The 72,089-nt window shown below is 34.6% G+C and overlaps 1 long non-coding RNA gene across 1 annotated transcript; it reads right to left on the reverse strand.

Annotated features, from left to right (window-relative positions):
* Positions 1 to 39,003: 39,003 nt before the first annotated feature.
* Positions 39,004 to 41,565, reverse strand: LOC129892217 (uncharacterized). The gene is made up of 2 exons (XR_008767282.1): positions 40,987 to 41,565; positions 39,004 to 39,237 (listed from the first exon to the last, which is right to left on the reverse strand). It is a non-coding gene; the product is annotated as an uncharacterized LOC129892217 (long non-coding RNA).
* Positions 41,566 to 72,089: the final 30,524 nt, after the last annotated feature.

Raw genomic sequence — 72,089 nt, forward strand, 5'->3', positions numbered from 1 at the left:
AAACAATTCCACGTTATGCTGCGATTTCTGCAAAACTTAAACTTGATAAGACAATTAGTAAATATTAAATATAAAGCAATGTGCAATAAGCTTATGGGAATGACACCTCTAGGGTGCGAGTATATATAATGCGGCCTTGCGAACCGTAATGATTAAATAAAGCCTATGAAAATAGGGTTAGCCGATGACTCATGAGAATGATGTCTTTCAGCAATGATTAATGAAATGAGGCCTTAACCCAAATAATTTATGAAGATTGCAACTTCTCAAGTCAATGATTAATGAAAATGACGTCTTTGCAAATATTGCAACTTTTGCAAGCGTTTTATGCAATTGTGTTTAAAGCATTTGTGCAAAGCAGTAAAAAAACAGTTGAGAGCCACTTGGAGCGCAATAAAGTATTTGAATATATCGAAAAGCATTAGTGCAGTGCATTTGAGAGTATTTGTGCAGCGCGTTTGAATATATAAGAAAGCATTAGTGCGGTGCATTTGAATATATAAGAAGCATTTGTGCAGCACGTTTGAATATATCGAAAGCATTTGTGCAGTGCATTTGATAATGTTTGAAAGCATTTGTGCAGTGTATTTGATAATATTTGAAAGCATTTGTGCAGTGTATTTGATAATATTTGAAAGCATTTGTGCAGTGCATTTGATAATATTTGAAAGCATTTGTGCAGTGCTTTTGATAATAATTGAAAGCATTTGTGCAGTGCATTTGATAATATCTGAAAGCATTTGTGCAGTGCATTTGATAATATTTGAAAGTATTTGTGCAGTACATTTGATAATATTTGAAAGCATTTGTGCAGTGCTTTTGATAATAATTGAAAGCATTTGTGCAGTGCTTTTGATAATAATTGAAAGCATTTGTGCAGTATATTTGATAATAATTAAAAGCATTTGTGCAGTGCATTTGAAAAGATTTCAAGACATCTGTGCGATGTGTTCGAAGATATCTGAAAGCATTTGTATAGCGTATTGCACTTAAAATTATTTGAAAGTATTCGTGGAGTGCATTTGAGAATATTTATGCGGGGCATTTAATATCATAGGTAGTACAACTGAAAATATTTGTGAAATCAAGATATTTGGAATTTTCGAGAAGCTTGATTTAAAACATAAATTTATAAGTAATTCAAACCATTCAGCATATGATCCTTCCGAGGCTGTAAATATGTTGACCTCTTTATTGGCCGATAATTCTGGCAAGCCTGCATTCAAAGAAAAATTATGAGTTTTGGGGGGAGGTTGATTCGCATTGACTTTGAAGCCTTGGTTCTTCATACTCCTTCTTTCTTCAACTTAGTTTGGACTTGCAATCCCCGTCTATTCTAAATCTTGGCTAATAAATAACAGGAAAATATTTGGTGTAAAGGTCCATATTAAAAGTAATAAGATAAATTATATATATATAATAGTAAAGAATTTCTGCAAAATTTTAGATTGCGACATGTCGTGAAACGAAGCAAACGTCCTTTTCTTTCTTCAACCTGATTATTCTATTTCCCACATACTCTTCAATTTTCTTGACGTCTTCTTCTAATGTTGCCCGCAAAACTGTCCCAGTTTTGGTAAAGAGAGATAATGATATTTCATCATGATAACGAAAAGACCGAACCATACGTAATTCGTGAATACATTCCTTGAGAATTGAAACAAAGGGGCCGATTCCTTTACTGGTTGCCTAGGTATCCAACATGAAGTAGACTATACGTAATTATCATATACGAAATAATAATAAGAAGGAGGGAAATGAAAATTTTCTCATAATGTGACCGAAGCCGATACAGGCCGCCTACGTATCCCACCAAGGGAATCAGGCCAGGCGTAGTTCATAGTACATAACAATGGGATCTTCTTTATAATTTCTTCTAAGTGACCAGACCCGATATGGGTTTCCTACGTATCCCGCCAAGGGAATCAGGTCGGAACGTAGTTCTTCAATATTACATGAAATATTACATGAAAACAATATAAAGGCTCCTAGACATAGTATTTTTTTAATCACATCTGAATTGATGGCTTTCGGCCATATCTTTCCGTCCATTTCTACTAGAATCACCGCTCCTCCAGTCAACACTCTGTGAACCACATAAGGCTCATGCCAATTAGGCGCAAACTTCCCCTTAGCTTCTTCTTGGTGCGGGAATATCCATTTTAACACCAATTGTCCAGGCCTGAACTGTCTCAGTCTTACCTTTTTATTGAAAGCTTTGGCCATCCTATGTTGATAAAGTTGTCCGTGACAAACTGCATTCATTCTTTTTTCATCAATGAGCATCAATTGTTCATATCGGCTTTGTATCCATTTGGCATCACTCAACTCAGCTTCTTGGATTATCCTCAGGGATGGTATCTCAACTTCCATTGGTAATACTGCTTCTGTTCCATAAACCAAAAGATAAGGTGTTGCCCCAGTCGAAGTCCTAATCGTGGTGCGATAGCCAAGGAGGGCAAACGGTAAATTTTCATGCCAATGCTTATAATTATCAATCATCTTCCGCAATATTCTTTTGATATTCTTGTTGGCAGCCTCAACTGCTCCATTCATCTGTGGTCGGTAAGGAATAGAATTGCGGTGAATGATTTTGAACTTATCACATATCTCATGCATCAAACCGCTATTAAGGTTAGCTCCATTATCTGTTATAATCGAATGGGGGATGCCAAATCTACAAACTATGTTATTGCGAACAAAATCTGTCACCACTTTTTTTGTCACAGACTTATGTGAGGATGCTTCTACCCATTTTGTGAAGTAATCGATAGCTACCAAAATGAACCTGTGTCCATTTGATGCGGCTAGTTCGATAGGACCGATGACATCCATGCCCCAGGCTACGAACGGCCAAGGGGAACTCGTCACATTGAGTTCATTCGGTGGAACTCGGATCAAATCACCATGAATCTGACATTGATGACATTTCCTCACAAAGCGAATGCAGTCTGTTTCCATAGTCATCCAGAAATATCCGGCCCGCACAATCTTCTTTGCCAAAGTAAAACCATTCATGTGTGGCCCGCAAGTACCCCCATGTATTTCTTCAATCAACTTGCTCGCCTCTTGGGAGTCGACACACCTTAATAAACCTAAATCTGGAGTCCTCCTATAAAGGATTTCTCCACTTAAGAAAAAGTGATTTGCAAGCCTCCGCAATGTTCTCTTTTGAATATTGCTTATGCCTTCTAGATAATCTCCTTCTTTGAGATACCTCACAATATCATAGTACCATGGTTCTCCATCTATTTCTTCATCCACATGGAAACAATAAGCCGGTTGATCCTGCACATTGATTTTGATTGGATCTATATAATTCTTGTCTGGATGTTGAATCATAGAAGACATGGTTGCCAAGGCATCTGCGAATTCATTTTGAGCTCTAGGAATATGCCTGAACTCTATCTTGATAAATTTCTTGCATATTTCCTTCACACATTGCAAATAGGGGAGTATCTTCACATTCTTGGTTCTCCATTCGCCTTGTACCTGGTGAATCAATAAGTCTGAGTCACCTATAACCAACAATTCTTGTATATTCATATCAGCAGCCATTCTAAGTCCAAGAATACAAGCTTCATACTCCGCCATATTGTTAGTGCATAGAAACTTGAATTTCACTGAGACTGGATAATGTTGACCTGATTCTGAGACAAGCACTGCCCTAGCACCGACTCCTTTAGAATTTGCAGCACCATCAAAGAACATCCTCCACCCATGATATTCTTCTAAAATATCCTCTCCAATAAATAACACCTCTTCATCAGGGAAATAAGTTTTAAGAGGTTCGTACTCTTCATCCACAGGGTTTTCAGCAAGATGATCAGCAAGTGTCTGTCCCTTGATGGCCTTCTGAGTGACATAAATAATATCGAATTCACTTAGTAAAACTTGCCATTTTGCCAACTTCCCCGTTGGCATAGGCTTCTGAAATATGTATTTGAGTGGATCCATCCTTGAGATGAGAAAAGTGGTATACGCGCATAAGTAATGTCTTAACTTTTGTGCAACCCAAGTCAAGGCACAACAAGTGCGTTCCAATAAAGTATACCGGGCTTCATAAGGCGTGAATTTCTTGCTCAAGTAGTATATAGCCTATTCTTTTCTCCCAGTTTCATCATGTTGTCCTAACACACATCCAAATGCATTGTCCGATACTGACATATATAGTAGCAATGGTCTCCCCAGTTTTGGAGGCACCAAGACGGGCGAACTAGACAAGTACTCCTTGATTCTGTCAAAAGCTTGTTGACAATCTTCAGTCCATTTAATGGCAGCATCTTTCCTCAACAACTTGAAGATTGGTTCACAAATTATAGTCGACTGTGCAATGAATCGACTAATGTAATTTAGTCGACCAAGAAAACTCATTACATCCTTTCGACTCTTTGGAGGGGGCAAGTCTTGAATAGCCTTTATTTTTGAAGGATCCAATTCTATGCCCTTCCTACTCACAATGAAACCCAACAACTTTCCAGCAGGGACACCAAATGCACACTTTGCAAGATTTAATTTCAGATTATACCGCCTCAACCTATCAAAGAACTTCTTCAAATCTGTGAGGTGATTGGAGCTCTTTTGTGACTTGATAATGACATCATCTACATAGACTTCAATCTCCTTATGGATCATGTCATGAAAAATGGTAGTCATAGCTCTCATGTATGTTGCTCCTGCATTCTTGAGTCCGAAAGGCATTACTCGATAACAATACACTCCCCAAGGTGTGATGAATGTCGTTTTATCAGCGTCTTCTTCATCCATTAGAATCTGATGGTAGCCTGCAAAGCAATCAACAAATGACTGCAACTCATGCTTTGCACAATTATCAATAAGTATGTGAATGTTTGGAAGTGGAAAATCATCTTTCGGACTGGCCTTGTTGAGGTCTCGATAGTCTACACATACTCTGATTTTTCCATCTTTCTTTGGCACTGGCACTATATTAGCTAACCATGTAGGATACTTTGTGACTCGGATGACGTTGGCGTCGATTTGCTTAGAAACTTCTTCCTTAACTTTTAAACTCAGAACAGGCTTGATATTCCTTGGCTTTTGCTTGACTGGGGGACAAGATGGATCAGTTGGCAACTTATGTGAAACAATGTTTGTGCTTAGACCTGGCATATCATCATAAGACCATGCAAATACATCCATATATTGTCCCAAAAGATCAATAAGTTCCTTTCTTTGAGACGGAGTCAAATGGATGCTAATTTTTGTTTCTTTCATTAGTTCTGAATCTCCCAAATTTACCGTCTCAGTTTCATCCAAATTTGGCTTTATTTTATTCTCAAAATGTTCAAAATCTTCAGTCAACTCTTCAGGTTGCACCTCTTCTTCATATTCTGCAAAAGATTGCTCGGTATTTGAGACTTGTTTGCTCATTTCATTACATGTCACATTCTCGGTATTGGCAGATTCATTAATTTGCTCGCTGAAAGGGAGTAAAAATAAATAAATAAAATTTATAATTAAGTACAAAATTTTGAATTTTAAAGCAGAAAATATGGCTTAGATGTGGCATTTAAGATTTCAACAGTGGAGGCAAAACATTTAAAGATTCTTAAACATGATTCAGGCCTCAATTTTGAATCATGTTATTTCATTAATTCTAATACAAACGTCTACCAAGATTTTCGAGGAAACGAGGATGGGTTATAAGTCCAATTGTTCAAAGCATCTCCAGGCTCCACATTCCATATGGTCGGAATCTCGGTACAATCCTCCAGGATCATGTTGCATTCCACTTCTTCTATAAATAAGTTTTTGAGTCCTTCCACGAGGGTGTTTTCAGCGTCTTCCTCTGATTCCTTTATAATATATGCCTTGGAAAATGACTGATTCAAGTGCGGAATGGGATGGGGCAATGAAATGTCACTTTTCCTTTTGAGATCGGCCAATGAGACTTCTTCAGGAGTAGGCTTGTATCCCAAACCAAAGGTGTATTTCTGGCCCGACAATTGAATTGGTTCCACTATTCCACCTAAGTTCACTCCAAGACCTCGACCAGGCATGAAACTATTCTTCAACATTTCCCAAGCCACCATCACAAGCACACATGGTAACTTTACCCTTTCGGTTTGATGAACACACATAATCTCTTTAGTATGGAACACAGACCCATCCAGTTCTTCCATACTTTCGACAACAGGGATTGAATTCTCAGGATACATGGAATTACTACCTTCTCCATGAACAATAATCTCGTGGTGGTTCCAAACAAATTTCAAATTTTGGTGCAGGGTAGAAGGGACCGCACCAGCCATATGGATTCAAGGCCTCCCAAGCAATAAATTATAACTAGCAGGTATGTCCAATACTTGGAATTCTACCACGAACTCCTCGAGTCCAATTTGCAGTGGCAAATCAATTTCGCCAATGACTCCCCTTTGTGTTCCATCAAAACCTCTAACCCTCACATGGCTTTCACGAATTTTCTCGATATTAATTCCCAAAGCTCGAAGGGTATTGAAAGGACATATATTAACAGCTGAACCATTATCAATCAGAACTCTAGAAACAAACTTGTCCCTACACCTGACAGTGATGTTCAATGCTTTATTATGTCCCAAACCTTCAGATGGTAATTCCTCTTCGTGAAAACAGACTTTGTTTGCTTCCAAAACCTGCCCTACCATGGCTGAAAGATTCTCACTTGTGATATTGGCCGGAACATAAGCTTCACTTAGAACTTTCACCAAAGTGCTCCTGTGAGTTTCAGAACTCATCAATAATGACATCAAGGAAATTTGGGCGGGAGTCTTCTTCAACTGTTCAACAACAGAATATTCTTTTGTTGGCATTTTCCTCCAAAAATCCTCTATTTCAGCTTCTGTCACAACTTTCTTTTGGTTAATTTCCTTATTCGGTACGATTTGTGCAACACCTTCAGGGGCATAACATCACCCCGATCTTGTCATTCCGGCAGCAGCAACTTCTACAACAACCTTTCCTTTTCCTTTGTCCTTTGTGTTAGTTGAGTAACTCCAGGAAACTGCTTTAGTATCAAAATGAGTTGATTGAGCAACCAAAACCGTAATTTTAGGTTTAGGAACCAAAACTTCCACTTCAAATGGTGCTCGCGCCTGGATTGTGATAATGGGAACAATAAAGGTAGATGCCATAACATTCTTCTCTTCTTTGATTGGCAAAATAGTCCCTTCCAAATTGCATTCTTCATCAATGGTGATCATGTTCACATTCTCATGATTTGGAAGAGGATTGTTATTTACATTGGGGGCAGCACCTCTGAGTTGAATAACTCCTTCTTTGATTAATGCCTCAATCTTGTCCTTGAGAGTAAGACAGTTCTCGGTGTCATGTCCAGCAGTTCCAGAGTGATAGACGCAATGCTTAGTGTCATCATACCATCCGGGAAGGGGGTTGGGAATTCGTGCTTGGATTGGTTGGAGTATCCCTGCGGTTCTCAACCTTTCATATAGTTGGTATAAAGGTTCGGCTAAAGGTGTATAGGTTTTGGGTGGTCTTCTTTCAAAGTTTGGGCGGGGCCTTGGTGGATTTGATGGGCGAATTTGTGTTTGATAATGGGATTGAGGTGGGTATGTAGGTCGGTATTGTGAGGGATTTGGATAAGTGGGCGCTCTGGATGGATAATATATTGGCTGAGTAGTGTAAACTGGATAAGGGGCGACAGAAGGCTGGTAATATGGTTGAGGGACTTGGGTATACTGACTATGGTATGAAGGTTGGGGTAAAGGGTTTTGGTATGTTAACATTTGGTTTGGCCTACGTTCCTGGATGGTCATGACAGCGGACACTCCGTCCTTCTTCTTCTTAAAGGCTCCTCCAATTGAATTTGACTGAATTGCTTTACTTGTTGCTTGCAAGGCTGCCAAATTAGTGATTCTCCCAGTTTTAATACCTTCTTCAATGAATTCTCCCATCCTTACCACTTTAAAGAACTTTTGTCCTACCACGCTTATCATCTTTTCATAATACGTTGCATCTTTTTGAGATTGTATAAAAAGGGAGGTCATCTCACTTTCTGTCATCGGAGGTTGAACTTTTGCAGCATCTGCTCTCCATCTCATGGCATATTCTCTAAAAGATTCCGTCAACTTTTTTTCTAATTTTATCAAATAGAATCTATCTGGTATGGCCTCAGTGTTGAACTTGAACCTATCCATGAAATCCTGTGCCATGACACTCCAACTATGTCATTTCTTCGGATCTTGACTTGTATACCAATCCAGTGCTTCTCCTGTCAAACTCCTTATGAATAATTTCATTCTAATGGCCTCATCTTTCCCCACTCCAACTAGCTTGTCACAATACGATCTTAAATGAGCTCGTGGATTTCCTTTCCCATCAAACACATCAAATTTTGGTACTTTATATCCTACAGGCAACTCGACATCAGGATAAACACATAAATCCTCATACTCAAACCCTTCGCACTCCTTGTGAAGTTGGATACTTTTGAACGCTTCCTTCAAATTACGAATCTCCCTAGCTACACTTTCATCTATTTTTGATCTGGCCTTTTTCTCCATCTCCTCATATGGATCGACTTCTGGCATGGTTGGTATTGGAGTAACGAAAGGTTGAGCTTCTGTTACGTATACTTGTGGCATATATTGCATGTTAAGAGTTGTAGTATGTGTCACAGGTATATGTTGGATCGTTTGGTATTTTTGGATGAGCGGGTTGGTTTGGGTGAGTGGGGCTTTTTGGGTAAGTGGGTTAGTTTCAGTGAGTGGAGCTTGGGTAAGTGTAGTTTGGAGGACTGGAGTTTGGGAAACATAAGGGGTAGTGAAAGGTAGTGGATTGGTTTGTTGTGAGTTGATGTTTGCGAAATTGACTTGTGGTTGGTTGACGGGTTGTTTAGGAGCAGTCATATTGGTTTTGAAAGGGGAAGGATTTGGAAGGAAGTCTTGAGGTGAGGGAGAGTCAACAGGTGGAATAGTTGCATCTGCCCCATGTTCGGGAAGTGGTGTATTTAGGCTAATGGACAAATTGGTAAGGTTTCGAAGTCGATCGATCTCTCTTTGCATATTGGCCATTTGTTGCATCAGGTTAGCAATATGTTCATTATAAGAAATAGGATCCCTTCCTTCTGAAGCCTCAGGTCCATCTCTTGGGATAGTGACAAGTCCTAAACCATCTTGATCGGATGCACTTGAACCAGTCATATCGGCGGGTGATCGGCCTTTTGATCTAGTGAAGTATGGATGATCCGCCAGTTCGCAGTCAACACGAATCAACCTTTGGGGAAATAAATTAGAAAGGAAAAAAAAACCTCTGTTAAACAAAAAGAAAAGAAATATATTAGTATAAATCGAATAATCAATTAGGCAAATAATGTTGGCAAATAAGGGAACATGTACCACATAGCAAATAAATTACATAGTAAGAAGAGAAATTAATAGTACAAATGCGACCTAATATGCACGGGACCTCTTTTATGCCAAAGGTGAGCCTAAATGCCAAATAACGAGATTTATGATAGGTTGATCCAAGCCATTAACTTGAGATAATTTGAGTTTGGAAGACAAAAAAACCAATTTTCATTAAACAACAATAAAAGGGTACAATAATCAACAAAATACATGGAAAGATGACAAAAAATGGAAACAAAGACTTAGCCTAATTCTTGCTCTTAATCAAAATGGTGAAGTGGACGAAGATGATGCTCCAACACTGTTAGATCCTGCTCTCGCATTATCCAGAATCTGTATTATATTTACCATTTGAGCCCATATTTCTGGTGTAACTATTTTGGTTCCAAGATGACAGTGTCGTATCCAAATCGTCGTCCTAATATCCTCAAAGCCCTGTTCATCTTCCGGGATTATGCTATTGCGATCTTCTCGAAGCCATGCCTGATATTCTGGAGTTCTTCTTGCTGGTCCATCTCCTATCTCTAGCGTGATGATATTATCCCATTCATGAAGAATCTTATCAACTTTAGGGACTTTAAAGTCTGATTCGAAGGAAATTTCAGAAGATTTCATATTTGCTTGTAGAGGAATCATTTGTGCTTGACCGAACTGTTGAAGCACGCATATTGGGGCATATGGTTGGAGACCTTCCAATCCAATGAGCTCTATGTAGTAAAATCCTCTACACCTTATGAATGCAATAGGACATGAGAGTAGTGGGTATTTCCATTGAATTTGGTCACTAGTGCGAGAAATCAAGAATTTGTACCAATCATTAGTACCAACTGGAGACACAAACTTTTTCATCCTATCATAAAAACTGTTAATATGACTTGTATTACTAAAACATATGTCTACCATGTCATCACGTTGGTAAAAATGTTCCATCGCCCACATTTGCAAAAGAAGATTGCAACCTTCAAAGAAACTTGTTTCTCCTCTTTTACACTTTCCAAGGGCTCGAAGTATTTCAGCCAAAATCATAGGAACCAAAGTGATTTCCTTTCCGTCGACTCCTTTGAAAAGTGCTTTAGCCACATAACATATACAAGTGCTAATCTTCCCATATTCTTGTGGAAATACCAAGGTTCCTAGTAAAGCCACAGCAAATGCAATAGGACGGTTAGCTTGCCAATGGGTAGAGGTGCAAGAGAATTCTTTTCTGAATAACTTGTAACTGTCCGAACATCCATACCGCCCATATAAGTAATCCAAGGAAACCCAATTGTGTTTGAAACACCCTAGTTTCCTAGTGTTTTTCAATCCTAAGTATCGAAGAAATTTCTTCCCTGATTGACCGTGTGGGATAATTTGACTTCTTCCTCGATACTTCAAACTAGTGAAATAGTAGATTTCCTCCAATGTGGGTGTTAACTCAAAGTCTTTGAATGCGAACACAACACGATCTGGATCCCAAAATGGAAGTAATGCGCTAACCACATGATTATCCGGGGAGACCTTGAATAGCATAGGGAGGAAGCCCAATTTTTTCGTAATTGCTGATTTCTCGATGGGGCTAAAATTTTCCCACCATTTCTTCAATTTGTACGGGACACCCTCGATCATCCTAATTTTGGGTATTTGGGGAGTTGAATCCATCCTACAATACAAATTAATAAAATGAGGACACATTTTCCAAACTTATTATGTCAAAATTGGCTTGGATCAGTCTATCATTATCACATTCCATAAAATATGCTTATTGGTCGTTGGGTCATGAAACCCGTCGACGTATGGGTGGTTTCTTAAATGTGGAATTGACACCTTGGGTCAATCCACCTAAGGCGTATGCATGCATGACTTAGTTCGAAGGGAAGCACAGCTCTATCTTATGTTTTTTCTAAGATTTGGCTTACTAGACAAAAGGTTCCCGAGTGGACAACTCGAGTGAGAAGGCTACGCGGCCACACGGAAAAAAAATCCGGACACCCCGCACATATGCCAACTCTCCTAAATTTTGGGATTTTTTGAAAAAACTTTGTGGGTGCGCAAAATACACCTCACGTGTACGTGTGATAGTGTCAATTTTCCAGAATTGGAGGAAGTATGAACGGAATGACAGTTTATATAAAGCAGTAACAAATATTCAAATATATAAAGCAACCAAATAATTGCAAACATACATTAATATCAAGCAATAGCAAATAAATAATCATAACATAAATCAAAAAAGAAAAACTAAAAAATATAAAGAAATTCAAATTATTAACCTAAGTCTGTTATGGTTTAGAACCTAATTATTCCCCAGTGGAGTCGCCAAGCTGTTATACCCCATTTTAACTCGAGGTCAAACGGTGTACAACATATTGATGATTCCTAAATTATTTAATTTTAAGGAGTCGCCACCTAATTATTTTTTAAGGTAAATTAGGATACCTAAATAATTAACTTATTCAAAGCTAAAAAATGATCTCCGATTAGTGGTCTACTTAGCTTATGAGATTCTAGATAAGGGTTCTAGTTATCCTAAAGGGAAGGGGTTAGGCATCCTTCAAAATTCGTTAAAAACGATTACCGGCCAAACTTAGGTTAAATGATTAAAATTTTAAAAAAAAGGTTGCTCAAAAGTTTTGAAAACAAAGCTTAGTAACTAAGTGAGTGTTTAAATGCGATATATATATATTTTAATAACTAATCCTTAAAGAAAAATATTGATTTTCTTTTATTATGATGAACCATTTTAATTAAAGTTTCACAAATCTAAATATCCATATAATGTTAGCTATTGCATTGGTGAGAACACAACGACAATAATAATAATAATAATAATATGATAAATAATAATAATAATAATAATAGAAATAATAATATTAATAAAGGCAGTAAATAATAATAATAATAATAATAATAATAATAATAATAATAATAATAATAATAATAATGATAATAATAATAATAATGATAGTAACACTAAATAATACTAATAACGATAATAATAATAATAATAATAAAAATACTAATGATGATAATGATAACGAATTTAATACTAATAATACTAATAAAGATAGCGATAATAATATTAATAATAATAATAGTAAAATAAAATACTACGAATAATAATAGTAACGATAATAATAATAATAACAGTAAATGAAAATACTATTACTACTATTAGTACTACTAATAATAATAATAATGATGAAGAAAATAATAATAATAATAATAATAGTAGATAGAAATACTACTAATACTAATGATAATAATAATAATGATAATAATAATAATACTAACAGTAAAATAAAATACAACTACAACTCATAACAACAACAACAATAATAGTAATAATAATAATAGTAAATAAACTATACTAGTATAATAATGATAATAATAATAACAAAAATAATAATAATAATAATAATAATGATGATAAATAGTGATAACAACAACAATAATAATAATAGCAATAATAATAATAATAATAATAATAATAATAATAATATGATAACGGTAAATATAATAGCAATAATACGAATAATAATAAATAGATAATAATAACAATAGCAATAATAATAATAAGAATAAGAATAATAACAATAAGCATAATAAATAATAACGTTAATAACAAATAACAATAACATATAATAATAATAAAATAATAAAAATAATAGTATAATAATAATAATAATAATAATCATAAATAAAATATCGATAAATATAATAATGATAATAATAATAATGATAATAACAATAAATAATGATAATAATAATAATGATAATGATGATGATATTAATAATGATAACTATACTAGTAATGATAATAGTAATAACAATAATAATAACAAAAATACTAACAATGATAGTAATAATAGTGAATAAAAAAAAAACATTGCTACTATTAATAATAATAATGACGAAAATAATAATAATAATAATAGTAGTAATGAAATGATGATAGTAATATTAACGAAGCAATAATAATAGTAAAAAATAGCTATTAATAATAATGACGAAAATGATAATAATAATAATGCAAATAACAATAATAATAATAATAATAATAATAACGAAAATGATAATAATAGTACTACTAATAATATTAATAACGAAAATAATAATACATATAATAACATAATAATAATGATGGTAACATTAATAATAATAGCAGTAAACAAAATGTACTAATAATAATGATAATAATAATTAAGAAAATATTAATAAACTAATAATAATAATAATAATAATAATAATAATGCTAACAGTAAATAAAATACTACTACTACTAATAATAATAATAATAAAAATGATAATAAAATATATACTAATAATAATAATAATAATAACGAAAATAATAATAACAATAATAATAATAATATTAATAATAATAATAGTAATACTAACAGAAAAATAAACATTCTACTGCTTCTCTTAATAATATTAATAATGAAAATAATAATATTAATATGAATAACGAAAATGATAATAATAATAATAATAATAATAATAATAATAATAATAATAATAATAATAATAATAATAATAGTAATACTAACAGAAAAATAAACATTCCACTGCTTCTCTTAATAATATTAATAATGAAAATAATAATATTAATATGAATAACGAAAATAATAATAATAATAATAATAATAGTAATACTAACGGAAAAATAAACATGCTACTACTTCTATTAATAATATTGACAGCGAAAATAATAATAATAATAGTAATAACAGAAAATAAAATATACTACTAATAATAATAGCAATAATAATTAAAATAACAATAATAACGACATCAAATAAACAGACACTGATAATAAGAATAATAATAACAATAATAATAAATGCTGAAAAATATAAACAGCCCGGATTGACACTGAATATGGCGATCTTATTCGTTTGCTATTTTTAAAAGATCTAGGATATCGACTCCATGTGAAGGTAGGATGATTATATCGAGTTTCAGATCAAGACTCCATTTTTGCTCCAGGGGTGTTCATGCAAAACAAGAAAATAATGACGAAATTAGCAAGATAATAATTTAGGATAACCTTTTATGATAATAACAATGAGAAATAAAAGAAGAACGGAGTAAATATTACCTGTTGCTGGGCAGTGAACGGAAATGTTTTGGTCACGAATATACCCTTGTTTTTCGAGTAAAATCGAGTTCAAATTGAGAGAAAATTCAAAAATTCTTCCCTATTCTGTATGTGTTCGTGTAAGTCCCCCTTGTTCTGTCTAATCCCTCTATTTATAGGGAGATAGAAATTAAATAAAAAAAATAAAAAAATAATAACGGATGATTAAAATAATGCGGAGTGGGCGAACTTATAAAATAATGCGGAACGGCGGAAAAATAATAATTAATACGAAATGGGCGGAATATTTAAATAATGCGGAATGGGTGGATTATTAAAATAATACGGAACGGCGGAAAAATAATAATTAATAGGAAATGGGCGGAATATTTAAATAATGCGGAATGGGCGGATTATTCAAATAATACGGAATGAATAGAAGAAGAAAAAAAAATAGCTGAAAGAAATATATATATATATATATATATATATATATATATATTGATGGGAAATTAATATATTTATATTTATTTATTTTTCGGATGAAGAATAATTTTTTTTTTATATATATATATATTGAAGAGGGGACAAAAGATTATGGGTTAATTAATATAATATTAATATAGGGTATGGGGAGGGGGCACGCGTGTATTTGTTTATTATTTCGGAAGAATATATATGGGGAAGGGGGTGCACGCTTGGATTTGTTTATTACATATATATATATATATTTTCGGAAGAATATATATGGGGACGCGTGGTATAAATTAATATTATTTATTTTTATTTCATCAATTATTTATTTTAAAAATAAAATCGGATGTGAATATATATATTTTGGAAAAGAGATATAATATTAATATGGGTATATGTGCAGGGGACAAGCATTGAATAAAAAATGGTATAGGGATATGGGAAGGGGAACAAAACATATAATAATATATATATATTTTATTTAAATTTTTTATTTTTAAAAAAAAATCGGATGAATTTTTATAATATATATATTTTTTATTTTTATTTTTAAATAGGAATTCGGGTGAATATATATATATATATATATATATATATATATATATATATATATATATATATATATTTAAAATGGACAAAGAATGATGGGCGGGGCACGCGTGGATTAAAATAATATTAATGTTTTAATTTTTATTAAAAAGATAAATAAAAAATAATAAAAAAATTGGATGAATATAATATATATATATATATATATATTATATTCATTTTTTAAAATTATTTGGATGAAAAGAAAACAATTATATATTTTATTATTACTTAATGTTTATTATTATTTATTTTTTAAATAGGAATTTGGGTGAATATATATATATATATATATATATATATATATATTTAAAATGGACAAAGAATGATGGGCCGGGAACGCGTGGATTAAAATAATATATATATATATATATATAATTTTTATTAAAAAAGACAAAAAATAAAAAAAATAAAAATCGGATGAATATATATATAATATATATATATATATATATATTAAAATAGTACAAAAGTGCGGCGAGAATAAATAAATAAATAAATATATATATATATATATATATATATGTATATTATTATATTCATTTTTTAAATTATTTGGATGAAAAGAAAATAATTATATATTTTAATATTATTTAATATTTATTATTATTTATTGTTTTTTAAACAGGGGACAACGGGTGATGGGTATTATTAATATAGTATTAATATAGGTATGGGTAGTAAATTAAAATATTTTTTTTATTATTATTATTATTATTTTTTTTTTGGAAGATTAACATTATTTAATTATTTATTTATTTATTATTATTTTAAAAGAGGGACAAAAAGGTGTGCAGAATATTATTATTTTATTTTTAATTATTTTTATTTTCGGATGAATAAATAATATATATATTTTTTAATTTCTTTATTTATTATTATTATTATTTATTTATTGATTTATTTATTTTTATTTTTTGACGAGGAGATGACAGATATATTATTTGCGTGTTGTAGTATTAATGAAAAAAATAAAAATAATAATAAAAAACTGTTAATTCAATATTAATTATTTGTTATTTAGGAGAAGTAATGAAAACGTAAAATTAATTAGTGAAATTGGTTATCAAATTAGACGAATTCATTTACGATCTTCTTAATTTTAACAAAAGTAAAATGATTAACCTCATTGTAACTAATTATTAATTTACGAAATAATTAATTATAGTAAATAATTATTTTCTTTTTATAAGTCAAACTTAAATATTACTAAGAGATAATGACTATATATATAAAAAAAAAATGCATGTGTTATGAAGATAACAAATTATTTAAAATACACTTGAAAATATGCATTGTTTTATAAAAGCCAATTATTTTAATTTAATTAAAATTGAAGAAGTCTAAAATTAAAATAAGATGAGTATGCATTAATTAATTAACAAACCTCTCATTTTTTACAAAGTAAATAATTAACTTCAGTTTAAATAAATTAACTTGAAATATGAGTCTATTAATTAAAATCCAACTAATTAACAGAGCTATTTATTTTAAAAATAAAAATCTTTTGAAACAATTTTTTGAATAAATAATAAAATAAATTATATTCAAGAATTATTTTATAATATATATATATATATATATATATATATATATATATATATATATATATATATATATATATATATATAGAGAGAGAGAGAGAGAGAGAGAGATAAATTAATTTAAAATGATGATACCATATATGTATATTTCATTTTTTTTAATTATTATTATTATTTAATTTTATATATATATTTTATTTTTATTGTATTATTATTATTTTTTTGTAAAAATTACGTTGTTGAGGGTAAAAATTGGGTGTCAACAGGGTCTTCATCTAGTTTAGAACCATCGATCTCAGGCAGATTGATCCTTTGGAAATCTCAAATCCTAGAGGTCGGATTTTGTATTTAGGCAGGAAGAACACCTTGATGCCCTTGGTTGGCTATGACTTGAGCTAACAACGTAATGATATTATGAAACTTGTTGGGTTACCCCTTCCTTATGATGTGGGGCATTGGGAATTGGAAGAGTTTGGTCTTGATCATCAACCCTTTCTCTTGGAGGTGCTCTTCCATGAGTCATTATCCAGAGAAACAAAATGGGTCGTTAGTTAGAAGAAAGCTTAGGACACTCTAACGCAAGACATGAATTTAAAAGAAGTGAAAACCTTCCTAAATATACCAAAGTCTCCTATTCATAGTTGTGACGGGATTCACAAGTATGAACAAGACCATATTTAATGTGGTATGTTGGACTCCAAGGACCATTAAAAACCTCAGACTTTGATACCAAGTTTATCACAACCTAAGCATAGGGTCTAGACGTGATATGACAAATGAGAAACTCGAGAGTACCTCAAACAAGCTTCTTAGCATTCTTTTAGCCTTTCATAGGTAATGACAACAAATAAATAGGCGGAAATCATAATAGTAAATCTTCAACTTACATATGTCTAACAATACCTCTAACCTTTAGATTTAACGGGGATAAGACAAGTCCCTAGCTGACCCTCAATCATAATAGAAAGAAATGACATAGTAAGTGTATAAAGCTCTCAATATATCATAAGCTATAAAGATTAAGGAGCATAGTTCTCAGAACATGGGAACTCACCAAAAGTATCCTTCAAACAAAAACTCAACTAGCCATATGGAAGAGAACAAGGAGGAGCACCGGTCCCTACATGGTGATATCATGTAGGCAAAAGAGTATGTGTTATTACTTTGAATGTACTAAGTATGTAGGCATGCATTACAAAGTAAAACATTTAAGACATTTATAAGGCAAAGTACATAAATGAGTGCATGCATAAGTAATCAAGTAGATATCATTTAAATCATACATATGTGGAGATGTACATGCATGAGTAATCATGTAAATAGAATTTAAAACGGTCATTTGTCAGAAGTTGACTATAAACAACATTAAGATCATGTGAGCTATTACATGGAATCCAATATAATCCCTTACGTTGGCCGGAGAGTCTATTTGCCATGGGTAGTACTCCGTCAACTTCATTCATTTCTTTAACTTTAACTTTAAGGGCTTTTGTGGATCCATTAGTCTAAGCCTACAAGAGCTCCTATGTTGGCACATAGTTAATGAGACAAGGGGTTGCTACTAGAATTTACTTACCGAATCTCACCTCAATGACCCATTCGGTACTAAGTCAATCCTACAGAATAGTTTAATACTTCAAAATAGTCATAACATAGAGCTTGAAAATTTAAAATATCATATTCGGTAGAATAGCTCATTAAAACCTTTGGTAATTCTAACATGAAAGAATTGTCCTTATTGCTTAAAGAATCCATCATTCATATTATTTCATCATTCTTATATTTCAAAAGACTCCCTTTTAATCATAGACATTGCTTTCATAAACATCCATTTGGAGTCAAAGCTTTCAAATTAAACTACATTAAAAATATAATAAAACTAGGTGGATTCAAATTACTTCAACTTTCAAACATGAATGTAAATGAAATTATGCATAAATACTTTGAAATCCATCAATTAAAAATTATACTTTAAACAACCCACCATAAAATTCAAGAGCCTTTAAAGAGCTACATAGAGAAATACTTGCAAATCATCAATTTATACATATGAAGTTATTTTGCATCAAAATAGACTAGTAATCATTAGTTTAACCATGATTCATCCTATGAAGTAGAAATAAGAATTATCTATACGAAAATTTTATTTGAAATTAAGAGATTTAGTTGAAAGAATTTTGGACTCCATGGGTTCAAAAACCCATGGATGAACACCCACATACAGTAGAGTAAACCTTAAAGAAAATAAATATAATTTATCATATAATCAACATACTTTAGGTATGAGAGTGGAAGAAATACTTTCATTGAAGCCTTAGATACCTGGAATCAGAAGCTTTACTCAGAATCAAAGAACTTAATGAACACTCTTGAATCCTAGGTTTTTCTCCTTATCGAAGAATTTTGGGTACTATCCAGAGTATATGAATCACTGGAATAGTATTTCTACACTAGTAAGAACTAAAATAATATTTTGAGAATGTATAAAAAAGTGTATAGAGAGAATAGTTGTTTGAGAAAACTTGATGAACAAACTACTGAAATAAGGTGGGTATTTATAGGTGTGAAGGAGGGACCTAACAATAATTAAACTAATTATAAACAAAATTTAAAAATTTAATGGAGGATTGTGAATGTCAAATGGAGTACTATTGATGTCATGGGTGATGTCAAATGGATCTAGATCTTCTATGGTTGGTAAGATGAATATTCTTATTAAGGAATACCCTTTTTTGGAGCTATGTTTGATCAAGATAACTTTCTAATTAGGATTTGATGTCTTCATATTAATTGTACTAGAAGTCTTAGTTCATTTCATTCAAGAATGAACTGATTTGGAGCATCCTACAGTGAAATATGATTTTTTTTTCTACAAATACTCAATTTCTTCATAGTATTAGGTCTTGCAAAGATTAATTTATTTGACCTACTTAGCCTCTGAATCTTAAGCTATAGTCTCACAAAAGTTGTAGGTAATAATGCTGGGTTATTCAAAAATTGTAATCACCTAATTTAGATCATCCTATAAAAAGGTATGCACAAAGTAAAGAAGAGTATCAGTTTTATTGAGAATTGGAACACCATATACAATATTTTTAGGGAGTATTCCAGCTTAGGTTTGCTCGAGAAAGAAAAAAACTATAAGTGTAGGGTAGTGACCTTGGGTGCATTTATGCATCCAATAACCAAAATAACCCATGTTCATATAGAGTTTGGGAGCAAATTACTATAGTTTAAATGACATTTTAGAATATTTGGGTGTAAATATAGCTAACCAACATGATTAGACACGTTCAGGGCTTAAAGAGGAAGAATAGACCCATAAAAGATGTTCGGATTGAAAGTTGAGCTTGAAGATGAATTTGGGAACAAAAGTGAAGAAAAGACATTGTATGGGAGTATGTCCGCGTCGCGCATTTGGCTTTAGGGATTTAATTTTGGGACTTGGAATTTATTTTTCTCAACAGGAGAGTACGCACCAAGTTCGCTTCGCGAACCTAGTTAAGGATAAAAGGAATTTCTCCTAATGAAGGAAATGCAAAAATACACTAGGCAGAAACGTCTCCGCATCGCGGACTTCAATACAGTGATGGAAACTTTGCAATTTTCGAGGCTATAAAGATCATACTTATATTTATTTATTAAACATTCAGTATTTATTTTTAATTTTTAACGAAGGAAGACGAAAGGAGAACTTTCCTATGATTTTATTTCTTCTTCTTTTTTATTTATAAGTAAGTTTTTCATGCGATTAATTATGTCTTGGATTATGTTCAATATTATGAGTGGCTAAAATCCTTTGTTCTAGGATTATAGCCATAAGATGAAGGTTTTAATATAATTTTCTTTGGTTAAAAATGGTGTCTTTTATATAATTACTCTTATATTCTCATTTATATTATATTAATGCCAGATTAATATTAGAATAAATTAGTTGTCTACCCAAAACTCAAGAGACAGGAGGGGGATAGAATACTAGAATATAAGGAGCGTGTTTGTTGTAGAATTTCCTAGGACAATTAGTATATAGGATGCTTGTGACACATACCTATAGATCATGCCTGGTTACTAAACAGAATGATAGGATTAATGCATCTTTTTTGGTTTATGCTTATTCCCGCTCAACAATGTAGTTAGGTTGTTAACATAGGTAGGCAATTAGAGGTCGAGAGACTGTGATTGTAAAATCAACCCTATAAATCAGTTATTGAGAGACCCATTAGATGCCAAAGTAAAGTATATTAGACCTAAAATCTACAAATGCTACAACCCTAGAATTCTTTATCAATTTGATTACAACTTACTAAAATTTGTAAGTCACTTCTTATAGTGTTTTTAATAATTTAGTAGTAGATATAATTGAAATCAACTCTTTTCAACACACACAAATAATTTAGTTCATTAAAAATCTTACACAAGCCTAATTAAAGTCCTTTGGGTTCAACAATCTGGTACTAAGAAGAGCCACTGTATTACTTGTGAGACCATATACACTTGCGTGTGCTTTGGTGGAAACAACTAGTTCACACTAAGAGTTTGGAAAGGTCCATAGCACATAAGGAACTAAAGATATGAGATTGAACATAAGTCATACTCTATCCGAAGCTATTCAACATGAAACATGGGTTCCTTAGGCAAGTAGTAAGAAAGGGCTACGATTCTTTGATTGATATGGTTGATAGATTTTAAGCCTAGCAATACTTCTTAAATACACTATTCTTTCTGCATACAACACTTCATCAGCTGCAACTCTTAGCTCCCACAAGGGTACATATGAGTACTTCTATCAAGGTCTAAGTACATACTCTTATTGTGTTCAAGCCAAACTTTAAGTCACAAGGTGCTACACATATGATAATTATACTAATCTAAACCAAAAGATTCATATTTTATACCTCTATAGGGAATTTCATCCCAAGAGTACCACTCCTTACCACCACATTCAACGAAGCTCTAATCCTAATCAAGAAACACCTAATCTATTGTACATTCATCCATATGTCGTTAACACCATATTCAATTCTAGTAATATAACCACTCCATGGACTCTAAGTAACCAACTCTTCTAAGAATTTATCGCCTTCTTATGTTCTTTAGCCGCTAAAGTAGAATGCATCACTACAAGGAGACAAACCAAATGCTCTCTTTTTTTCAAAATATTTGGTGGCCACAGACCAAATTCTCTCATCTGACTATTACTCATAAAAGAAACCTCATCTTGATCTTCCTTTACATATATAACCTTATCTTAGATGGAATAGCACACCACCACTATCACAACAAAAAATATCAACCTTCTCTTATCTATCAATACTCAACTACTACCATTAGTATCACCGTCAAAATAGAAAATGGATTGCTGGAGAAGCTTAGAGCAACCGATTCAGAGCATGATTCATTAAAGAAATTTGATATAAGAATATGCATGATATAGAATTACTTCACAAGCAACTAAGGATAAATCATGAATTCGTGAGAGAGAGCATACTATGAGACCTTAGTGCTTATATGAATAGATTCATAATATGAGGCTGATGTTCGAAACTTTATGGAATAAGATTGAGATCAATGGGCAAAAGTCTTCTTCTCTTATTCAAAGAATTGAACATAGATGTGAGTCTTTCTGAAGTGTATGAGCATAAGTCATGGACATAATGCTGATATGAAAGACGTCAATAGGGTGTTATAATGATTGAAATTTGAGAAATGCTCTAGAGTAGGAAGGGACTTATATATCATCAAAACCTTTTTTGAACACATCACTATCTAATTCTCATCACTTGACTTGGTTCCTCACCATACCATCTCCCCCTTAGGTCTGAAGCTGAAACTCTAAGGCTATGAAACTATTCCACATTCTCCAAAGTGGTCTACATTTTCTTTACTCTAATACTCAAAAAGGCTAATCTCATATCTACTGAACTCTCCAAGTGCAGATACTAAGATTCCTTTTAAGGCTTCTTTCTGAGATGTTTCCCTTAACTTTATCATACTTCTATAGAAGTCTTTCTATAATCGCTACCTTCACTGTCTTATAAAGTCTCTTTATCTAACTCTTACTAGTCTGACTTCTCCTTCTTAGACCACTAATACCACTCTTCTACTGAACTAGAGGATTTTTAAACTATATTTAAGAGGCTCATCATTGTCTATATATGATTCCTTCGACCAAACTCTTAAGGATAATAAAGAATTCTTATATCATCCTACTCCATATTGATAACTCAAATACAGTATCTAGGCACACATAAAAAATCATAAACTTAATTAGAGCCTTATCTAAATATTTAATATCTTGGGAATTTCAAAATGAAGATATTTTTATTTTGAGGGTCACAATACCACACTTATACCACTCATATTTATTGCATGCTAACATCTTAATTCCTCACATACTATATGTCAAACTTACTAGATCAAATCTCAAAACTAGAATCATCACTCTCATGTCACCATTCTTTTTATCACGAAACTCACATCAAATTCAAGCTTAGTGTCTAGTACTAAACATGGATAGAAATATAATTGCTCACATACTATAATAACTTATGACTACTAGATAAAACTAAGAAACACTTACCCCCATGACCTCATGATAAGTAGTCAATCTTTATCTCCTAGTCTACCTAGTTACAGTTTATCATTGTATTCCTTTTCACAATGTAAGTGCTAATTACCCATTTACTATACATTATTGCCTAGTGAGTTTCGTAACCCTATGAATATCATGGGGCTCTCCCTTCAAAATTATAACCCTAGCTTAGATCTATCACCTTATGACTACTTTGTTCTTCTGTTCAACACCTATACTTTGTCTTTACTAACGCAGCGACACATAATCATAAAATCCTTTCTAGGTTTAAATGTTCTCAAACTCATCCTAACTAACAACTTTTTCTCTCCATTCTATCATGAAAGCCAAATGATACTTACAACTCTTTAGTCAAAACCAAAGGAACTTGACTTATTCTTCCATTACTTATCTTATAGATACATGACACTAGTTATACACCTCAATCAACCATCATTCTCACTTTCTGGTTTCTCTTAGACCTTAATTTTTCTATATCTAAGATCATTCTACTACTTACGGTTTATGATGTGAGGCCGTATATATATATAATTATTATTCTCCTTATATTTAATCTTTTGATTATTGTTTTTGAGCATGAATTTTATGGATTATTCTTATATTGAATATTTTATTTGTAGGATTAAAATGGTGTGAAGAGGAATAAATTTGGAGTACAAATGAACTAAAAACAAGAAACCATATAAGAAAACCAACCATGCAGCTTAATTGAAAAATGTTAATATAATATGATTATCATATACATATTTAGAAATTTGAAAAACAAGCAACGGACTAGCATATTGCCACATGGCAGAAATCACATGAAGATTTGTTAAGGTGGTAGTGTTTTTTCCAGAAGGTAGCATTTACACAAACAATCAAATTTCTTTGGCTTTTGGTTTTCTAATTTATTTTGGACTCAATTAGTTTACTTGAAGTTTTCTACATCTATAAATAGTCCATAAAAAATAATTCTTAGGGAACCAACACACAACTTACAACTAACACATAACCTAGTATTTGGAATTTTATAGCTTGGGAACTTTCAAAGAGACGCCATGAAGGCTGGAGAAAATTGGTTTATTTTATCTTCTCTATTTTTATTAAATTTTCTTCATGAGCTCAATATTCTGAATTTGTTCAATTCAATTTGTAATTTCATAGAATTTTTAATTTCATAATTAAGATTTTTTCTATAATTTCTAAATTGTGATTTACAAATGATCAATAGCTAAATGGCATAACTAGGTTTGTGGGAACCATGATGAATTATCAAAGTAAGTAATGTAAAAAGTGTTCTTGAATGATTTTTATGCATATATTGGTTTTCCCTTCGCTTTGATTGCTTTATAACAGTTGCAAACGTTATAACTCAAATTATTCTTACTTACCGGACCAAAGAGGTAATGAATGGGAAAAGAGATTATACAATGGAGATTTGAAGCTACCAATCCTCATCTAATAGCTTGAACGGACCAAAAAATAGATAATTTGGGGTCAAATGTAAGGGTTAGTAAAGCATACACACGTAAAAAGATCTAGTTGCACGGTGAAATTCACTTATTAAGGGGACTAACCAGTTAGGTGAACTTAATTTACCGATCTTATATGCTAAGAACTAAAATAGATCACTAATAAAAAAAATTGTTGAGTTATGAAATCATGGGGAACACATTCCTACTTACTTCTAATAATCTAAATACAAATAAATATTTAGTTCCAAGATATTGTTATTCTTTTTATTCTTATCTCAATATAAATCCTCCCCCTCCCCCTTTTTAAATAATGACTATCAAGTTAAATTTTTCTATTGACAATATTTTTCCATATTCTCTGTGAGATCGACCTCGACTCATAATTGGATAAAGATATTGCAAATGACCATTTATATTTCTTTTCGAGAACTGTACTTTGACATTACCAGTTTACAATGCACCAAATCACACTATCTCTTGGGTGACAACATAACCCAAGCATTCAAAAATAAGGTACTTCCCTCGTAAAGGATATCGCCTGAAATAAGGTTTTTGAGAGGATAATCTGAAAGGATATCTTTGTTGGCTCAAACATATGATTCATATGGATAAAAGTACATTCTTTTGAATTAATAAACTTTAGTACATTAATCGGCTCTTCTCATGCATTGTTCAGTCTCTTTACTTTTTGAAGAATTTATTTGAGAGTAACTCATCAATAAGGATCTGAGCTTTACTATAACTACCACCTCAAAGATGAGGCATAGGCAGAGGAATCAAAGAAACGCAGGAATTTGCATAAGTTTCTTATGAGATAACTCTATTGCACGATCTATAATTTGAAAGAAAGGAAAGTTTTTTTAAATATCCATAGTCCCTCATTTACAGAAGTAGGGTCCTCACAACCATAAATAAGATCCTATTGACACGACTTTATAGACTCTCTAAGACACTAGAATTTTATGCTTTGATATCAAGTTTGTCACGACCTGCGTCTACTCCCTGGATGTTGTCGTCACTCAAAAACTATTTTTCATACAAAGAGAATCTTTGGCCTAGCTGACTACTAGGTGAAACAACAAAACAACAAACAACAACGATAGCAGCAAAAACAACAACACCAACAACATCATCAACAACAATATCAATAATAAAAACAACAACAATAACAATAATAATGCTTAAAACTTCTGATTACAAAAGATTGAATTGACTTACAAATTTTATCTACCTATGAATCCTCTACTAAACTGAGATAGGTGGCCAGGAAAGACCCACATCTACCTGACTAAAAATAAAATAAACTGAACTAACTAAATTGGAGCCCTCTGAAAGCAAGGAAGTCTCACCAACTAATAATAGAAAGATATCTTATTGAACATTTGTTACTGTTCATACATGAATATGCATTATCATAAAATGATGCAGTGTCAAATAGTGTTAATATGTGAAATGTATTGTATGTAATAAAGCTAAATGAAACAATAGCTGAACTGAATACTCATGCTGAAAAGAATGCTAAAAATAACTTGACTAAAAGTAAAACGTAAATGTAATGAAAGTATGTAACACTTTACAACTGAGATATGCAATGATATCAAATACTAAAGTAATATACCATTACTTTTGTGGAGTTTCTCTTACTGACAATCATCACTATAAGCCTCATGATTACACAACGTCTTGCTAATGTTACTAGAGTCATTCAGTACCTTGCCAGAGCAGTGAATGAACTTAATTTATGGGTCCATCTAAAAGTCCTCTTTAGGGGGACTAAGGAGTTGCCTAAATCAACAACACAATTCTATCTATGTTGCTGGGGAAGGTTATGGAGTTTCAGTTATGTGAACTCGTATCCAAATCGGTGCTCAATACTTCTTCCAAAATATGCACTAAGCTCAATAAATATAAAGGTGTCCCACTTAGGGAAAAACTAAAAATTTATACTTAGAGCCTTTGGTCAAAATACTTTCTTTAAACTAAAATGAACAAAACTTTAACTGAATAAAAAATTTTTCTCAAAAATGATAATGCTTTCATTAAAAGTAGTCATGCTCTTTTAAAAATAAAGTAATGCGCGTGGAACACTAAAGTTCCCTGAACTCTTATTTCACTAATAGCATAGAAACACTTTTACTTTAACCAAAAATAATGCATAATTTATAGAAATGTAAAATCTTCAAACCACTCAAATACGATACATGTGGAAAACAAGTATGAAAAAACAATTAAGAACTAGGCTTAAATCTTACTGACTGAATTTAGATGTAGGTCATGAAGAGAAACTTAGTGCAACACTATGAGTGGCCTTACGTACCTGCAAGAACTAGATTCTTGAAAAACTTTGAAGAATATGCTTGAAACCCTTGCTTTCTCATCTTAAATCTTGATCTAAGGCTTGGAAGTGATTATGATACTAAATCGATAGAATAATATTGTTAAAGACCTTAACTAGTTGCAAAATTGTGAGGGGTTTAGGTTTAGGAAAGGCTACAATAACCTTTGTTAAAAACTAGCAATGGGACCTTCCACGAACCCTAGAAATTTCTACGGACTGTAGAAGTCTCTCATAGGAAGTTGAATGAACTTTTTGGTTTCTGAACTTCATTCTACAGACCCAAACTACAGCCTGTAGATGCTTCTATGACCCGCGGTTGGGGTAAGTAAGAATTGGATCCAACAAAATGACTTTCAGAACATTTTTCATGAGTCAATAGTATGACCCATATATCAAGTCCATAGTTACTGATTTTGTTCTAGTAGTCTCTGGTAAAACAGTCATAAAACTTTACTCCAAACTCTAAATGAAGTAAACTTGATAGATTTATAAAGGAGACTCATAGATCTTAAGTTTGATAAGTCATAGGCCACTTTATTCATTATATATTAAGAGATATAATTGTTTAAAGTTGACCATTACATGAACTAATATGAAACACTTAGCTGTTAGGAAGGTTTTGAACTCGACTAAGTAATAGAGGTCTCTTATGACCGTTGTCATGCTCCGAGTATATATATCCTAGGCATGGCCGGAACTCATAAATCATTACTGGTTTCCAAGTGAACCCTTGTCCAGGTCAACTCATTATGTGGAAGAATTACTCATAATAAGCATACTCAGATGGGAACAAAAAATGTAAATACACTTACCAATCTCAGTTTAAAACTCAATACTCCAATATATATGATGGACATGACCCAGTGTTTTCAAAACATAGCTCAAATGAATAAAATGATAAACTCAATTTACTCTTACTAATGTATGAGCCCATAACTACAGAATCTGAATAGGTACCAAGACAGGCTCATGACTACCTTAAAATGCAATACTAATACTGACATAAAAGACTGAAAACAAACACTTCAGAACTCCTCTGAATGCAAAGAGGTCTTACCAAAACTAGGTAGAAAACTGATCTTCTGATGTGCCTGTTAAGGATATCTATCACCTATTCTTGCATAAAAAAAAGATGCAGTACAAAATCAATTGAGTACATGTGTCGTGACCTAATTTCTCAAATAATGATAGCACCTACCATAACCCCCCGATAGGTAAGCCAAACCTGTAACTCAGAACTGCAAGTAATAGGTATAAGGGAGAAATACTAAATATGACTAAGAGAACCAAACAACAATCGAAATAAGGAGAAACTAGATAAATATATATAAAATACAAAAAAATTGAATCCCTCTAGAACATGGAAGTCACTTGTATAGAGCTTTTACAAAAATTAAATGAATACAAGTCCCAAAAGTGGACCAAAAATATATACAACACAGGGTATTCTCAAAAGTACAGAGATGGGCCATCCAAGTTGAAGTTGACAGAAATGATCTTAGAACGGCATATGCTCACCCTTGTCTCTGAAACTGGCTACAGCAGGCTCAATCTATCCGCGATGGTAGCTGGTGCTCGGTCCTACATCATGAAAGTAGATGCAAAGTGTAGTATGAGTACTAGAAATAAGGTACCAGTACGCATCATAGGCTTACTGAGCAGGAAAGGTATACACAATATGAAACAGAGGAATAATCCTAAACAAGAGTCATAATAAGCATCTAAGGTAAGGAAGGTAAATATTTATATGAACATGAAGACACAAACTAGGCAGACTACAGTTAACTACACCCAATAGACCCCCATAAGCCCACCTAGGCCACTCGTGCGCAAGTTTAAATAAAACTCGGACGAACCCCCATAAGCCCATCGGATACACAGAATATCTATGTCTACAAAGACTAGGAACTAAGAATCTGCGATACCCAGAACTAAAGAACCAAATTATTCCCGAACCAACAATCTCCAAGAATCGATTATATATGAATGCTCTAAGGGTCGAGGCCGAGACTGGTACCCAGATACTCGCTCAAATTTCCAATATGGTCAAGGTCGGTACTAGGACTCGAATTCTTGCCATAATCCATTGGTACGATAGAGGCTGGGGATGGGATCCATATGCTTACTAATGAGATTCAGATCAGAAAACAAGACTGGGACCCAGATGTTCACAAATAGAATTTTAGAATGGAGGTCGAGACTGGGATGCGGATGCTTACAAATGGAATTTCAGAATGAAGGCCAGGACTGGGATCGGGATGCTTATAGATAATTTAATCGATGTTGTCAAATATTCTCTTTTTCAACTGATGGCTAATAATTACCGAAGAACTCTTCCAAAATGAATTAACTGGTATATCGCCAAGGTTTTAACCGAAATCAAAATAAGTAGATCACAAAATCTAGTATCACTGATGCATCTTGAAAGTCGCAATCATAGGGAATTATTGATAAGGCTGTTCAGGAGAGCAAAATTATCGCCTAGCTAAGGCCCAACTACCATACACTAGTCTGCTACACTATTTTACAAGAATCTAAGCCCACCGGAGTGATGTTGGGGCATCTAAAGCAAATTTCACAAAATATACTAAGGTCAACATGTTCCACAATATCAAGTATAAAAAATCGACGCTACTTGAAGTATTAACATATAACAAAAAAGATCACATGCTTTCAGTTGCCTGAAATACGTGATAAAAGCCTAAGACATGATCTCTAGAATCTAAGGTAGATTGATAAGCTACCCAACCCAGAATTCAATCTATCTCAACATACTTTCACATATTCTAGCTCAATCTAAAGAAAGGAAAGTCATAGACTGTTTGTAGGATGAACATGCACGCTCCAAATAATTTTACAAGAGTTTTTCCTTTCCGTACGGCCTCAAATAGCTATCATGCTGCCAAAAAAAGACTCACAACATCAATATGGTCATTATGACAACAAAATTATTGAATTCGAAGATGCGCCAATTTCATAGTCAAATTAGGAATTATAGGACCCACACTCAAAGTTTCAGAACTAACCCCAAAAACAAATCCTAATCAGCTCCCCAAACACATATCTCAAATTGGGACACAATTCGGGGCTTGAAAACTCCACAAATCAGTTTATTCATCAAAACCCAATTCTAGGCCAAAATCAATAACAGGAGCAACAACTATTTACGTAGAATCACCAAAATGAAGCCTCAACAGTGAAACCAAGTACACCATGACATTCCTCACGAAAATCCCCATAATTTAGCACTAAGAATTTCAAAAATTGGACTTACGATGCCTAAGAAACCAGTCCCCAAAGTTTATCAAAATTCCACTCCAAAATTCAACAAATACAGTAGATAAATCTCAATTTTTACCTCAACCAAATGCCCCAAGTCTTTTTCTAATAGCACCGCGATGTTCTCCTCAAAATTCAATGTGAGATAGGCTTTTGAATTGATCAAATAAGACCTAAATTGTACAAGAAATTACTTCTGAAAATTCTTTAAAATTTCACTCCGAAAACAACAAAAGACAGTAGCTAAAATGCAAAAATTTACCTCAAACGGAGTTCCCAAATCACCTTGCGAGCTTACCAATGCATTCCTCTCGAAAATACCTTCAATTTTGACCTTTGATTCACTGAAATTTATATCAAAATGATGGAAAAATTATTTTTCAAAGTTGGGACTTAAATCTGAAAAATTCGCGGTGAACAGTAATCGTGATGAATAGCACCGTCCAAAATTTATTTTTTTTGATGCTCCGGACTCGTTCGTAGTCCCATGAACATAATCCATATATGAATTTTGATTGAAATAATATTCTGGACTCAATGATGGAATCAGAATTTCTAATGGAGGTCATTTCAATAAAAAATGGGTACCGCACGCAAGAACCAATTTAAACAAAATATCACAAAAGGGCTCGGAATAAGACTGAAAGCCTCGGGAAACACACAAAAGGTCATTCTAGACCTAACTTAACATTTCAAATCTAACCACACTAAAGGAATTCAATCCGAGCGCATTTACCAAGAATGTTGACCAAAGTCAACCCTAAGCCAAGTTTAAAAGGCTAAAGTGTCAAATGCCCCCAAATAAAAACTAATTGCCTCAATATGAGTATAGACTATGCAACCATCCTAATTTGTACACTCCAGAGCTAATGGAACTATCAAAATTCTATTCTAAGGTCTTTTGACAGAAGTTATGATCGAAGTCAACTTTTTATGTTATAAAAGCTCCAAAATAGGAAAATAGGCCTAAAACCACAACGAAGGACCAGGCGACTGAGCTACCGATACAAACCGGTTATAAATGACCTGGGGTCACTATACAAATGCTCTAAAAAATGGAAGCAAAAACACTAAAATGACAAGGAGAGTCATTACAACATGGAATGTACGGTATGTAAAATACTTGAAAAGAAACTTACTCAAGATACTCAACTCAACTCAACTCTGAAAATAGATCAAATCAATAAAACAAGTTTGTAATTAACTTTCCCCATCATTATGGATAAGCCAATGGAGAAGGAAATTGGGCTAGAAAACTTCTGAGTAGTAACTTGGAAAATTTGAGCCTAGGCCAGACTTGGACAGAACCTGAGTCAGGTGTGGTCTGGGATAATCCATTGATGGATGGCTGATGATTGTGTTGATTTGATAGTTAGAATTGATATCCAAGACATTAATGAGCATGTACGGCTTTACGAACTCGAATTCAGGCGAGTAAAACGCACGTGGTTGATCTTAACTTGAAGGGTTAATTTCAAGATGTCATGTTTTGAGGGCATTTTGCAAAATGGGGGCTTGGGAAATAAATTCCGAGATTCTTTTTATGTGCAACAAACCATCATTGGATTATTCCTACCATGGCAAGGTATGTGTTGCCATGGCGGGAAAAATACGGTTTTAAATAAGTAAAGTTCCAAAACTTTTTTTGTTCCTCCCACTTCGTTCTTGAGGAACTAGAAGTGACCTAGGGCCATATTCTTTATGATTTTTCACCAAATGTTTTATGAAAGGTAAGTTAATCACTCCCCTATCTTGTATTTTTATTCTTAGGACCTAGAATCTATGGTAAATACTTCGAGGGAGGATTCTTGGCCTGAATTTAATGGTGAAAAAAACCCTAGTTGGGGGGAGGTGTTCATGAAAATGGCTAAAGGTTAGGATTTTGATATTACTCGAATATTGTAGGCCAATAGATCATTTATGTGTGCATTTCTTGTGTAATTTCAGACCAAGAACAAGCAGAAAGACTTCTAAAAAGGAAATCTCTAGTTGTTTAGTGTTTCCAAAGCTTTGTTTTGAGTTAGGTGATGGTTTTTACATTTATGTATATGTTACATATGCTTGTTACTATAATTGATAGTTTTGCCTACATGTGTAAGACTAGGAAAGATATAACAAACTTAATGAAACAAATTCTAAGATTAATTGTACGAAATAAACCTGTTACTTGACTGTGCATGCATGTGAAACATTCATTGTGGTTTTGTGAATGTCATTTTGGTTGTGGTTGATATAAATATGCACCTAGGGATCGGGTGTCACATTCAACACATGTATATATAGGGATCGGTTTTTATATTCTGACACATATACATATAAGGATCATGTGCCATGTTCCGACTTATATACATATATAAAGGGATCGTGTGTCACGCTCTGACATGACTATTGTTTGGGTATGGATCCCATGAGAGGCTACTGTTGGCAGTTTTTTAGAATGACATTGTAACTAAATCATGCTTATGAACTTGCTAATTGGTAAAATGTTTCATACATGCTTGTCTTTACTACTTCATAGTTTCTTGCATGTGTTTCATTGACTGGGTTGGCCATGTGATCCTACCTGTTGTCACCACTCGAACCAGGGTATCACGACCCAACCCCGTGGGCCGTGACTGGGTGCCCGAGCTAGACACTCGCGTATACACCTGTAAACCATAAGTAAACCTGCCTCCAGAGAGACCATGACTTGTCATTTAGGCCGCATAACACATAAGCCGACGAGGCTATCATAGCATGTGAGGTCGTCCCATTATATACATACACACGGGCCGACAAGGCTTCCACAGCAAAGGGAACATCCCAAAACATAAATCATATGGACATAATTGAACACACGTACATACACAACCCTTACACTTGTCTACAGACCTTTAAGAGTGTTAACGACTACATATGGCGGGATAGGACCCCCGTCGTACCACCAAATAAATAAATATATACATAGAAGGTTTGGTACCAAAAACTTGGGTCCGACTCAATAAAGCTTCTTCCAAACTTGCTGAGTGGAATCCTAAGCTGGCGGATACCCAAAACGTGCGTCGGTACTTGTGGGCATAAAATGCAGCCTCCTAAAGAAAGGGGATCAGTACGACATATGTACTGAGTATGTAAAGTATAAAACACCATAAAGAGGGCACAACTAACATAGGGATGGAGGGGACAAGCATAACATTCACAAATCTACAGTACCTTCATCTTATAAATTAAAGTCGTGTATACCCTCATCAACTCTGTGCCTGTCCCGCTAGGGGACTCGGTGGTACAAATACACCATCTATCATGATAGGCATATATATTCCATTAGCACTATAGAACGTACAACCCGATCCATGTATATAGCAAGTACATGCCGAGGAACGATGTCCCGATCCACATATCATGTAATAATGCTGAGAAATGATGGCTCGATCCGTATATCGTATAATAATGCCGAGGAACGATGGCCCAACCCATATCTCATATAAGAATGTCGAGGTACGACAACCCAATCCATATATCATATAGTGATGCCGAGGAACCTACGGCCCGATCCATATATAATGTAATATGCCGAGGAATGTACGGCCCAATCCCTACATAGAAAAATATGCATATACGTGCATGTACGTCAAAGAGCCTCTAAGTATAGGAGCTTACACATCCAATCACTATTCAGCATATAGAAGGCCCGAGGGTCATAGTTCAACTACTTTAAGACCCTTACCATTCAAAGGTGAGTACAAGTCATGAGTTATATCCGGAACCTATAAATGAAATTACCTCTAACTCATATCAAACATCATTTCACTTACAGTAAGCCATTTCAAGAGAAGGAAGGGATAGGCTTCACGTATACTACTTTTCATCACGTAGAAGGCTTACAAGATAATAACTCAACTATCGCGGGAGTTCTAAGAAGGGAATTGTCCCCACATTACATAGACTAATCACTTGTGGCTAAGACATGCCAAGAGAGAAGAAGATAGTTTTAGATACCCATCACTTCCTAACATATGGAAGGCTTGAGAAGCCCTAGTTTAATTACTGTAAGAGTTCCATCATCGAGAATTAAATAAGAACCGTGAATTACGCTTGGCATATATGAGTAGATATACCCTCAAGCTCATATCATTCATAACTTAACTTGAATACATGCCAAAAGAAAGGAGAGATAGGCTTTACATACCTTTTATCGAGTAATCGTAACCACTCTTGCTTCGTCACCTTCTAAACCTATTTAACACAAAGGTAATACTAACATTAATAACCTTCAACTTTCCAGCTTCTCAAACCATCACTAAGCATCCATAGGAATCATTTCCCTAGGTGCCTTTCTCAAGTAGTTTATTAATCGGCTAAGAAGTTAACGAAAATCAGGCAGCACTTCCCCTATATTGCATAGCTTAGGTGTTGATAGAATAGGGAATGCCCAAAATACCCTTCATTAAATTCAATGAAAAGGACTTACAGCTATGGACCTTGGGCCATAGGTCTTGCTACAGACCATTAGAATGGCTCATCAAATCAGACAACAAAAATAGGGTCTCTAAATTTGACCTTGCGATCTTTTCCTACGGGTCATAGGTCATCCTACAAGTCATATGACCCATTCTTCCTGCAAGTACAATATTCCAAGTCTCTAAATCTCCACCAATAGACCCTTATGTGGGTCGTAAGTCTTCCTCCGAGCCATCGACACCCTTCGTTGAACTAGTTAGTGCACAAAACATGAAGCTACTGTAATTACACACCTCTACCTACGATCTCCATATATGGTTCATAGGTCCTTATACGACCCGCAAATTATCTTCATAGATTGATCCAATACTTAGCCAATTTTCCTTACCTCAAGACCTTACCTACGAGCTTTACCTACGGCTCATCAAACGATCTATGGCCCTTCAAATGGGCTCATCTCAGAAACTCAAAAATTACCCAAATACCCCTATGGCCCGTAGGTTGACTCGTAGAAGCCTACACCAGGTCCAATTTCTATAATATTTTCCTTAACTTGGCTTTCAAACTTTTAAGGTCTTACATTATGTCTCCCTTGGAAATATTCATCCTCGAATGAGAGCTAAATCATCATGAATGGTATGGGTAAAGAGACTGGGAAACCAACATGAATGCAATGACACATTAAAAAATGAATAAAGCAAGGAATATTCAATCCCAAGCTAAAACATGGCATAAAATTAACTTCATGGACATGAATGCATATGAAAGACATGGAAAATCTAATGTAGGAATTTGTAAGAATGAATTATGAGGAAACTAAGTGCCTTAAGTCAGAATGGAGGGGAAAAGATGGGGATTACGTGTCCTCATGTCGGCCTAGGCCTCCCATGTAACACCTTCAACCTCTTAGTTCATGCACAACACTTTAACAGATGCCACTTCCTTATTCCTTAATTTCTGAACTAGCATCCCAACCCAAAATTCCTCATAGGATAAACTCTCCAGTTCTTCAATGCTTTCTAAAGGCACAATAATGTGGGATCTCCAATGCACTTCTTCAACAAGGAGACATGAAACACCAGATACACCAATGCCAACTCTGAAGGTAAGTGTAACTCATATGCTACCTTACCAATCTATCTCAAAATCTAATATGGACCGACATATTGGGAACTAAGCTTTCCTTTCTTACCAAAATGCATTACACCCTTAATGGGTGAGATTTTCAAGTAAACCCAATCATCAACCTCAAATTCAAGATCCTTTCTCCTTAAATCAGCTTAAAACTTTTGTCGGGTTTGGGAAGTCTTCATTCCCTCTTGAATGAGTCTAAATTTCTCTATAACATCATGCACCAACTTAGGTCCTATAAAAGAAACCTCACCAACCTCAAACCACCCAATAAGAGACATACATCTCCTACCATATAAAGCCTCAAATGGAGCCATTTAGATACTAGAATGACAGCTATTATTGTAGGCATACTCAATCAATGGTAAATGATCATACCAATTTCCTTTGAAGTCAATCACACATGCTCTCAACATTTCATCCAAAGTCTGAATAGTCCTTTTTGGTTGACCATCATTTTGCTAGTGAAAAGTCATACTAAGCTTAACTAAAGTACCAAGACCCTTTTGGAATGACCTCCAAAACTAAGAAGTAAACTAAGTACCTCAATCCAAGATGATAGAAAACGAAATACCATGAAGTTTAACCAACTCTTGGGTATAAATGATGGAATAATCCTCAGCTGAAAATGATGACTTAACGGGAAGAAAATGCGCTGACTTGGTCATTCGATCGATGATAACCCAAATTGAATCATGTTGCCTACAAGTAAGGAGTAAACCCGTAATGAAATTCATATTTAAGTCCTCCCATTTCCAAGTAAGAATCTCAAATATCTTGAGCTAAACCTCCCAGTTTTTGATGCGCTACTTTTACTTGTTGACAATTAGAGGACTTATCCAAAAAATCCACAATGTCTTTCTTCATATGAGTGTCGCACCTATTTTCGAACGGGTCAAAATAGTTCACAACATAAAAATGGTTATTCCTCATATTTTAAAAATATTTAGAGTCGCCACCTAATTTTAAGGAAAATATTAGGAAAACCATTTTTAAAAAATATAAATGTAAACTCTGTTTTGATCTGTGAAACCGGTGAGATTCTAGGTAAGAGCCTTATTACTCGAGGGGAAGGTGTTAAGCATCCCTCAGAGCCTATCTGAAGATAGTCCTTAAATTTAATTTTAGAAAAATGATTAGGGATATTTATTCATTTGTTCGTTTTAGAAAATGTTAACAAGAAAGGTTTTTTATTAATTTTGAAAAAATAAAAACTAACGTCCTAAAGCGTGCTTATCGACCCAACTTAATATCCAAGAGACATTGGATATACTATTAGGGTAGGTTTTAGACCAAAGAAAATATAGGTGTCCTAATTAGACACATCGTCAGACAAAACAAATAGGACAAGCAGTTATCACATAAAATTTCAAGTAAGCCTCTAGATTAATTAACTAGCATTCTTGAAAACACAGATAAATAGTGGAAAGTCATAAAAATTACCGAGTGTACATACACAACAAGACGTATATATCATAAATATAAAAACTTGAATAACATGGAGATAAATTTCATTATTTAGACATGTGAGGCAATTTTAATTACTAAGGTGATTATGATAAAAGAAGACATGCTTGTCAATTTTATTGTTAACTAATACCGTTTATAAAATCCTATTAACATGATTTTTAGTTAACAACGTGTTGAAAATTTATTAAAACACAATAGATATGATTTCTAAATATTGATATGCTGAAGATTTTTTAAAATATAGACAAGATCTTAAAGATAGAATAACATAATAAATATTTATTAGAACCCTATAGGCATGACTTCTACACATAATATTATGAAAAATATTTATGAAGGCCTAATATCTATTTAATTGGCATGTTAGAATTATAATACCTATAAACATAATTGTTATATGATAAAATATGCTAAAAATATTGTTAGGTCCCATAGATCTAATAGGCTCAAAATATTCTTACCTTATTAAAATCTACCTACAATTTCTATACCCCAATGGCATGCTTTCAAGCTAGAAATTATTTCATATTGACACTACCTAATAACTTTTTCCAATATTTATTACACCCACATAATGAGTTTTTTAAAAAATATTCAATAAGGGCGATAGCACTATAAATACTTAAATATTCATTAAATCTCATAGACATGAATCGCTATATGATATTTAATATAAAATTCTATGAGTAATTTCTAAATGATTAGCATATTAAAAATAGTAATTAAAATATATATAGACATGATATATAAATTATAAATCCTATGGACATAATGTCTATACAGAATGGTATGTTAAAAAATATTAATTAAAATATATAGACATGATGTATTAAAATTATAAAAATCTTATGGGCATGATGTCTATATGAAATGACATTTAAATCTAAATATGATTATCATCATATTCAAAATTATTTAGTAGAACCTACATATATAATGTCTAAATAGTTAATATGACAAAGTTATTGTTTGAAACTATATTCATTGTTTTAAGTTTAAAAGACAAGTTATAACGTAGAAATATCATCAAAGTAATTATTCTAATGAGATTTAAAATTTAATAAACAAAGATAACACATATAAAATAAACACAATTATTTTTGAAACATATATGATGATAAACGATATTTAACAAACTATCCTTAGATCATTTTATTTTATTTTATTTGTGATTAAAACAAACATCTTGTAAAAATAAAATATTTATATTGTGAATAAATGGACCTAAGCATATGGAAATGAGTAGTATAACTAAATCACATGTATCACAAGCACACATAAATTTATGATAAACTAAAAAATAAATAAAATAAGCAAGTAGCAAGTATATTTCCTCCCCATGTATTCTCCCCCTTTTATTATATACAGAGTTTATTATTACATGCCAAAATAATTAAGAAAGAATAATACACAAATAGAAATAATATAACGGAACTAAAACCAATTGAATCCTGTTCCAAATGAACATCTTCATGTCTTGCATTTGAAATCCAAATCCTGCTAAACCATAAGAAAATACAAGTATACAAATATTATAGATGTATATCATGATTATATAATTTAACTACAACAAAGCAAACAAACAAAGCAAGAACACATTTTAAAATAATAAATCAATATATAAAAGAAAGTGGGAACTAACCTGGATACTTCATATATTTATTTTAACAAGATATAATATATAAGAACCTAAAGTAAAGACTATACAATAAATATAGGAAAAAGAAGTACTAACTGGTTAATATGAGTTTTATTAATATGCCAACGGAAAGCGGTAGCAATATCCGAGATTCAAACAAGTCGAAGTAGCAAAGAGGCAAAAGAAAGAATTTAAATGCAATAAGTATTTTGTTAAAAAGCTTCCCTGTGTTCTAATGTGTTCTTTTCTTTTTGTGTTTGTTCTTGTCTTTTTCTCTGTCTGTCTGTCTAATCTCTTCTTCTTTTGTCAAATGAGGATGGGTCTTATAGTGGTGAAAAACAATCTAAGAAAAACAAGAAAATTCAAAAAAAAAATGGCTAGGCAAGACTTCTGCACATATTTCAAAGGAAGGTGACAAAATTTTCAACATTTATCAGCAAAATCAACATAATATCTTCAATCGAAGATTTGGTCCAATTTTTCAAAAAAAGAAAACCTCAAGAGTCAAAAGTTATGACAAGCGGGACCCACTATCAATAATTGTAGAAGAAACTAATTAGAGGAAATAATCAATTTTTAAGAGACCAAAACATATTCATACTGCTAAAAACTGTTAAAGTTTTGTTTATTATGTCAAAGGAAGAAAGCATGAGCCAGTGATCCCAGTGATGTCCATATGTTGTCAAGAAAACACATGACGTTTTCAGTTTCCAGTGTATAGGGCTAGTGTAAAGCCGTGTGTCTAGTTATCAAAGTATGATGGAAAAGTGAATGAGAAATTCTGTTTTTTTATAACAAACATGGGGCTGAACAATAAAAAGGAAAAGAACTAATTAAGAGTGAATTATGGGAATCATTTTCTTAAGCAAAAATCAGAAATCTGTCCGGATTTGAATATCTCCAGAAGAATCAATTAAGAGCAACCATTAAATCAACAATATCGAAAAATTAGGCAAGTAAAAGAAGTAGTATATTCTAAAGAAGGAAAATAGTTAGGCAGACCAAATCAAATGCCAAGTATATATACATTCACAAACTAATTTCAAGTAATCTTACCATAATAAAAACAAGTACGAATCTGTTCGAAATAATTAAGGAAAGGAAGATCAGAAATCATAGCTTTACTCTAAAGTAACAAGTGATAACTATTCATATATATATAAAAAATTAAAAAAAAAGATTAGTCACAAGATATTTGTTTTGCTAACCAAACAAATCAGTTACATTCTACCTTAATTAAGTACTTATCAGTTCAAATATATCTTAACTAATTAAATATACAAGTTGCTAGTAGTAGAATCACTTAAAGGAGTGAACAATGTTAGAATCAGTGAATTATAATTTTTACATCAGAGTCAAAGATACTAAACATGTAAAGACGTATCACCTCGTATTTACCGGAAAATAAATCACAAAATGATTTGCTGAATCATGTTCAAACACATTGATAGAAATTATTGAAGTTCTAAAGTGAATATTTGGGCTGGATCATAATACAAAAGTGCTTCAACAGAGCTAACAATGATAACAAAATTTTAGTAAACTAAAAGCCAGGGAATTAAACAATAGAATAAAGAGATATAACTACTAGGCTAGAAAAACATTACCAGGGACAGATCCGTCTTCACAAAATGAAATCTCCATGATCAAGTCTCGCTGGAGAGGAGAGAATAACTATGATGGATTCTTTAGTTCGCTGATCAGAGTACCGGTCTTTCGCCATAGTCGGTGGAGCGGTGGAGCAACAGTGCTCTTGCTGTTAACGTCGACCTCGCCGTGGTTGCTTCCAGTTGCAGCTTGTTGCTGCCGCTGCTGTTTTTCGTCGCTGCTGTTGATGCTGATGAGCTGCTGGTTGCTTCTGAGGAGTTGCTGGAGAAGCTGCTGCGGGCTGCTGCAGCTGTTGGTGATGTTGCTGGTTGCAGTTCGTGGCTGCTCGAGAGGAGAAGAAGAAGGCGACGGCTGTGGCTGCTGTGTCTTCGTTCCTTTTGGTGGTGTCGCCGGCGAAGAGACGGAAGAGAGGAGAGAATATGGAGAGGTATCGAGAGAGAGGGCGGCGGGTTCATTCTTCTCTTTTATTGAGAAGATGAAAAAATGAAGAAAAAAAAATTAGTTTAGGTTTAGGGCCGTGAAAAAAATAAGAATGAATGAAAACCGTTTGATCAATCAAACGAACGAATAAGATTGAAATTGAGATTAAAAAAATAGACTACATTTAGAACCCATTTGGATGGGCTTAAAAAAGTAACTTTTATGTATGAAGTGCTTTTAGAACTTTAAAGTGCTGAAAGTTATTTTTATAAATAAGCAGTTGAGTGTTCGGATAAAAGTGCTTAAATGAGGAAAATTACGTGAATTTTAGGGTTAAAAGAATAAAAAGGCAGTTTGGGAATTTAGTTAAAATATAAGGGATATAAAAGTAATTTTCATAGTCAAAGAAAATGACTTTAAGCACTTAAAAAAAAAGTTAGGAATCCTAACTTTTTATTTTTGACTGACTTTAAGAACTTTCTGGCTTAAAGTTAGCATTAGGCAAACACGTCCAAAAGCTGAAAAGGGACTTTAAGTTGGTTTTGACCAACTTAAAGCCAATCCAAACGGGCTCTTAATTTGATAAGGCTAGAATTGAAATGACAAGGATCACGCTTTAAATAAAATGGAGGAAAAACTAGATAGATAGTCATCTAATTAATAACATAATATATACATTAAATAAGTAAAATCATAAATTTTATTTAAGTAGTAATATTTTTATCCATAAAGTAACTACTTAGGTATATACTATGTACGTATGTACATACTAAAATAGATGCGTAATTAATATAGTTATAAGATATATAATAAACTTAATTAAGTAATAACTTTTTATATGCACATATATATAAAAGGTATCAAAATAGACATGTAATATGTACATATTAATATGAATAAGTAAATTATAAAATAAATTTAGTTAAGAAATATTATTTTTTTATATAAAGAAAATACACGCATATATATAATATATACTAAATAGACACGAAAAAAATATTTGAACGTATTAAACTTATTATTATTTTTTTAAAAAAAAATAGACATAATAAAGATAGCAGTTATAATATTAATAAATAGTAAAAAATATTATAAATTACGAACGTCAAAATATACGATTTATTGGGTCAAACTATATATAAATTTATTTTTTTAATAAGGAAATTATTTTGAAAAAATGTCTATTTATTAAGATAGTGATTCGAGAAGTAATTATAGGTCGGTCAAAATTTGGTGTCAACACAATATCTCTCTTCATATGAGTCCAGCAATAAACCTCTCTCAAATTGCGATACATCATGGTCGATCTTGCATGGATCAAATACTGAGAACTATGAGCTTTTGAAAATATCATTTCCCTCAACCCATCAACATTGGAAACACATATTTGACCTTGATAATGATTCAAACCATCTTGCCCATACGGGAAAACGTTAATTGCTTTTTCAGAATCCGCTTTCTTTCAACCAAAGTTGGATCACTATCTTGTTTTGCCTTCATATCCGACTAAGTAATAAAGTACTCTTATAACTATTGTCATGCTCCAAGTCTATACCCTTGGCATGGCCGGTACTCAGAAATTATTACTGATTTCCAAGCGAACCCTTGGCCTAGCTAACTCACTAAGTGAAAGGCTTACTCATAAGAAGCATACCCAGATGGGCCCAAAAAGTCTAAATAAACTTAATAAAAACTTAGTTTAAAACTCAATACTCTAATATATATATGATGGACATGATTCAATGTTTTCAAAACATAGCTCAAATGAATGAAACGAATAAACTCAACTCTATCTAACGAATCTATGAGCCCATAAATACTAACTCTGAATAGGTATCGAGATAGGCTCACGGCTACCTTAAAATGTAATACTAATATTGATATGAAAGATTGAAAATAACGACCTAAGAACTCCTTTGAATGCAAAGAGTTCTCACCAAAACTAGGTAGAAAACTGTTCTTCAGTGATGCGTCTGTTGAGGATCTCTATCACCTGTGCCTGTATTAAAAAGAGATGCAACACCAAATGGTGTTAGTACATGAAATGTACGGTATGTAAAATACCTAAAAAGAAACTTACTCAAGATAGCCAACTCAACTAAACTGAAGAACTCAACTCTAAAAATAGCTCAACTCAATAAAACATGCATGCAACGAACTGTCCATAATCATCATGGATAAGCCAATGGGGAAGGAAATTGGGCCAAAAAACTTCTGAGTAGTAACTTCGAAAGTTTGAGCCTAGGCCGGACTTGGACAAAATCTGAGTTAGGTGAGGTCTAGGATAATCCCGTAATAGTTGGGTGATGATTGTGTTGCTGTAATAGTTAGAATTGATAGTCAAGACACTAAGGAGCCTGTATGGCTTTACGAAATTGAATCCAGGCGAGTAGAACTCTCTTGGCTTAAAGGGTTAATTTCATGATGTCATGTTTTTGAGGGCATGCTGCAAAATTGAGGCTTGGGACACAAATCCCGAGCTTCTATTTCTATGCAAACCACAATGGTAGGATTATTCCTGCTACGGCAGGGCCTCCAAGGTAAAGTAAGTGTTGCCATGGTGGGACAAACACGGTTTTAAATAGGCAAAAGTTTCAAAACTGATTTTATTCCTTCCACTTCATTCTTGAGAGACCAGGAGTAACCTAGGGCGATATTCCTTCAGTTTTTTTTTACTAGATTTAGTGTGAAAGGTAAGTTAATCACTCCCCTATCTTGTATTTTGATTCTTAAGACCTAGGATCTATAGTAAATACCTTGAGGATGGGTTCTACGCCTGAATGTAATGGTGGGAAGAGCCCTAGTTGCGGGGAAGTGGTCATCAACGTGTCTAAGGGTTAGGATTTTGATATAACCTGAATATTGTAGGCCAATAGTTCATTTATGTGTGCATTCTTGTGTAATTTTAGATCGAGAACAAGCTAAAAGACTTTAGAAAGGGAAAGCTCTAGTTGTTTACAGTTTCCAAAGCTTGGTTTCGAGGTACATAATGGTTTTTACCTTCCTTTCTATGTTACATGTTCTTGTTACTTTTATTGATAGTACTTCCTACATATGTGAGAGTAGGGAAGATATAACAAACTTAATGAAACGAATTCTAAGAGCAATTGTACTAAATGAACCTGTTACTTGACTGTGCAAGCATGTGAAACATTCATTGTGGTTTTATGAATCTCATTGTAGTTGTTGTTGATATAAATATTTACCTAGGGATCGGGTGTCATATTCAACACATATACATATAGGGATCGGGTTTCACTGTCAAACATACATACATATAAGGATCAGGTCTCATGTTGATGCATATACATATATATATATATATATATATAGGGATCGAGTGTTACATTTCTAACACAACTATTGTTTAGATATGGATCCCATGAAAGGACCATAGTTGGTTGTTGTTGAGAATGACATTATGAACTGAATCATGCTTATGAACTTGCTAATTGGTAATGTTCTTCATAAATTCTTGTCTTTACTACTTTATAGTTGCTTGCATATGTTTCATTTATTGGGTTGGCCACGTGATCCTACCTGTTGTCACGACCCGAATCCAGGCCATGATAGCGCCTACCAGAACCCCCGAGTAGGCAAAACATACCAAACCCAAAATTTATGGTAGCCAAAAATTTAATTAGTGAATAACTAATAACATGAATAATAGGAAGAAGGAATAATATAACAATGGAAATCAATCTATGGTATAGATATGCAAATATGATACAAAATATGCAAGGCCCAAAAGTGACCAAAATGACAAACTTATGCTAGACCAAACCCCGATCTTGGTGTCACCTATACAGGAGCTACTAAGTATAAAAGGCTAGAATATACATACATACATACATATATATATATATATATATATATATATATATATGTATATATACATATAAGTGGAAACAAAACCAAACCTGATATATACAACTAAGGATCCCTCCCAGAACCTGGAGGTTACAAGTACAGAGCTACTACAACATAAAAGACAAGTACAAGTCTAAAAAATAGACCAAAAATAAATATACATCAACTAGCTAGTCTCAGAATTGCAAAAGACTGGCCATCCAAGCTGAAGGAGACAGAAATGATCTCAAAAACGATAAGTGCTCACCCTGGTCTCTAGAGTGACTGCAATAGGCTCGATCTATCTGCGATGGTAGCTGGTGCTCGATCCTACATCACGAAAGTAGAAATAGAGTGTAATATGACTACCAAGACAATAGGTACCCAGTAGGCATCACAGACTGACTGAGAAGAAAAGGTAAAAATAATATGAAAAGGGGGAATAAGCCTAAACAAGAATCATAATAAACATCTAAGGTGGAAAAAGTACTAGCTAAGAGAACTACAGCTAACTACACCTAACTGGGCCCCATAAGCCTAGCCAGGACACTCGTGTGCAAGTTAAAATAAATACCCAAATAAACCTCTATAAGCTCGGCGAGTACACAAAATAGCTATAACTACCATGGCTAGGAATCAAGAATCTGCAATTCCAAAAACTGAGGAATCATGTCATTTCTAGACCAAGAATCGATGAACTGCGAATGCCTTAGGGGTCGAGGCCAGGACTAAGGCTCAGATGCTCGCCCGAGTATTCAAGGTGGTCGAGGCTGAGGTTGGGTACCTCGATACTTTCCATAATGCATCAGTATGGTCAAGGCAGGGGTTGAGTACTCGAATGCTTTCCATAATATATCGATACGATTGAGGGTAAGGTTGGGTACCAGGATGCTAACCATAATACATTAGTACGATCGAGGCTGGGGCTGGGTACCTAGATTCTAGCCTTAATACATAGGTATGATTGAGGCCGGGGTTGGGTACCCTAATGCTTGCCGTAACACATCAGTATGATCAAGGTCAGGGCTGGCTATCCAAATGCTCGTCATACTAGCAAGCTGACAGAGGCCAGGGCTGGGTACCCAGATACTCCCCAATGGAAATTCAAAATGTAGGGTGGGCTCAATACCCATATGCTCACACATTATTTATCCCATGGTGCCGAATATTCTCCTTTCCAACTGGATGATAATAGTTTTGATAATATTATTCCCAATGAGTCAACTAATAAGCCGCCAAACCATAGACCTGAGCCGAACCCAAATACTCCCAAAGTCTAGTATTGCTAACCCATCTCGAAAGTCGCAATCATGCCGAGTTATGGATGTCGGTATTCTTAAGAGCAAGGTTAACACCTAGCTAAAACCAAACTACTAGGAACTAGCCCACACTGCCATTTTATAAGGATCTAAGTCTGGTGGAGCGACGCTGGGGAAACTGTTACACCCCAAAAAAATATTATCTTACTATAGCTATAGATGGCTTAATCGTGAGCTGAGGTGGAGCCCACATAATGGAATTTTTATAAAAATAACATATGATAAGTTATATGGATAATGTATGTAAAGTTAAGCACAACTCAAGGAGGACCCTTAAGCCAAATCCAAGTATAAGCCCTCCAAAAAGAAGTTTTTAAGTTACCTTTTCGAGCGATCTGACTTGGGGAGACCATAACACCCTCATGGTTTGGGCATTTGGGAAAACCTATAAAATGAAATTTATAGATAATTGGATTATATTTCTAACCATATGTCATGGGAATGTTTAGATATCGGGATCAAAAGATATGACTATTTTATTGAATAAAGGTGTTGGCTATAAATAGAGAGCTTGACAAGTGGTGGACACGTGGAAGGATCACTCCACCGCTCTTTATCAATATAAGTAGGCTCAAAATGGGTCATAAATAGCATGTTAATTTTTATATTCCATATTTTCATACATCGAGTCATTCGCAAGAGAATCGACTCAAGTTAAAAATGGGATCCTTTTCGGACATGAAGTAGAAGTCTTTAATTCCCAATTCTAATTAGAATATATTTTGGAGACTAGAAATTCATTTAATTGGGATTAAATGACTAGGTAAAAAAATTAGTGATTGATTAAAATAATTAACCTAGGTACTTGTGTGGTCCCCTCCTAAACTAGTTAATTAATAAAAGATGGATAGATTTTAGTTAACTAGTAAAGTAGTTGAGGATATGTAGAGGATATCACGTGGAAGCTATGGGCTGATTATTGAAAGCATTAAGACAACACTTAAAGGCTGAAAGCTGAAAATACACTTCATTCCCTTCTTTTTGACCAAATCAACTTAGAGAGAGAAGTGAGAAATTTAGAGAGGGAGACTCTCGGCCAAGAGAAGGTTTGAGGGAGAAATTAAAGGATCATGTGTGGTTATTATTCATGTGGATGGCAGCAAGGATGAGGTATTAGGGCTTCAAAAATATTGTGGAGCAAGTCCTCAAGCTTTTAAGCAAATTGGATCATTATATTCTAAGGTAAGATTCCATCTCTTTTTCCTCATCTTGGAGGCAATTTAACTTTTATAAGTTGATGAATGTATGAAACTATGGGTGTTGATGTTGAGGTGTTGCTGAGACGTGTTGGGGGCTGTTTTAGTGTGAAAATGATGAATTAATTGTAAGTAGTATTTTGGTTGTTATTATGATGAATTATGTGATGAGAATGAAATAATTAAATGGTTAAAGTTGAGGTTGAATTTGTGTTGAGGGTTGTTGTAGAACTTGTAGTGAGATTAACATGGTTTTCTTGCATATGAATGAATGATGTTTTGCTCATGTGTGGCTGTTACTATGTCCCACAAAATTGATGAAAATATATGTACGAAATAAGGTGTAAAATCATATGTAGTTTCCTTGGTGTGTTCACTAGTAGTCGCAAGGTTTTGAGCCTCTTTATATTGTGAGTTAGGGGCTATTTTGATAGGTTATTATTGTTCTTGTTGAGATTGAAAGATTAATGATAATAAAGGTTTTATGTTGCATTATATGTTGGTTGGGTTGTTTTAGGATTGTTTCGATAAAACAACAAGACTATGGATCATTAAGGATAATTGGAAGATGTAGTAGTTGTATGTGGATTGGAATTGTTGTTGAGTGTTATGAATGTGGGATGCCTTAACTTACCAATAATGTTGTAATGAAGATATTAACTTGTATTAAATGGAGTAGAAAGCAAGAAAACCCCATGATTAGTTTTGGTATTAAAATGGACAGATTTGGAGTTGTTTAAATTAGATTGGGTTGATTGTCGTTGTTGCTATTATTGTCATGAATTATGTATTAAAAGTGAAAGGATTGTATATGTTAATGTTTGGGACATATTGGGTCTGTTCTAAACTAAATACAATGGATGAACATCGATTAATGTGGTGGTTGTTATTGTTGCTTATTACAAAACAAAAATGAAAGTATACGACGTGTCAAGTTGAAGTTTTAATTGATTTAAGGGCGGCTTATAGTGTGTGGCGGTTTGTGTTAAGTGGAAGTTATGATTATGCATTGTATGGTTGATCGTTGGGCTGTTATAGATCATTTTATTATGATGTGATGGCTGCAACTTATTAGAAGTAATTTGATGGCATTGTAGTCGTTATGTTGGTAATAAACGGAAGTTAAATGTTAGGTGGGTTGTTTGGAGCATTTTTAAATATCGTCTTGGATTGTCTTGACATGGCATTTGAATGTGTGATTATTGATGTTTCTTGGTGATTGTATAACTGATTTGGAAGTGGAGAGAGTGACAAGTATAAGGGAGTTGTTGCCTAGACTTTTGTTTGGCAAACCCGTTTTTGGGATGGGACTGCTGTTAGTAAATTTAGCATAACTCCTTGTGTAAAGCTCTGTTTTGATTGATTAAAGATGTTTTGGAAAGCTATTTCATAGATATAAAACTTTCATTTAGGATCTAAAACCCAGTTTAGATTTTATATACTCAAAAAATGCTGATGAAGTTCAGTAGAGGTGCTGTCCAAAGTTTCAGAAATAACCTACTAACGATAGAGTACGTTTTATTCCTTTCCATAGCTTAACCGTAGTGCTTAACATTTTAATATAGGTTGAGACAATATTGGGTAGCATATACGTATTGTGTGCAAGTAAACGCTAAAGGTATGTAAAGCTAACCTTTCTTTATTTTGGCATGATTTATATGAAACAAACAGACGACTAAGGTATAAATTCCAAAGAAGCTCCTACTCTTAGAGACACTAGGATGGCTAATGTTCGTAAATTCCTAGAAATTATATCATTATGTTTTGACACATGAGTTTGATTCCAGCCATCCTATTTTGATATAATTCATCTTTTGATATAATTCATGCTTTGATATAATTCATAATGGCAACCGAAGGTTACTTGAAATAACTATTGTCTTAATTTTTAAATGATAGTTATTTCAATTATTCAATTGATCCCCATATGATGTTTCGAAATATAAAAAATGATTTCTGAAAGACTATTTTGACACAGACTATCGTGACATCAGAAAGAAGTGCACTATGATTATAGCTCAGTTTCTTTTATATGACTTGTCATCAGGATTATGCTACTGAGTCTCTATAAATGTTTTATATTTTAAATTGCATTTAGTTTCTCACTACTCTACTCGTGCATACTGTAATTATTCTTTCACTGAGTCTGGGCCAGGATATGTTATCAAGCGTACTTCTCTGGATTTTTTGCCGTGCCCCGATGTGAGGGGATAGGTATGACATGTACATGGGTTGTGGTGTATGTTGTTCCATGGAGTTATGCTGTGCCATGTACACATATGCTTATGATATGACATGATATGATTTGATATGATATAATTTGATATGGCCATCTGATATGATATGATCTGTTACGGAGATATTCCCTACTCTGGTGTTATGCTGTGCTGTGGCGCCAATGATGGAAGGGCGACCATATTTTTTTCACCGAGTCCCATGACATGGGGCCGGATATGGCATATGTCTTTGCATATATGATTTGTGATTATGATAAGCATTTTGATATTCTGAACATTTAGTCCATTTTCTGCACCTACTATTCAGACTATGGTTTTACTTATTACGGTCCATGTTTTACATACTTGGTATATTTTCCATACTGACCCCCTATCTTCGGGGGCTGCGTTACATGCCTACAGGTACAGAAGTACAATTTGCTAATCTGCCTGCTTAGGATATCTGCCGTGTTGTTGACAGTGCTCCTTGTCCGAAAATTATATTTTGGTACTGACACTTTCTGCTGTGTATATGTATACGTTGTTCAGGGGTATGGCGGGGCTCTGTCCCATCATATGACTAGGCTATCGTTCTATAGAGGTCTGTAGACATGAGATGTGGGTTTTGTATATATGTTTTGGGTTTGTGTTTCATGGCAGCCTATCGGCCCTCATGCGTTATATCTGTTTTTGTGATCTATTTAGCAATCTTTCCTTATCACTACCTATGTTTATTCGGTTAAAAGGCTAATTTGGGATAAGGGTACGTTTGGGTGCTCAACTCGGGCACTAGTCACGGCCTATGAGATTGGGCCATGACAGAAACTAAGGCAAGTTTACAACCTAAACTAAGGCCAACATTCTCCATAATATCAGCAATAATGGAAAGGTACACATGCTTCCAACTACTCAAAAAACATGATAAAAGCCTAAAACATGATTTTCAATACCTAATATATACAAATAAGCTACCCAACAAAATTCCATCTATTTCAATATGCTTTTACACATTCCAGCTCAATCTAAAGAAAGAAAAGTCGTAGCCTACTTATAGGCTAAACACGCACGCTCCAAATCACTATGCCGGAGCTTTTTCCTTTAGAATGGCCTTAGAATGTTGCCACACTATCAAAAATAGAATCAAAACGTCGTTACGATCATTTAAACACTACTTTCATAATTTTTGAAGACGGACCAATTTTGAGGTCTAAAATGGGAAATATGGGATCCGTATCTGGCCTTTTGTAATTGACCCCAAAATAGGTTCTAAACAGAACTCCAAGCTCAAGGATCAAATTACAATAGAATTCAGGGAGGAAAAACAATGCAAGATGATCATGCAACAAAATGCTCATAATTCGGACTAAAAAGGTAAAAATGGAAAAATCTTTGATCAACAATTTCTCAAAAACAAGACTCTCCCAATCCAAACAAATTACACCATGACATTCCTTGTGAAAAACCCCATAACTTAGCCTCAAAAATTACTAAAGTCGTAGATCAAATGATCAAGATACAATCTCCCAAAATTTAACAAAATATTAATCCGAAAATAACTAAGGTCAGTAGCTAATTTTGAAAATTTACCTCACACAAAGCCTTCATGCAAGAATCTGAGCTTACCAACTTATACCCCATTAAATTCTCTTGAATCTAGATATTTAAATATCTAGATTTGGTTGAGGAATAGAGGAAAAATCGAGGTTTCAAATGAAGAGCTATGGTTGATTTTTGTCCTTGGTCTTTTATTAAAAAACTAGGAGCTTGGACTTTGCAACCGCAGCCTAAATGGCTCGCGAACGCGGAGAATAACAAGCTTGGCCTTTGCGAACGCGGCTAGAGGCCCACAATCGCATAGGTAAAAGACGTACACCCCCACAAATGCGGATTCAAAAGAGGCATACATTCGTGAATGCGGACATGGCCCCACAAATGTGGAAAATAATTTCCTGAGCATCCATGAACGCGACCAAGGGCTCGCGATTTCGGAAGTTCAAATATTTTGACGAGATGCTCAGAATTCGTTTGGAATCTCATGCATGCAAATGAGATATGCTACCCCATAAAATTTGACGTTCCGAACTCAATGGCTCAGTCAAAAATTCCATACGAGGTCACTAAGACTAAAAGTGGGTCCCATACCCATGGCCATGTTGAGCCAAATTCTACTATGAACCTCGAGATTATAACGAAAGCCTCGGGAAGGGAACAAAGGATTGTTCTAGACTAAACTCGATATTCTGGAGCTAACCGCATTGTCAGAATTTTTATCCTAGCATGGTTTCCAAGAATGTTGATAAAAGTCAACCATAGGCCAAATTTCATGGATCACAATGCCAAATGGCCTCAAACTCGTACTGATTGCCTCAGTACTTGTACCGACCATGCCACTAGCATAATTTTGCCATTTTAGAGCTACTAGAATCGCCAGAATTCCATTTTGAGTTCATTTTCCTGAAAGTCAACTTTTTAAGTTATAAAAGCTTTGAAATATGGGCAATAGTTCTAAAATCCAAATGAACGACCAGCGACCGAGCTACTGGCACCAACAGGTCATAAATGACCTAGGGTGTCTACAGGAATGCTCTAAATGATGAAACTTAACTAGTATTAGGAGAATGACCTGGGGAATCATTACAATATCTACTATTAAAAGAACTTTCATCCGTAAAAGTAAAGACAATGATACACTTGGATGCTCAAATAAGCTGGGGAACTGCTCTCGCATCTCCTGCTTGGTCTCCCAAGTAGCCTCCTCGATCAGACGATGGCGCCACTAGACCTTAACCATAAGGATAGACCTAGAATGAAGCTAGCAAACATCTCTGAATAGAATAACAACCGATTCCTTAACAAAAGTCAAGCGATCATCCAACTCAACAGAACCATACTGAAGCACGTGAGACTTATCTGGAATGTATCGATGGAGCATAAAAATAGGGAAAATAGGGTGTATAGCTAAAAATCCTAGAGGAAAAGCCAACTCATAAGCAACCTCTCCAACTCTCCTTAGAATCTCAAAAGCCCCGATATACCTGGGGCTAAGATTACCCAACCTGCTGAATCTCATCATTTCCTTCAAAGGAGACACCCGCAAGAACACCTGATATCTATCCTCAAAGTTCAAGGACAAATGCTTGGGATCAGTATAAACTCTAGTGTCTACTCAGAGCTATCCTTAACCTATCCTATATAACTTAGAACCTGACTACGGCATCCTAAAGTAAATTAGTACTATGTGGCCCAAGCTCTAAAGACTCAAACTAACCAACCAGAGTGCGACAATGCCTACCATATAAGGCCTCAAACGAGGCCATCTAAATACTAGAGTGATAGCTGTTGTTGTACATAAACTCCGTTAAAGGAAAGTACTACTCCCAAACTCCAATACATAATATCATGGCATATCCTCCAAAACCTGAATAGTATACTCTAACTGACCATCGTTCTGTGGATGAAATTTCGTACTAAGATCAACCCAGGTGCCCAACTCTCTCTGAAAGGCCCTCTAGAAACTGAAAGTAATATGAGATCCCCTATCTGATATAATGGACATCGGTACCCTGTGCAGATGGATCACCTCCTGAATATAGATCTAAGCTAGATGATTTAGAGTAAAATTAGACCGCACTGGAAGGAAATGTGTTGACTTGGTCAATTGATCAATGATGAACCAAATACCATCATTACCTCTGGGTGTCCGAGATAATCTCATCATAAAGTCCATGGTAATCTTCTCTCATTTCCACTAGGAATAGGTAATCTTTGAAACACTACACTAGGTCGCTGATGCTCGGAGTTAACTTGATGGCAACTCAAACAATCGGATACATACCCAGTTATATCTCTCCTCACGCCATACCACTAGTAATGTTGCCTCAAATTCCGATACATATTCATCGTACCCGAATGAATAAAGTACCTAGAAACATAGGCCTTATGAAGGATCAACTGAATAAAGTCTCCAACTTTAAATCTATAGAATCCTGGCCACCCTCTCCTCACAATACCAACTCTTGAAGCTCTACTAATGCTCCATGCTCAAACTGCCGGCCACGAATCAGACCCAATAAAGATGACTAAGCTACCACAAAAGCCAAAATTGGTCAGGAATCTATGATATCCAACCAGACCATCCTATTAGCCAAAGACTAAATGTCTAAGGCTAGGGGATGCTCCACAGTAGGAAAGTAAGCTAAACTACCTATACTCCCCACCTTCCAGGTTAAGGAGTCTTCTACTATATTCGCCTTGCCCGGATGGTATAGGATATAGATGTCATAATTGGCTAATAGCTCAATCCAGTGCCGCTGTCTAGAATTAAGATCCTTCTGAATCATAATGTACTGTAGGTTGTGGTGATTTGTATATATCTCACAATGGACCTCGTACAAGTAGTGCCTCCACATCATAAGCGTAAAAACTACTGCTGCCAACTATAGGTCATGAGTAGGGGTAGTTGCTTTCGTGCACTCTCAACTATCTTAAAGCATAAGTAATGACTTGGCACCGCTGGATAAGAATAGACCTAAGATCCACACCTGAAGCAACACAATATACTGAAAAACTCTCGCCTTCAACTAGATGAGTCAAAATGAGGATGGTGGTAAAAAACTCCTTGAGCTTCCAAAAGCTCAACTCACACTCCTTAGACAATACAAAGGGCATATCCTGATAGGTCAAATAGGTCAATGGGGCTATAATGGTGAAGAACACCTTGATGAAGAACCTATAATACCCAGCCAATCCGATGAAGCTCTGAGTCACTGTAACAGATATGGGCCTAGCCAAACTACGGATAGACTCAATATTTGCTGGCTTTACAATGATACCCTCCTTGGACACCATGTGTCCCATAAATTCCACATACTCTAACCAAAACTCAAATTTGAGAATTTAGCATAAAGCTTTGATCTCTCAAAGTCTAGAGCACAACCATAAAATGCTGTGAGTGCTCCTCTCTACTCTGCAAGTATACTAGTATATCATTGATGAATATGATATCCTATAAAAGTTATGGGACATTAGTAAGCCCAAATGACATCACAAGGAACTCATATTGGCTATAAAGAGTCCGTAAAGCAGTCTTAGAAATGTCGACAGCTCTAATCCAGAACTAGTAGTAATAAGACCTCAAGTCAATCTTAGAAAACACAGTTGCACCTTGAAGCTAGTTGAACTGATTATTGATTCGAGGAATGAGGTAAAGGTTTTTCACCATCACCTAGTTCAGCGGCATGTAATCAACACAAATACGCATAGTCCCATTCTTTCTTCTTAGCAAATAGGATGGGTGCACCCTATAGAAATACACTCGGGCGAATAAAACCCTTACCTAGGAGATCCTCAAGCTACATACTGAGCTTCTTGAGCTCTGCAGGGGCTATATGGTAAGGTGGTATAGAAATGGGCTTAGTCCCTAACTCCAAATTTATGGCAAAGTCAATATCTCTTTTTGGGTAGGCTAGGTAAGTCAGTAGGGAAAACATCACTAAACTCCCTAACCACATGAACTGAATCAACAGTAGGGTCCTTACTGGACACATCATGGATATATGCTAAGTACACCAAACACCCGGACATAACTAGCCTCTTGGCTCATATAAGGGATATTATCCCAGTCGGTGAGAGACTATAATCACCTTACCACAACACCGAGGGAATGCTATACATGGCTAATGTAACGGTCTTGGCATAATAGTTTAAGACTACATAATGAGGGGGTAGCCAATCCATGCCCAAAATAACATCAAAGTCCATCTTATCAAGTAAAGTAAGATCAACCCAGGTCTTATTCCCCTGAATAGTCACCATAAAAAAACTAAGAAACCTGATCCACTACTAAAGAATCCCCTACCGAGGTGGTCAAAACAAGAAATGGCACCTCAAATGACTCATAAACAATACCCATACGGGGAAAAATATATAGACATATAAGAATACGTGGAACCTGGATCGAATAAAGTTGAAGCAGTCTGCTGACAAATAAGGATAGTACCTGTGATGACATCATCTGATGCCTCAACCTCTACTCTCACTAGAGGAGCATAGAAATGGCTCTGTCGGCCTCCCCCACTTCCATTTACCCTGCCACCATACTTGTCTCCCCGAGGACCTCCTCGAACACTCTACTGGGCGTTGTCATAGCCTTGACCCTGATTGACACCTCCGAGCGGAGGTAGTACTGCTGCCAACGGTCTTGCCTAGTCGGGACACTCTCTAGCCAATGCTCCTGTAAGCCAAAATCAAAACATCCTAAATTTGAATGGCCCGTGATTACTCATCCGCAGTTGAAAAGAAGTGGATCCGATCTCCTCGAACTTTTCCCAGTAGTGGAACCCCCCAATGGGGCCGACTACCCTCAACCGCTGGTAGGGCTACCTGAACTGGCTGGCTAGACTGACCATGCTAGTACCTATCTTATTGGAAATGCTTAGGGGGGCTATCATAACTATCATGGACCCTAGATTGGGAACCACTTTAACTGCCCTAATGACTGGGCCTCTTATCGGTGCCCCCTTGGGCCTAGCGATGGATAATCTCAATAGTGCAAGCATGATCCACCACATCCAAAAAATAGTGGCCCACAGAAACCAATTGCTTGGTCTCCAAACTCAGGTAGGGCCTCAATCCATGCATAAAACTTCATACCTACTCCTGCCCAATGGGTAGAATCATAGTAGCATGTCGGGATAGATGGTGAAACCTAGCCTCATACTCGACAATCTTCATTTGACTGTACTCTAACTGAGTAAACGGATCTCAGAGTCGGTCCCTGACACTCCTAGGATGTATTAAGCCAGAAAGGCTTTTGAGAACTGGGCCCATATCAATGGTGGTGACCTAGTTGGCCTAGCATGCAAATAAGAATGTCACCAGTGCCTGGATGATCAATAGAACTGGTGAGCCATAAAGTCGGCACATATGTAATCCACAAGACCCATGAAGTGGAGATGCTCCTTGCAGGTAGTCAAAAACTCTATGGCATCCTCGCCAATGACTCCAAAAATTATTGGGGGTGATAGCCTTTAAAAGATCCTCAACATCTTCTACTCTTGTAGTAACATGACACCCTTTGGAACAGTGAGCGGGGGTGCAACAATTGGTGGAGGTGACTGAACTTCAGGTGTTGGGTGGGCGGGCAGAACCCGCGATGCTGGTATGTCTTCTACTGAAGCTCGTGCTGCTCCCTTCCCTATGCTACAGGGCCGACCTCTAGACCTTCCCATCCCTGGTGGGTCATCACCACTGGTGGCACTGTACCTAGAAACATCCCTACGAAACAATGAAACAAATGACTTTTCAAGAAACTAATAAGACACAAAACTGCACAAAGTGAAACAATAATAGAGAACGTTCCTAATGACATCTTATAGCCTCCTGAAGATAAGTTATGGATGTCTCTGTACCTATCCATATGACTCTACTAGATGTTAGCTTTTTACAAGTGAGACCAACGAACCTGGAGCCTTGATACCAACTTGTCATGACCTGATTTCTCAGGTCATGATGACACCTACTATAGCCCACCAATAGGTAAGTCAACCTGTAACCCAAAACGGAAGGTAATGGGTTTGAGGGGGGAAACTAACCATGAATAGATTCTAACATAGACAAAATAAATAAGTGAAAACAAAACAAAAACCTGATATATACAATTAAGAATCCCTCCTAGAACCTGGAGGTCACTAGTACAGAGCTACTACAACATAATAGGCAAGTACAAGTCCCAAAAGTCATCCAAGCTGAAGGAGACAGAAATGATTTAAAAAATGGCAAATGCTCACCCTAGCCTCCAGAGTTGACTGCAACAGATTCGATCTATCCACAATGGTAGCTGGTGCTTGGTCCTGCATCATGAAAGTAGATGGAGAATATAGTTTGAGTATCAAGATAATAGGTACCCAGTAGACATCATAGGCCAACTGAACAAAAAAGGTAAAAATAATATGGAAAAAAGAAATAAGCCTAAACAGATATCATAATAAGCATCTAAGGTGGAAAAAAGCTAAGAAAAGTACATATAACTATACCTAAATGGCCCCCTATAAGCCTAGTCAAGTACGAACGTTAAAAATATACACCCGAACGAACCCCTATAAGCCCACCGAGTTCAAAGAATAGCTACTATGTCATTTTAGGACCAAGAATCGATGAACTAGGAATACCTTAGGGGTCGAAGCCAGGACTGGGACCCAGATTCTAGCTCGAGTATACAAGGTAGTCAAGTCGGGGCTGGATACCCGAATGGTCTCCATAATACATCAGTATAGTCAAGGTTGGGGATGGGTACCTGAATACTTGCCATAACATATCAGTAAGGTCAAGGCCAGGGCAGGGTACCCAAATGCTCACCGTAACACATCGGTGAGATCGAGGTCGGGGCTGGGTACCCAAATGCTCACCGTAACACATTGGTGTGATCAAGGTTGGGGCTGGGTACCCAGATGCTCACTGTAACATATCAATATGATCGAGGCCTAGGCTGGGTACCTAGATGCTCATCATACTAGCAAGTCAGCAGAGGCCGGGGTTGGGTACCCGGATACTCCCCATTGGAAATTCAGAATAGAGATCAGGGTTGGATACTCAGATGCTCACAGATAATTTATTCTATGGTGCCAAATATTCTCCTATCCAACTGGACGATAACAGTTCCGAGAATCTCCTTCCCAATGAGTTAGCTAATAAGCCGCCAAACCTTAGATGAAAGATGAACCCGAATGCTCCCAAAGTCTAGTATCACCGACGCATCTCAAAAGTCATAATCATGCCAAGTTATGGATGAGGGTATTCTTAAGAGAAAGGTTACCACCTAGGTAAGGCTAAACTACCAGGCACGAGTCAGCTACGCCAATCTACAAGGACCTAAGTCCGCAATAGCAATGCCGAGGCAACTAAGGTAAGTTTACACCCAATACTAAGGCCAACATGCTCCACAATATCAAATATAACAGAATGGCATACATGTTTTTAATTACCTGAAAAACTCGATAAAAGCCTAAAACATAATTTCTAACACCTAAAACATACAAATAAGCTACCCAACCTAAATTCCATATATTTCAACATGCTTTCACACATTCCAGCTTAATCTAAAGAAATGAAAACCATAGCCTACTTGTAGGCTAAATACACGCGTTCTAAATCACTGTGCTGGAGCTTTTACCTTCCGAGCAGCCTTGGAACTCTACCACGCTGTCAAAAATTGAATCACAATATCATTACAGTCATTTAATTGCCAATTTAATAATTTTTGGACACAGACCAATTTTGGGGTCTAAAATAGGAAATATGGGACCCTCATCTAGAATTTTAGAATTGACCCTAAAATAGGTTCTAAATAGAACCCCAAGCTTAAGAATCAAATTACAACACAATTCAGGGTTGAAAAACAATGCAAGATGATCATGCAACAAAATGCTCATATTTTAGACTAAAAAGGTAAAAATGCCAGCATCTTTGATCAATAATTTTTCAAAAACAAAGCTCTCCTAATCAAAAAAATTATGCCATGACATTCTATGTGAAAAATCCAAAATGTAGACTCAAATTACTAAAGTAATAGCTCAAACAATCAAGATACAATCTCTAAAAGTTTAACAAAATATCAACCCAAAAATGACAAAGGTTAGTAGGTAATTTTGAAAATTTACCTTACACAAAGAGTCCCCTCAAGATTTTGACTTACCAACAGATTCCTCACAAAATTCTCTTGAATCTAGACCTTTAACTCATTAAATTTGGTTTAGGAATGAATAAGAAATCGAGGTTTGAAATAAAGAGCTATGGCTTATTTTCTTCCTTAGTCTTTTAATAAAGACCAGGATCTTAGCCTTCGCGAACGCAGCCTAAATGGCTCGCGAATGAAGAAGTCAATAAGCTTGGCCTTCACGAACGTGGCCATAGGACCATGAACATGGAGGCAAAACACATATACCTCTGTGAACGTGGCCAAGGCCTCCCGAAGGTAGAGGCAAAAGTGGTTTACCTTGGCAAATGCAGCCATGGCCCCGTAAATGCGAAGAATAATATCCAAAACCTCCGCAAATGCAACCAAGGGCCCACGATCATGGAGAATAAATTCTCCTGCCCCAGATATCAACTAAAAAGTTGAGTTTTCTAAAGTTCAAATATTCCAATGGGGTTCTCAAAATTTGTTCAGAATCTCATACGTGCAAACGAGATATGCTACCCCATAAATTTGATATTTCAAACTCAATGACGGAGTCAAAATTTGAATACGATATCATTATGACTAAAAGTAGGTCCTACACCCAATGGTCATTTTGAGAAAAATTTCACAACAAGCCTCGAGATTAGACCAAAAGCCTTAGGAAGCGAATGAAAGGTCATTCTAGAGCAATCTCAATATTTTGGAGCTAATCGCATTGTTAGAATTTTTATCCAAGAGCGTTTTTCAAGAATATTGACTAAAGTCAACCATAGGCAAAATTTCGAGGGCAAAATCACCAAATAGCCTTAAACTCGTAGTGATTTCAAGTAATAAAATCTCCAAAACATTGGAAATGTTTCTAAAACCCCCAAAAATGACCAAGCGACCAAGCTATCGGGCCAACAGGTCATAAATGATCTGGGGTCACTATAGAAATGCCCTAAACAATGAAAAGGAAGTAGTATTAGAAAAATAACATGGAGGGTCATTACAACATCAAAAGGATGTAGAAGTAAAGTATGAATACCAAAACATAGGATATCCAGTAGTCATTATAGGCTGCCCAATATTAGAAAAAACAAATATACAATAAGAAGCATGATGATACTAATAACAACAAAAAGAAACCAAGCTATAGCTATGGGAGAAATGGGATGCGGGAAAAACATGTAGAAGCCAACTCAATTCTACAACAACAGGTAATCACAATATTTTCAATAACTCACAATGTACTAAAAGAGTGTTTATATATATAGCATAGCAATGATATGACCATAATCCCTAAGAAAACTATTATGGAGCACCCGAAATAACCCTCGAGCTCATTAATATCAAGGTAATAACCTAAAATTTGTCCACGACCTGCCCAAAATCATACCTCAAGCTCATCATAAGTGAAAGTAGAAATGTAGCTAAAACAAAAATTAAAAATCAGGGCAGCTCGAAGTAATACCACAAGTTCATCATTAGCAAGATAGAACAATTTCATATTATTTAAGGTCTCCCATTAACCAAAATTCTAGTCTTTTCATTAGTTCATTCATTTTAAAAGACATTTTTGATTTTAACCAACAGTGGAACAACCAAAAAAGTAGCATATCAAAGGTCATGCATCATTCAGAACAAGGAGAATCCCCACCAAGGGCATCAAATTACTAACCTGGAACTCTGGCATCCCTAAAGCATGGCCTTAGGCCCAACATTTCAATAATATAAGGCTAACAAGGATATGAATCCGAAAAGAAAATAAACCAAGGTAGAAACACAACAACCCCAAAAAATACCCAAAGCCCTAAGTTTCATGTCATCTAAGAGACAATTCTAAGGATACTAAACATTACAACCTAATAAGAAACACCTAAAACTAAGGTTTCAACGGCTACAAGTTATACTAACTAACAAAGGATGTCCATAACCATCCTCACATGATCAAACAGTCTAACAAAACCTAAATTCTAACATAACATGCGATACGACTCATAATACATTCATTCTAATCGAGCCAAGTCTAAAAGAGAGAGACTATAGCCTACCTCAAAGACAAAACCACACTTGAGCCGCTATATTAGAGCTTTTCCTTTTTGGGCAGCCTCCAAATGATGTCATCTACCAAATTATTAAACAACACATCAACAGAAAGCTAACGATACCCATATTACCAGAATTAAAAAGAAATTAAAAATGGGTCAAAATTCGACATTTAGACCTACATACGAAATTGATAAATGAACTCCTTCACAAGGTCCCAAATAGCTCAAGGAACTTGTGCCCCAAAAATATGCACAGTCCAAGCACTGAAAGGGCCTCAATCGGTCCTACCAAGGTTAGGGACCTAAGAGGTCAAAAATAGAGGATTTAAGTGAAGAGGAGCAAGACTTACAAGATTTTAGGAAGAGCAAAAGTTCCCAGAACATCCCTAGAAGAATTTCTAATAGAATGCAACAATAATTACCAAAATTGATCAAGAAATGCTCTCGAAGTTGGAAATGGGAAAATGCAAGCTGAAAATGATCTTAAAAACTCACTATTGCTAGGCATTTTAGCCTTCGCGAATATGGAGGATAGCTCCTCGTATCTGGAGGTCAGTCAACTTACCCTCCACAATCATGGAGGCTAGTCCATGAATGTAGAGCACTAACCCAGTGAACTCCATGAATATGAAACTCTTCATGCGAATGTAAAGAAAAATCCAGTTACTTTTTGAGATCGTGGAGGTCCTCCCGCGATCGTGGAGCATAACCCTGCCAGACCTCCATGAATAAACTCGTTGCAAATGTGTAATTTAGATTGAATCATGCATGAATAGATCATTGAATTTGAGTAAAAGTATAAACAAATTAACCTAATGCACAGTCATCAAAACTAAATTTAGGAGAAATTCATAAAAGAGATAATTGAGAAAACCTTTGGGACTGCATGGATGAAAGAAGATTCATGGATGAATTCCCACATATCTTGATTAATCAAAGCCTTAAATTCAATTGAAATTAGGATACTTGAACTTGATCTTGAAATCCAAGCTTAAAGAAGAAGATTGATCCTTGGGAGAGAGTTCTAGAGAGAGAACTATTACATGAAGTAGACTTAGAGGAAATGAGTTGATTTTGAAGGAATTGGGTACTTATAGGATTAGAAAAATACTCCAAAATTACATAGCTTAGGTGTTGATAGAATAGGAAATGACCAAAATACCCTTATTTAAATTCAGTTGAAAGCACTTACGAATGGGGATCTACGAGCCGTAGATCTTGCTATGGACCATACAAATGGCTCATCAAATCAGACATCAAAAATAGGGTCTATAAATTTGACCATAAAACCTTGTTTTATGGGTCATAGGACATCCTATGTGTCATAGGACCCATTCTTCTTGCACGACAAATATTCCAAGTCTCTGAATCTCCATTTATGGACCCTCCTACGGGTCATAAGTCTTCTTTTGGGCCGTCAACAACCTTCGTCAAACTAGTGCACAAAATATAAAGCTACTGGAATTGCACACCTCAACCTACGATCTCCATCTACGGGTCGTAGGTACTTATACGAACTGTAGATTGTCTCTGTCGATTAATCCAATACTTAGCCAATTTTCCTTACCACATGACTTTACCTATGAACCTTACTTACGTCTCATCAAATAATCTATGGCCCTCCAAATGGTATCATCTCAAAAACTCAAAAATTTCTCAATGCTCAGGCCTTCTACAACTGCCTTCATAAGGCTCGTAGGGCTTTCTACGGCCCGTAGGTTGGTTCGTATAATCCTTCACCAGGTCTAATTTTTACAATATTTTCCTTAACTTAGCTTTCCAACTTTTGAGGTCATACATTATTGCCCCCTTGGAAATATTCGTCCTCGAATGAGAACTAAATCACCATGAATGGAATGGGGAAAGACACAAGTAACCCAATATAAATGAAACAACACATTAAAAATACATAAATCAAGGAATATTCATGTAATACCCTGAAATGTTTTTTAAGCTTAGATTGATCCATCCTTTATATGTGCATATGGTTGTACCAAATGATTCATAATTGTGTGAATGTGTGGAAGTTAATTCATTAGTGTGAGAATAGACTTGGAGATGAATTAAGATCATAATTCATTAGTGTGGAAGTTAATTCATTAGTGTGAGAATAGAGTTGGAGATGAATTAATGTCATAAGGATCCTTTACCACAAAGTTGAGTTGACCGATAGATTTTCGAGAAAAGATTTTACGTGGATCAGATTCAAAATGATCATATCTACTAGATTATAAATTATTAGTTATCCCATGATATATCTAATGAAATATCTTTTATTCCTCTTTCCAATGCCATAAAGTTTGCCTCATTCTGAGTTTGGAATAAAAAGTTATAAGCGTTTTACTTGAGGCTGCCAGAACACAAAAGTTAAGACTCAACTCTACAACTAGTAGAGTTTTCTACGAGTCATAGAAGTCATATCCTCAAAAATATCTTGCACGTCCTCCAAGGCTATTTGGTCCTTTCCCAAGCTTTTTATCCCTATTCTAAGTCATTTTTGAGTGTCGTAACTGAGTATATCATCCAACTAACTAGTTTTCCTCTCATAATCATCAATCTAAAGAATATAATCTCAAAAAACTCTCTCAAAACAAACCTATGGTTCCTCTTCTTCATCAAGAACCCAAAAGCTTTAAAGTCAAAAATTCAAGAACCAAAGAAAAGCCCTTCACCCAAGGTTTTCCCAATATTAAACTCTAGAAACTTCATAAAGGAGTTTTTTTTCTCGAGATCAAGCATCGGGGTTCCAAGATCAAAGGTTCCTTCCAAGAAAGATTATGTTTTTTGAGTTTTGATTATAATATCAATCTTTCAGGTATGTAAGGCTACTTATAACGTGGATTGAGTTTGTCCACATACCCTACATCGAATTATATCGATTGTTGAGAATGAGTTGAGTCTAACCTAGTTTGTTGAATTCATGTTGAGTTAATTCTTCTTCTATTGAGTTTTGTATAATTATGTATTGAGATTATTTTTGTTTTCTACCTCTCAATTGATTAGAGTTGTTGTTCATGGCTACTTTCCCGTGAACTCTAGTTGATTTGATAGTTAGGATTTTTACATACTTATATTTGAGTAAAGATGATGGGTTTTATGCATTGATGAAGTGAGTGACTTGAAATAATATTATATATATTTTTATTGAGTCTAAATGAGTATGAGGGTTGAACATGATTGATTGAAATTGAGTAAGAGTTTTGACAAGATGTGAATGATTTTTGAAAGCATATTTTACTAAAAGAACTTGATAATTTGAGCATAAGTATTAATTTTAAATGAGTTTGAGTTTTCATATGAATTGAGTTTTGACATTTAAATACTATATGCATTGATTGAGTCTTAAAGCATAATTTCTAAATGTTTTGAATTAGAATGAGTTGAGTCTGACAAGTATTTAAAAGTATTATTATTTAAACCTAAGTATTTTGAGTATAAATGATTGTCTTGAGATAGTATTTTGATAGAATATGAATGAGTTTAAAAGAATGTTTTAAACAAAAGATTTGATGATTGAGATGATGATTTAATTGATAAGAGTCCAATGTGACTAGATGAGATGATTTGCATAATTCGATTTGGTTTGTCTCTTATGGGCATATTGAGTCTTCAGAGGAGTATCGAGCATCAAATTTAGAGAGAGTAAGTAACAACTCAAACTCAATAAACTATGTAGCCAGTGTAGGAGAGGATTTAACCATAAATTGGATGTTTCCTTTTTTGTTTCCCCAAAAGAGGACTTGATTTGACTGATTGTGGATCTTAGATTGGTATATTCATCCCTTACCATGGCAAAGTATTGAATGGATGTGGCAACGACGTCGGCTCATTATAAATCACTGGCTCAAAGGTGATGGTTGTCGGTTAGAAAAACTCCCAAATTAGAATGAATGGATTAATTAGTCAAGTGCATATCTTAGAGTCTACTTCCATAAGCATTGTTATTTTTAAATTTGCATAATTGTGGAGTTGAGTCATATTATCTTCAATGTTGAATTTCTTGTGTTAAGTTGATTAATATTGAGTCTGTTGATTCCATCTGTATTACATACTCGACATTCCATGTATTGATGTCATTTGGCTGTATCATTTCATGATGCAGATACAGGTGCTAGATATGGCACTTCATTGAGGATTCTTCCCTTATTGATAGCGGTGAACTCCTTACTTAGGAGGAATCCATATATTTCAGTTATTATTATGAGTAGTTTCTTTTGAGGTAGCCGTGGGCTTATTTCGACACCTTCTTGAAAATTGATAAGATTGTGTAGATTGGAGTTGATGTCTCATTTGAGTCTGTTTGAAAAGTATATTTTTATAAGATGAGATTTACTTATATATGATTGTTATTTAAAATATATTTTATTTTGAGTTATATTAAGTCTTTCACTTATGTGACTGAATAAATAATTAGACCTAGTGGTTCGCTTGGGCCAATAATGGTCTCTGAGTGCTGGCCATGCCTAGATACCCTCTCGGGGTATGAAAAACTTCATATCAGAGCACAAAGTTCAAGAGTACTAAGGTGTATATGAAGTCATTTCTAGTAGAGTTTTGCTTATGGGTGTGTCGTGCACCACATTTATAATAAGGAGGCTATAGAACATTACAAATTGTTTCACTTGTTTCAAATTCTGAATTCGTGCGATAGAGTTTAACTATATAAAAGTTCCCTTCTAGTTTGTGCATTTCTCAAATCCATCCGACTAACCCTCATACTTAAGGTGGTTAGAATAGTAAATCTCAGATTCTTATTGATGAGTTACTTTAAGATAAAGTATACAGATAGTAAAGAGGCGAATTTAGGCTTGAGAGAAGCCAATTAGTGTTCTTAAGTCTATTGATTCATAAGAATGCACTCTTATTCACATGGATCTTGCATTGATAGCAAGATATACTCCAAGACTCTCTTCCTTAAACCTTGCTTCAGTTATTATCTTTGAGAGGGAAGTTATGTCCCAAATTGCTTAGTGTGACCACCCAATAGAATGTGATTTGAGGTATTATAAGCTATAATTGGTAGAATTATTCCTAGAGCTAAAATGATAGAGTTAGAGGAGTAGAAACTAAATAGTGATAAGGGTGGTTGATTGAGGCATATAACTAGAGTTATGTATCTATAAGGCAAGTGATGGGGTCATAAGTGAAGTCTATTTTGGTTTTGACTAAAGAGTAGCAAGTATGGTCTAACTTTCATGATAGGATGTAGAGGAAAAGTTGTTAGTTAGGATGAGTTAGAGTACACTCAAACCAAGAGAGGAGTTTTATGTTGAGGTGTCTTTGTGTTAGTAAAAGACCTAATATAGGTGTTGAATAGAAGGGAGGAGTAGTCATGAGATGATAGATCTACGCTAGGCTTATGATTTTGAAGACAGAGCCCCGTGTTATTTATAGGGATATGAATACAACTAGGTAATGAGGTGTAATAAATGGTTAAATAGTACTTAGGCTATAAAAGGAGACGAGGTGATAAATTATAATTAGACAGATAGTGAGATGAGGATCGATTACTTGTCATGAGGTCATAGTAGGAGAGTGTTTCTTAATTTCACCTAGTAGTTGTAAGTTGGTAAAGTATATGAGAAGTGTATGATGTGCATGTTAGTACTAGACCCTAAGCTTGAATTTGAGATGAGTGGCGTGAAGAAAGAGGGGATAGGATTATGAGTGTGATAGTGCTAGTTTTAAGATATGATTTAATAGGTTTGACATGGAGTATGCAAATGATTAAGTTATTAAATTTCAAGGAGTGTGTGTTATGAATGGTGGGTATGTAACCCTTAGATGTAAATAGTGAATTAAGGCTAAGTCATTTGGTAAGAGGCTTAAGATGTGTATATGAGATAGCAGAAAGTTGTATGAGGCTCTAATTTTATGAGTTTCTATGGGTGACTAGTTAGTATCCTTTAGCTGCTAATATGGAGAAGGCTGTATGCGAGTTTTCCTTTTTTATTTAGTATCCATTATAATTGGGTCAAAGGGAGTTGTACACAAATAGTGATGAGTTTCCTTCAGTTAGGTATATGAGAACCTAATAGATAAGTGTTATAAAGAGATGCAGGTGACGATTACAGAATGACTTTTATAGAAAAAGGAAGAATTTAAGAGAAGAATCTCAGAAAGAAGCCCTAGAGAGAATCATAGTACTTGCACTTGGAGAGTTCAGTAGATATGAGATTAGCATTTTTCGAGTAGTAGATTAAAGTGAATATAAACCAGTTTAGAGAGTGTGGAATAGATCCATATCTTTAGAGTGTAGGCTTTAGACCTAAGGGGCAGATGATAAGTTGAGGAACCAAGTTGAGTGCTGAGGATCAGATAGTGATATGTCTATAAAGAGCTATGGTGATATATCAATCCATTCATATTCTAGTGTATTCCTCAAATTTTAATCGTTATAACGTCCTGTTGATGTCTCGTATATTAGCATTATGTCCATGATCTATGCTTAAACACTTCAGACAGATTCACACCTATGTTCAGTTCCATGAACTCATGATAGGTCCTAAATGGCTAGAGAAATCATGTTCCACCATGAATGTTCTCTAATTAGATTTTCTGAATGAATCATGCTTATGATCTTTCAATCTAAGCCTTTTAGTGATCCTTTCTGATAGCGATGTTGATGATAGTAGATGAGTTTTGGTAGATAGGAGAGAGTGGGTGTTTCTTTATTTTGATAGTTGTGGTATGCTTATTCCATTTAAGGTTATAGACATGGAGGAAGAGCAAGATGGGATCTTGTTATCTGCAATAAATAGGTAAGAGTACATTGGTGTACCTCTTAGTAGAAGTTAATGCAATTGACAATGTAGAGATGCTAAGATTGACATGAAAATTCTTAATAGATGTTGACTCCAAAAAAGCCATAAAGTGATTATAATAATAGGCTTGAATGAGTGGTTATCGTTATGTGAGTGATTGTAGTAGGCTAGTAATGTCCTCTTGTAAAATTTTCAAATAAGTGTATTGGGATGGTTATATAACTAAGATTGAATATGGTAATAATGGAATGTGGATGAATACATGATGCATTAGGTGCTTCTTAATTTGGACTCGAGGTTGGTTGAATGTAATGGAAAGGAGTAGTACTCTTGAGATGAGGTTTTCTATAGAGGTATAGAATATGAAGCATGTGGTTTATATTAGCATAATTATTTATGTGTAGTACCCTGTGACTTAGCATTAGGTTTGAACATAATAAGAGCATGCAGTTAGACTTGGAGTCCTAGGCCTTAGTAAAGGTAGTCATATGTATCCTTGTGGGAGTTATGAGTTGCAGCTGAGAAAGAGTTGTATGTAGAAATGAGAGTATTTGAGATTGAAATCTATCAGTCATGTCGCTAAATTCATAGTGTTCATATTCTTATATCAGGCTTAGAAGCCTCTTTTTCGAAGTTGAGAAATTTTGATGAAAGCGTTAGAGATTATAGCCCTCCGCTCATTTTTGCTTCAGTATCAATGTTGAAGGTAATGTTCCTTGTCCAATCTCTGAGATAGTACCTTCTTGAGTTTAAGTAATTGAGTGAGTTATTAATGAGCTTAAGTCTTTGAGTTCTTGCATTGCATTCGTGCCTTCCAATGATGATATTGATGGTAATATTCTTTTTTCCTATCTTAGAGTTGGTTCATTCCGAGTTTAAGTATATGATAAGTATTCTTGAGTCCAAGTAATGATGGATTGATTTTTTGAGTGTTTGAGTATCTTAGTTCTTGATTTGCACTCTTGCCTTATGTAATTTCCTAGCTCGATCATCATTCGAGGACGAATGATACCAAGGGGAAGATATTGTAACACCCTTAAAAACAATTTAAGCTAAGATTGATCTATCCTTCAAATATGTATAGGGTTGTACCGGATGTTCATAATTGTGTGTATGTTTGGAGGTTAATTCTTTAGTGTGAGAATAGATTTAGAGATGAATTAAGGTCAAAAGGATCCTCTAGCTCAAAGTCGAGTTAAAAGCTTCCTTACCAATTGAGTTTTGGTAAAAAGATTTACTTAGGTCAAATTTAAACAATCATATCTCCTAGAATATAAATAAGTGGTCCATGACTTATCATATTAAATTTCTTTGAGTCCTCTTTCTAACGCCATAATTTTACCTCATTCCTAGTTTAGAGTAAAACGTTAAGACCATTTTACTAGAGGCTGCCAGAACACAAAAAGTTAAGACTCAACTCTACGACCAATAGAGTTTTCTACGAGTCATAGTAGTCAAATCCTCAAAAAAATATTGCATGTCCTCAAGGTCTATTTTGGTCCTTTCCCAAGATTTTATCCCTATTCTAAGTCATTTTGGAGTGTTTTAATTGAGTATATCGCCCAAGTAACTAGTTTTCCTCTCATGGTCATCAATCTAAACAATCTAGTCTTAAAAAACTCACTCAAAACAAACCTATGGCTCCTCTTCTTCATCAATAACCCTAAAGATTTCAAGTAAAAAATTTAAGAATAAAAAAGAAGCCCTTCACCTAAGGTTTTCCCAAGTTCTTCCACTCTAAAAACTTTATAAAAGGAGTTTCTTTTCTCGAGATCAAGCATCGAAGTTCCAAGATCAAAAAATTCCTCCAAGAAAGATTTGGTTTTTCAAGTTTTGATTGTAATACCAATCTTCCAGGTACGTAAGGCTACTCATAATGTAGATTGAGTTTGTGTGCATGCCCTACATCTAATTCTATCGATTATTGAGAATGAGTTGAATCTAACCTAGTTTTTTGAATTCCAATTGAGTTAATTCTTCTTCTTTTTGAGTTCTATATAATTATGTATTAAGATCATTGTTCTTTTCTACCTCTCAATTGATTGGAATTGTTGTTCATGGCTACTTTCCCATGAACTCTAGTTGATTTAATACTCATGACTTTTACATACTTATTTTTCAGTAAAGATGATGGTTTTTATGCATTGATGAAGAGAGTGATTTGAACCAATATTATATATATATATTTTTTATTGAGTCTAAATGAGAATGAGGGCCGAACATGGTTGATTGAAATCTAGGAAGAATTTTGACGAAATGTGAATAATTTTTTAAAGCATACTTTACTAAAAGAACTTGATGATTTTAGCATAAGGATTAATTTTAAATGAGTTTGAGTTTTCATATAATTTGAGTTTTGACATTTAAAGACTGTATGCATTGATTGAGTCTTAAAGCATGATTTGCGAATTTCTTAAAAGAGAATAAGTTTTTCATGCCTCAAATCCCATTAAGACGGACAGGCACCCAATGCCTTTAAGACCTGGGAGAACCATTTACAACTTATACTTACCATGCATATAACTATGAAAATCATGAATTTGAACACATATATATAAGATACGGTAGTAAAAGAACAACATACATAAGGATAAAACTTATGCATGTGACTTGGCCGTCGAGGCCACAACTATTAAGAAACCAAAGATAACTTTACTTCATACATGAATCTACAAATCCTCTATAAGATAGACAAATGTAATCTAGGTTGGAAAAGGACCCGCCGTACCCTTAACTACTATACAATACCAAAATGCATCTACTAAAGATTAGGTACAGCCCCAAATCAACTTGGAGCTCACCAATAGCAATTGAGTGTCCATTGCTCTTACTGGGAAGGTCTACTAGCTGGAGTACCTGTGCCTGCAGCATGAAACACAATGTCTCTCGTGAGGGACATCAGTGAGAAAGAATGTACTGAATATGCAAGGCAATAACATATGTAAAATAAAGTCACAAATAAAATCAAGTATCGATATATAAATGCATAGATCAGAATAGAAGCCGCCTATTTACTCTAATGGGATCATGTATGTTACATCCTTCTCTTTACCCTGTTGTGCGTTATAATCTTTGTAAGTAATGTGATACAAATGACTAATTGATCAGTGGTAAAAGAAGATGACCCATGCTAAGAAATTACACCCATGGGATGTGGTCCTCAAAAATATATAATTGGGATCAGCGCATGCTAGGCTTTCTCCCCTAAGCATCGATCCATGCTAGGCTTTTGCCCCTGGGCTTCCACCCATACTATATAAATTTCTCCACCTTGTTTTTTAGTATTTAAGATTTTTATTTTGGTGGTCATGATCACTTTTAAGCTTTGGAGTTGTGGACCAATAGTGTAAGATAGGAGAATAATCACTTAAGGCAGTACAACGATATAAGGAACAAATGGAACATCAACGTAATAACTTAGGAGTTCAAATGACACAATTGTCTCCACGAAGCTTGCTATGGAAATTACATTTTTCATACTAGTGCTTGGAAGATTAAACTACAGATCTAATAGTAGCACTTATTGAGGTATTCTGACAAACAAGAAACGGAGGAAAAGATCGTTAGCTACGTTGAAGATTGTATTCTGCCACTATGTATCTTTTACTTAGAAGAACACTTAGGAAGCTCAC

This window comes from Solanum dulcamara, chromosome 6, assembly GCF_947179165.1.
Source record: "Solanum dulcamara chromosome 6, daSolDulc1.2, whole genome shotgun sequence".
NCBI classification, from domain to species: domain Eukaryota; kingdom Viridiplantae; phylum Streptophyta; class Magnoliopsida; order Solanales; family Solanaceae; genus Solanum; species Solanum dulcamara.